The sequence below is a fragment of the Papio anubis genome, chromosome 14, assembly GCF_008728515.1.
Source record: "Papio anubis isolate 15944 chromosome 14, Panubis1.0, whole genome shotgun sequence".
Lineage (NCBI taxonomy): Eukaryota > Metazoa > Chordata > Mammalia > Primates > Cercopithecidae > Papio > Papio anubis.
In genome coordinates, this window is record NC_044989.1 from 90,808,046 (window position 1) to 90,879,498 (window position 71,453).

The 71,453-nt window shown below is 43.4% G+C and overlaps 3 protein-coding genes and 1 long non-coding RNA gene across 5 annotated transcripts in view; 1 reads left to right on the plus strand and 3 right to left on the minus strand.

Moving 5' to 3' along the window:
* Positions 1–11,974: 11,974 nt before the first annotated feature.
* On the minus strand, positions 11,975–18,056 carry CHCHD5 (coiled-coil-helix-coiled-coil-helix domain containing 5). 2 transcript variants are annotated; one of them, XM_009184957.4, is made up of 4 exons: positions 16,389–18,056; positions 14,923–15,059; positions 14,672–14,837; positions 11,975–12,150 (listed from the first exon to the last, which is right to left on the minus strand). In XM_009184957.4, the coding sequence occupies exons 1-4, from the start codon at positions 16,455–16,457 to the stop codon at positions 12,127–12,129; spliced, it is 396 nt and encodes a 131-aa protein (XP_009183221.1). In that variant the 5' UTR covers positions 16,458–18,056; the 3' UTR covers positions 11,975–12,126. The 2 variants fall into 2 exon arrangements, with proteins under 2 accessions (XP_009183221.1, XP_003909187.1); XM_003909138.5 differs by having other exon boundaries at positions 14,923–15,063.
* Positions 18,057–24,703: 6,647 nt separating this feature from the next.
* POLR1B (RNA polymerase I subunit B) lies at positions 24,704–59,007 on the minus strand. The gene is made up of 15 exons (XM_003909133.4): positions 58,277–59,007; positions 54,184–54,351; positions 53,797–53,943; positions 52,302–52,434; positions 50,563–50,699; positions 49,561–49,784; positions 48,733–48,904; positions 43,373–43,544; positions 41,879–42,160; positions 37,025–37,158; positions 32,853–33,023; positions 32,089–32,245; positions 28,236–28,432; positions 27,179–27,432; positions 24,704–26,156 (listed from the first exon to the last, which is right to left on the minus strand). The coding sequence occupies exons 1-15, from the start codon at positions 58,451–58,453 to the stop codon at positions 25,274–25,276; spliced, it is 3,408 nt and encodes a 1,135-aa protein (XP_003909182.2). The 5' UTR covers positions 58,454–59,007; the 3' UTR covers positions 24,704–25,273.
* On the plus strand, positions 58,507–59,246 carry LOC103877236. Its single transcript, XR_636848.3, has 2 exons — positions 58,507–58,598; positions 58,846–59,246. It is a non-coding gene; the product is annotated as an uncharacterized LOC103877236 (long non-coding RNA).
* Positions 59,247–67,879: 8,633 nt separating this feature from the next.
* The window catches only part of TTL (tubulin tyrosine ligase), a 44,959-nt gene continuing 41,385 nt past the window's right edge, over positions 67,880–71,453 (minus strand). Inside the window, exon 7 of the mRNA XM_003909132.3 lies at positions 67,880–71,046. Within this exon, the coding sequence (XP_003909181.1) occupies positions 70,932–71,046 (115 nt within the window). The 3' untranslated portion in view covers positions 67,880–70,931. The remainder of the gene's footprint in view (positions 71,047–71,453) is intronic.

Below are 71,453 nucleotides of genomic sequence, written 5' to 3' on the forward strand. Positions count from 1 at the left end.
TCAGAATTAGACGGATCAAAATCTTTTTTCATAATACACTCTCATCACCATTCTCTGCATACCCTGCTTTCATTTATTTTGTGTTTTTTAAAAAAATATAATAAACACTTGTGTAGTCAATGTCCAACCTAAGAAGTAGAAAGAATAAACTATGTACCTTTAAAATACAGGGCTATGGACTTATCTTCACATAACACCATTCAGTTAATAACTAAAGTTATACCACTTTTTGTAATGACTCCCTTTTTACAGTATAATGACTGCCCAAAACACACTAAATAAGTGCACTGTAAGAAGTAATACTTGACCTTAGGGTTTCCAGCAGACACACCCCAAAATCTCCATGTGCGGTTCCCAGCCGGAGGCCTCACGTGGAAGCAGCTGCCGCTGGTCTGCGTGGGACAGCACCACCTGCTGGTCGGCAGTGGAGTCAGCATCTTAAGTCCATGCACGCTTCCATGCTAGGAAACGCCCTTGCTTAGCCTTAATTTTGTTTCAAACGTATTTTGGGTGCTATAAGTTTATTTTCTGTAAAGTTTGAGGGCAGTGTAAGATTAAACAACTGAGGCCGGGCGCGGTGGCTCAAGCCTGTAATCCCAGCACTTTGGGAGGCCGAGACGGGCGGATCACGAGGTCAGCAGATCGAGACCATCCTGGCTAACACGGTGAAACCCCGTCTCTACTAAAAAATACAAAAAATTAGCCGGGCGAGGTGGCGGGCGCCTGTAGTCCCAGCTACTCGGGAGGCTGAGGCAGGAGAATGGCGTAAACCCGGGAGGAGGAGCTTGCAGTGAGCCGAGATCCGGCCACTGCACTCCAGCCTGAGCCACAGAGCGAGACTCTGTCTCAAAAAAAAAAAAAAGATTAAAAAATTGGTGAAGACAATGGTGCAAGATGAAAAATGCACCTTCCCCCATGGTCAAGTCCTGAGTTCCTCTTTTGGGGAGGGCAACATATCTACATTGCACGAAGTTCTATGCACAGAATATTTATTTACGTTAAAATTGTTGGGCCGGGCGCTGTGGCTCACGCTTGTAATCCCATCACTTTGGGAGGCTGAAGCGGGTGGATCACGAGGTCAGGAGTTTGAGACCAGTCTGACCAACATGGTGAAACCCTGTCTCTACTAAAAATACAAAAATTAGCCGGGCGTGGTGGTGTGCACCTATAGCCCCAGCTACTCAGGAGACTGAGGCAGGAGAGTTGCTTGAACCCGGGAGGCAGAAGTTGCAGTGGGCTGAGATAGCGCCACTACACTCCAGTCTGGGAGACAGAGGGAGACTCCGTCAAAAAAAGAAAAAAAAAATTGTTGTTACTACTCACATGTTTTATTTGGTTGTTTTTTTTCTATTAAAATAATTCACGTGTCTTGGATTGAGATAAATGATATATTTTCACATTAAAATTAATAGAAATTTTTTTTCATATGCAGGTTTGTCACTTAGCAGCAAGGTTTTTAGAAATGAATTAGTCATTAAAGATAGGTATAACTTCAAAAGAAAGGTACAAATATCTAAATGATGGCAACAAAAGAATTAACATTAAAATGTCAATCAACCCAAGACTAAAACATAAAAATTAATCACAAAGAGTAGAAAATTTTAAAGACCACATGAACTAGCATGATTCAAAGTAATTAGGAATAAATAATAAAGCAAAAAAAAAAAAAAAAACTTGGCCAGGCGTGGTGGCACACGCCTACAATCCAGCACACTGGGAGGCCGAGGCAGGCAGATCAGGATTTCAAGACCAGCCTGGCCAACATGGTGAAACTCCATCTCTACTAAAAATACAAAAATCAGCTGGACGTGGTGGCAGGCACCTGTAATCCCAGCTACTCAGGAGGCTGAGGCAGGAGAATCGCCTGAACCCAGGAGGCAGAGGTTGCAGTGAGCCAAGATTGCATCATTGCACTCTAGCCTGCGCAACAAGAGCAAAACTCCATCAAAAAAAAAAAATGAAGCTTACTACTAATTGTTGAAGCAATACATACATTAATTATCACAAGATTTCAAATAACACAAAGAGGGTGCAAGAACCCCTTGAATATTTCTCTTTGTGATTTCAGTTCCTCTCCCAATCCCAGACGGACTTGGGCACAAACATGCACGCACAGTTTGGAATATATCACCAATTTTCCTCCAAAATGTGTGTACCATAAACAATAGTTTATGAGGTACCTATTTCTACACTTTCTACTTAATTTAATTTTTATTTTTTTAGAGATGGGGTCTCACTATGTTGCCCAGGCTGGTCCCAAACTTCTGGCCTCAAGCTATCCTCCCACTTTGGCTCCCTAAAGTGCTGGGATTATAGGTGTGAGCCACCACGCTTGGCCCTATTTCTACATTTTCTTTTCTTTTTAATTTTTCTTTATTTCTTTTTTTTTTTTTTTTTCCTTTTGAGACAGGGTTTCACTCTTGTTGCCCAGGCTGGAGTGCAATAGCACGATCTTGGCTCACTGCAACCTCTGCCTCCCGGGTTCACGCGATTCTCCTGCTTCAGCCTCCCGAGTAACTGGGACTACAGGCACGTGCCACTACCCCCGGCTAATTTTTGTATTTTTAGTAGAGATGGGGTTTCCCCATGTTGGTCAGGCTGGTCCCGAACTCCTGACTTCAGGTGATCCACCCACCTCGGCCTCCCAAAGTTCTGGGATTATAGGTGTGAGCTACTGTGCCTGGCCTACATTTTGTTTTTCTTTTCTCTTCTTTTTTTCTTTTTTTTTTTTTTCTTGAGAGAGAGTCTTGCTGCGTCACCCAGGCTGGAGTGCAAGTGGTATGATCTCAACTCCACCTCCTGAGTTCCAGCAATTCTTGCTCCTCAGCCTCCCGAATAGCTGGGATTACAGGCATGCACCGCCACGTCCAGGTAATTTTTGTATTGTTAGTAGAGACAGGATTTCTCCATGTTGGTCAGGCTGGTCTCAAACTCCTGGCGTCAAGCGATCCACCCACCTCGGCCTCCCAACGTGATTGGATTACAGGCGTGAGCCACTGCACCTGGCCTAGTTCTACATGTTCTTGCCAATAGTAGATATCATCCGACTTTTTAGTTTTTGCCAATCTGAAGGACCAAAAATCTCACTGGAATCTACACTTTTCAAATGGTTAGAGAGATTTCACATTTTTCCTTTCCTCTTTTGTTAAGTTGCCTGTTCCTATTGTATGACTGAGGTGTTGCTGCTGTAACAAATAACCACAGTATCTCAGTGGCTTACAACAACAAGCATGTAGTTCTTGATCATTTAAATGAGTACTGAGGTTGACCTGTCTCTCTGCTCAGTTTCTAGTCTCATTCCTGATCCCAGGCTGAATGAGCATGGTCCTCTAAGGCTACTCCCACAACATAGAGAGGAAACACAAAATGCAAAACTACAAGACGCATGCTATTTAAAACTTCTGCCCAGATGTAGCATATGTCACATCTTTTCACCTTCCATTGGCTAACACAAGTCTCACCAGCCAGCCCTTGGCTGTGGGTCGGGGAAGCACCCTCCTCCAACAGGGTATGTGATGAAGATGGAGGTGGGAATGTTTAATGCTGACACAGGGAAAGAGTTGATAACTGGGAATGTGATTATTATCTACTAAACGGTTCCACTTTTCTTTTCTTTTCTTTTTTTTTTTTTTTTTTTAATTATTTCTGAGATAGAATTTCACTCTTGTCGCCCAGGCTGGAGTACAATGGCATGATCTCAGCTCACTGCAACCTCTGCCTGCCGGGTTCAAGTGATTCTCCTGCTTCAGTCTCCCAAGTAGCTGGGATCACAGGCATGCGCCACCACGCCCGGCTAAGTTTGTATTTTTAGTAGAGATGGCCATCATATTGGTCAGCCTGGTCTCGAACTGCCATTTATTTATTTATTTATTCATTTTTGAGATGGAGTCTTGTTCTGTAGCTCAGACTGGAGTGTAGTGGCATGATCTTGGCTCAACGCAACCTCCGCCTCCTGGGTTCAAGTGATTCTCCTGCCTCAGCCTCCCGAGTAGCTGGGATTACAGGCATGTACCACCATGCCCAGCTTATTTTGTATTTTTTAGTAGAGATAGGGTTTCACCATGTTGGCCAGGCTGGTCTCGAACTCCTGACCTCAAGTGATCCATCTGCTTCAGCCTCCCAAAGTGCTGGGATTACAGGCATGAGCCACCACCCCCGGCACACAAGCCTTGCTTCAAGGTGACTCCACTTGGCATGTGATTCTCCTCCAGAAACACAGGTTATAAAGTGTTTCCTCTATGAACTGAGAGTCTCTCTCTGACTTTGATCTAATATAGACAAGTAGAATGAAAACATGGTCTGCCTGACATTTCCACTTTTGGCATCCCTCCAAACTGAGGTGACCTTGATACCTAAGAAAGCCCCATGCAGATGGCAGCCCAAGGGGAGCAAGGCCAGGGAAGGCCTCTCCCTGTTAGGAAGGACATTCACATAATTTTCTTCCTGTGCACAATGTGAATTCATAAATTTTTTTTTTTTTTTTTTTTTTTTGAGACAGAGTCTCATTCTGTCGCCCACGCTGGAGTGCAGTGGCGTCATGATCCCGGCTCACTGCAACCTCCGCCTCCTGGGCTCAAGCGATCCTGCTACCTCAGCCTCCCTCATAGCTGGGATTACAGGCACCTGCCACCATGCCCGGCTAATTTTTGTTTTTTTAGTACAGATGGGGTCTCACCATGTCGGCAAAGCTGGTCTTGAACTCCTAACCTCAAACGATCAGCCCACCTTGCCTCCCAAAGTGCTGGGATTGCAGGCTTGAGCCACCGTGCCCAGCCTGAATTCATAAATTCTTGAGAGATGGGAGACGGCATTCTTTAACGAGAATTTTGGATATAGAGGACACTAACAGAAACTAACAAAGTGCTTTCATAAAATTCCCAAATTCTCAAAGAAAATTTAAAAGTCAAGTTAAGATCCATAAAATGTGCATGCCCAGGCCGGGCATGGTGACTCACGCCTGTAATCCCAGCACTTTGGGAGGCCGAGGCAGGGGGAATCACGAGGTCAGGAGATTGAGACCATCCTGGCCAACATGGTGAAACCCTGTCTCTACTAAAAATACAAAAATTATCTGGGCGTGGTGGTGCGTGCCCGTAGTCCCAGCTACTCAGGAGGCTGAGGCAGGAGAATTGCTTGAACCTGGGAGGTGGAGGTTGCAGTGAGCCAAGATTGCACCATTGCACTTCAGCCTGGCGACAAAGCGAGACTCCATCTCAGGAAAAAAAAAAAAGAAAAAGAAAAAGTGCATGCCCACAACTGAGTAAAAGACAGGACTGTGATCAGGAAATGCAGAAAATGTTAAATTTTAATTTAATGGGTTAATTTAGAAAACATTGGCAAGTATTTTCTCCTTTTATGATACCTTCCACCTTTCTCATCTTTGCTGTAGATAAGGTCAAGTTCAGGGACTGCAGGACTTAAGGGGTAGGAGGCAATTCCTTCAAAATAAAAATGAAGGCCGGGTGCCGTGACTCATGCCTGGAATCCCAGCACTTTGGGAGGCTGAGGAGAGCAGATCACTCCAGGTCAGGAGTTTGAGACCAGCCTGGCCAACATGGTGAAACCCCGTCTATACTAAAAATATAAAAAAATTAGCTGGCTGTGGTGGTGCACATCTGTAATCCCAGCTACTCAGGAGGTTGAGGCAGGAGTACTGCTTGAACCCAGGAAACGGTCCTTGCAGTGAGCCGAGACCACGCCACTGCACTCCATCCTGGGCCATAGAGCGAGATTCTGTCTCCGAAAAAAAAAAAAAAAAGAAAGAAAAGAAATACTTCTTTTCTTCTTTTCTCCTGCTTCGCATCTGCAATGGTGCAGGAATCCACAGTTTTAACTAGATGCAACTGGTGAATTGCAAGAAGTTAAAAGCCTGAAGAATGCAGCCGACATGAAAGGCTTTTATTCATACAGGTGATGTGATCTAAATGACTGACTGCTTATTTAGAAAATAGGAAGAGTGTGAGGGACGGCAGCAAGGGTGAAGAATCACCCCTCACCAGACAAGACTACAACAAAATTAATCGAGTCCTCATTTCAGCTTTAAAATTAACAAAAGGGGCTGGTCATGGTGGTTCACTCCCGTAATCTCAGCACTTTGGGAGGCTGAAGCAGGCAGATTTCTTGAGCTCAGGAGTTAGAGAACAGCCTGGACAACATGGTGAAACCCCATCTCTACTAAAAAGACAAAAATTACCTGGGCATGGTGGCTCGTGCCTGTAGTCTCATCTACTCAGGAGGCTGAGGTGGGAGGATCATCTGAGCCCAGGAGATGGAGGCTGCAGTGAGCCGAGATCACACCACTGCACTACAGCCTGGTCAACAGAGTGAGATAAAATGAACAAAAGGGGAACTGTATACCCAGGCTCTAAAATAAATAAATAAATAAAATGAACAAAAGGGGAATTGTATATCCAGGCTTAAGACGGAGTGAGGCCTTCTAGGAAAAAGAACAACAGCCGTAACAATACCAAACCTTCTGCAGGGGCAGGGTGCAAAGAAATGGTGGTGAGAATGACAAGCTGGGGAAAATGATGCCTGCAATTCCAGACACCTTGGGACTCAGTGCTCCCTTTGAGAAATCTATATGAAGGTCTATGGCAGCAGGTTTAAGCCCAAGGCAGAAGCCACGACTGGAGATAACCCTCTGTGAACCAATGACTTATCTGATACTCTCTATGAAGGAGATCACTGCACAGAGTAGAGAATAAGAAGAGGCCTGGTGTAAGCCTTGAAGAAAATCATTATGTCACAGCTGGGTGGGAGAAGGTGGAGGCATAGCCAGAGAGCTAGGAGGAAACCTGCAGAGTCCATGTAAAGAAGAAAGAAGAGTGGAAATGTGGAGGGCCACTAAAAATTTATTCTGACACCTGTTAAAACAGTAAGGAAAATTTTACTCAAGACGACTGTCCCTGTCTCACTTCCCACTGCCCTAGTGAATGCTTACTGGGATTAACCTCTAATTCTCTGTTCCAGGGTCTGTTTCTGGGGGAACCCGAGCTAAGACAGTGCATCATGAACCAAGGATTATGATTCAAGCACATATGGCACATAAACAAAAGCTGAGCATATGCCAAACCATAAAGGCTCGACACATTTCAAAAGATTAAAATCATATAAAATGTTCCCAACTCAATTGCAATTAGGCAAGATAACTAAAAACAAAAAACCCTCCTTATGTTTAGAAATTAAGAAATTTAGAAAAACTTCTAAATAATCTGAGGTCAATGGAGAAATCAAAAGAGAGTAGAGAAGAGAAAATAAGGAGCAAAAGGAGGAGTGAAAGAAAAAGATATTCAAGGAGCAGGACTCCTGTTGGCAGAGATGGCAAGAAGGAAACGGGACTGTTGGCTAAGTTGCAGCAATGCACTCATGGGTTTTTGTTGTTACTGTAGCTATTTTATCTTCTATTTTGAAGAACGATTGGTTATTTCTTCACAGTTGTGGGACAAGTAAAATTACATATCTTGCAAAAAAAAAAAAAAAAAAAAAAGACAGAAAGTCACGCTTTGTGGCAAATTTAAGTATATTAGAAAAGAAAGCTGGATGCGGTGGCTCAGGCTTGCAATCCCAGCATTTTGGGAGGCCGAGGCAGGCGGATCATGAGGTCAAGAGATCGAGACCATCCTGGCTAACACGGTGAAACCCCATCTCTACTAAAAATACAAAAAATTAGCCGGGCGTGGTGGCGGGTGCCTATAAGTCCCAGCCTACTCCCGGAGAGCTGGGAGGCAGGAGAATGGCATGAACCTGGGAGGTGGGAACAGTGAGCAAAGATCTTGCCACTGCCAGCCTGGACAACAGAGCGAGATTCCATTGGAAGGAAGGAAGGAAGGAAGGAAGGAAGGAAGGAAGGAAGGAAGGAAGGAAGGAAGGAGGGAGGGAAAAAAGGCTGAAAACCAGTGAGCTAAACATTCATTTCAGAAGGTAGAAACAGACAATTAAATCTAAAGAAAGAAGAAAATAAGAGAACTAGCTGGACATGGTGGCTCACGCCTATAATTCCAGCACTGTGGGAGGCCAAGGTGGGTGGATCACGAGGTCAGGAGTTTGAGACCAGCCAGGCCAACACGGTAAAATCCTGTCTCTACTAAAAATACAAAAATCAGCCAGCTGTGGTGGCAGGTGCCTGTAATCCCAGCTACTCAGGAGGCTGAGGCAGGAGAATCACTTAACCTGGGAGGTGGAGGTTGCAGTGAGCCGAGATCATGCCACAGCACTCTAGCCTGGGTAACAGAGTGAGACTCCATCTCCCAAAAAATAAAAAGAAAAGAAAAGAAGATAACTAGTTAAAAACAAATGTACAAAATAAAGTGTCAACAAAGTCAAAAGTAATTTCTGTGAAGATTAACAAAATTGATAACCATCTCTCAAAATCGATCAAAAAAAGGAAAAGCATACAAATAACCAATGTCAGAAATGAAAAGGGAGTTATCACTATAGATTCTACAAACTTTAAAAAGATACTATAAAGATATTATTAACAAGTTGATGGCAATTTGAAAACGTAGATGTTTGTTTTAGTCTATTTTCTGTTGCTAAAACAGAATACAATAGACAGGGTAATTTACTAAAAAGAAATTTATTTCTTATAGTTCTAGAGACTGGGAAGTCCAAGAGCATGGTGCCTGCATCTGGTGAGGGCCTTCATGCCGCATCATAACATGGCAGAGAGCATCATGTGTTCAAAGGGCAAGAGCAGGCCAGCTCAGGTCTTTTTTCCTTTTCTTATAAAACCACCAGTCCCATCATGGTGGCCCCACCCTGATGACCTTGTCTAATCTTAATTACCTCCCAAAGACCCCCACCTTCATATCAAAACAGACACAAGAAGAAAGAGACACTATGAAGTTCTTGCAGTAATTTAAATATAGGCACAATTTTTTTGCAGCCAAATGCTATCAAGAAGTAAACTCTCCCCACCACTTTAATCTGAGTTGGGCTTATGACTTCTTTGACCAACAGAATGTGGTAAAAGTGATGTCTGAAGTTTCCATTTTCACTCTCTTGGACCCCTGAGACCATCATATAAAGAAGCCAGTATAGCCTATTGTAAGAGAGGACACGTACAGATGTTCTAAAGTGTAGTCTGGATCTCCATTTTGTCTGTTTTAATCACACTTCTTTTAGTTGCATGGCATAGAACCCCACTCAAGCTTACTGAAGCAAGTGGAGTGGGCTGAAAACATCCACCACAGCCCAAAGAAACTAGAGCTGGAAACAAAAAGCCACCAGGATCCAGACCCTTTCAGGGACCACAGGAACTTGCAGGGAGCCAAAGGCCTGTGGGATATGACCAACTCAGCATTCCACTGAGGCTACATGATCAAACAGCAAACCATTTATCATGAATACGGAATGTGGGGAAACTCACTTCTGTGCCTGCCCCAGAAGGTTTGCTAAGGGTAATAGCTTTCTGGTGCCACCGAGCTCCTTGAGGTTATCTACTGGGACATCTAGAGAATGCAGTCTTGCAAGCCTACTCTGGACCGAGCAGCTGACCTCTTCTTCTACCCTCTTCTCACTATCTCTTTTGCCTAATAAATACGGGGGCTGTGTAAAGCTCAGGGCCCTTGTCCACTAGAGGCAAGGTGCCCCCTGACCCCTTCTTCCAAATACTCTTTTGTCTCTTGTCTTTTATTCCGGCATTTGCCCCCCTTTGTTCAGTCCACCAGGGATTGTGGCAGGTTACAGGAACTGATCACAATTCTCTCTCCACTACCTGGGTTTCCTCCTAGCTCAGACAAATGGTATAAAATCCTGCAACCCTGAACTTACGGGATTTCTATCTGGCTCCTAAACCAATGAATAACTTCCTTTGTCTTGGAGATTAATCCCTAGGAGAGACTCCCATAGGCCAGGCTCATTCTTCCAAGCAGAGCATAACCCTTGGGTATCAAATGGCCAGTTATTCCAATTTCCGGAGGTTTGGGATCACCTCCAGGGAGGAAGACCTTGTCTGAATGGTGAATGTGTGTGCAGGCCACGGGCATGCTCAGCTCAGCACTCTGGGGTCTCTCTTATTGCATACATGCCTGTCTGCTTTCTGTTCTTTAGGACCAGTGCCTACTGGGGAGCCTGTATCAGCTGTGCCCATGGAGCCTGTATTCCTGAGAAGCATGAAGAAGCCACAGCAGCCACTGTTGGTACCTGCCCAGATCCACTCAGCATCTCTTCTGCATGTTTAAGGCTGCTCACTTGATCTCATTATACTCTGCTTAGGGCCTTCTTCTGATGGCAGAGGTGAACTTGGCCTATAAAGGGCAAGCCGGAAGTACCAGATAGTCAATGCCCATGAAAATATCCCTTCACGACAGATGGGAAGTTGGTAGATAAACACAATTCCCTTGCTCCTTGATAGGGTAACTGGGTTATGTTCTGTAAAGTCCCCCACAGGTCCCCAGTGGGACTGAGTCCCACTTGCCCAGAGTGGTAACTCACTTGATAATGCACCTTTTATTGGCCGCCTTCCTCTCTATGTCTCCCTTCTCCATCCGTCTACCAGTATTTCTGGAATCACATTCAAATTACCATCTGCATTCAAATTCTGAGTTGGCTTCTGGAAAATGGAAACTAAGAACAGAAATCCAGTGCATAGGCCAGGTGCGATGGCTCACGCCTATAATCCCAGCACTTTGGGAGGCTGATATGAGATCACCTAAGGTCAAGAGTTTGAGACCAGCCTGACCAACATAGTGAAACCGTCTCTACTAGAAATACAAAAATTAACTGGGCATGGTGGCGGGCACCTGTAATCCCAGCACTTTGGGAGGCTGAGGCAAGGAGATCACCTGCGGTCAGGAGTTTGAGACCAGCCTGACCAACATGGTGAAACCCTGTCTCTACTAGAAATACGAAAATTAGCTGGGCATGGTGGTGGGCGCCTGTAATCCCAGCTACTCGGGAGACTGAGGCAGGAGAATTGCTTAAACTCGGGAGGCAGAGGTTGTGGTGAGCCGAGATCATGCCATTGCACTCCAGCCTGGGCAACAAGAGTGAAATTCTGTCAGAAAAAAAGAAAGGCCAGGCGCGGTGGCTCACGCCTGTAATCTCAGCACTTTGGGAGGCCGAGGTGGGCAAATCACAAGGTCAGGAGATCAAGACCATCCTGGCTAACACGGTGAAACCCCGTCTCTACTAAAAATACAAAAAATTAGCTAGGTGAGGTGGCGGTCGCCTGTGGTCCCAGCTACTCGGGAGGCTGAGGCAGGAGAATGGCGTGAACCCGGGAGGTGGAGCTTGCAGTGAGCCGAGATCGCGCCACTGCACTCCAGCCTGGGAGACAGAGTGAGACTCCGTCTCAAAAAAAAAAAAAAAAAAAAAAGAGAAGGAAGGAAGGAGGGAGGGAGGGAACGAAGGAAGGGAGAAATCCAGTGCATAGCCTTCTAAGCCACACATCCTTCCATGCAGTTGTTGTCAATAATAAAGCCAGTATTTTCATCTCCATTGCCTAATGCCTCTAACTGTTGCCCAGCTGATTCTGAATTCAGCAGGGAAGACGCATGTTATCTATCACCCCCCCGCGAGCCTCCAGGAAACAGAATACAGATTTGGAGAATGCAGCCAGGCACCGTGTCAAGCGCTTATAGTGCTAGCTACTCTAGAAGCTGAGGCAGAGGATCACTGGAGCCCAGAAGGCTGCAGTGAGCTATCATCGCACCACTGTGCTCCAGCCTGGGCAACACAGCAAGACCCTGTCTTTAAAATATATATATATATATATATATGTAACAAGTTGGGGAATGCTAGAGTAGAAAGGAGCGAGGGTCTTTCCCCCATGCACGGAGCATGAGTCAGGAAACAGCTGTGTGGCAGAGTTCACAAGGGAGGCCAGGGTAGTCTCAACCCTGGGGCACAGCTGCAGTGTCCTGCTCTTCCCAGGCGCTTCCTTGGCACACCCGGTGAAGCGGGGGAACAGATGACTCTGCCCAGCCAGCTCTCCTAGGGCCCTCTCAGGTATGGATGGCAGGAGTCAAAGCCCAGTATACACAGTCTTTATTTATTGGAAGTCCTGACATCCAGGAAAGCCAGGCCCATGGCCAGGGCTCGGGACTCCATCTGGTCACTCTGCAGGGGAGGGGGGTTGGGGGCAGTCATTCATGTCCAGTTTTCCTGCAGTCAGAGGAGTCCTCAGGAGGCAGGAAGTGGCTTTGCCTGTGGAGAAAGCACATCAACAACTAGTAGCACCTCCTCTGTGCCCAGCCTGGGGAACCTATGTAGACACCACAGAGGGAGGCCCTGCAGAGCCCACAGTCTGCAGGGAGAAGGGTGTCAGGCAATGACCTTGGCCCTGAGCCATGTGAAAACGTCAGCTGTGGTGAAGTGTCATGGCGGGCAGGGAAGGCGCCATTCTGCTGTATTTACAGAGCACCTGCCGAGTACCCAGCAGGCAGCACTCTCTGACTCAAGCAGGGAGAGACAGAAAACAAATATGTTAACACTGGAGAAATTCTATGAAGAAAATTTAATCAGGGTAAAGAGCAGAGGTGTGTGTGGAAAGGGAGGGACATGTACCACTTAAATTGTCAGCCACAAAAACATGGGACATTCTGTAAAGTCTGTAAGCCATGCTGTAGGAGATGAGAATGTTTGTGTTCGCTACTGTGTAGACCAGACAACATGGGAGGCCCACATCTCACTGCCCCTACCTAGGAAGGAAAAATTGTTAACTGGGATGCCATCCCCAGGAAAGATGGGATGATGAGGAGGAGCTGATTGTAGTTACTCTGAGTACACTGGAAAGCCACAAGAAGGTTTTAAAGGGGAAAGATCTGACCTAATCCCCTGGTTTTTTTTCTTGTTTGTTTTTTGTTTTCTGTGTTTTTTTGGAAGACAGAGTCTCGCTCTATCGCCCAGGCTAGAGTGCAATGGTGCAATCTTGGCTCACTGCAATCTCTGCCTCCTGGGTTCAAGCAATTCTCCTGCCTCAGCCTCCCTAGTAGCTGGGATTACAGGTACCTGCCACCACGCCTGGCTAATATTTTGTATTTTCAGTAGAGATGGGGTTTCATCATGTTGGCCAGGCTGGTCTCGAACTCCTGACCTCAGGTGATCCACCCACCTCAGCCTCCCCAAGTGCTGGGATTACAGGCATGTGCCACCGCGCCCGGCCCTAATTCCCATTTTTAAAAGCTCCTTTGGCTGCCAGGGAAGAGAAGACTGTCAGGGCAGGGGTGGCCACAGGGAGAACAGGGAGAGGCTGGTTGCTGGTCCAGGGAGGGAAGCCGCAAATGGCTCTAAGATAGGATGGAGTCTTCACTGTTCATATGCCCAAAAAAGCTTGAGAGAGAAATGTCCCCAACAGCTGACTGAGAACAGTATGTGATCGTTAGGTAATGTTTTCTGAGAAGTAAGTTTCTTCTGGCTCTCAGGAATCGCAGTTTCTGCCCTTGGGCTCTGAACTCATCACTTATCCCTGCCTTACAAAAATAATTAATGCCTATAGGGCCTGGTAAGAAGGGCATCGCCCCAATCTTCAGCCAACAGCTCCCCTGACACAGGCATAGGATATGAGCCTTGATGGAGGGGCACAGGGACCTTGAGAACTCGAAGACAGGGGAGGGGAGTGGGTGGGACATCAGGGAGGTTTTCTGAGAGAGGTGCCATCTAAGCTGGAATAGGAATCAGCCAGGAGATGGATTAGGAAGGGCAGTCCCGGCAGAAGGAAACAGCTGGACAAAAGCAGCAGAGATGTGCACTTGAGTAACTGCATGTTCACTGGGGCTGGAACATAGAGCTTAAGGGGGAAAGTGGGAAGAGGTGGGACCATGGGTTGCAGGGACTGCATCCCACAGGGCCCTGTGGGCTGTGCTGGCATTAAGACTTGGGTTGGTGGAAGTGAGAACCATGGAAAGGTTTGTAAGTAGAAGCAGAACATGGTCAGATTTCCTCTGAGATCAGTCTAGGATGATCACCAAGAACGACTGGAAGGTCAAGATGAAGCATGGGGCCCAAGAGAAGGATGGCCTGGTGACCCAAGAGAGAAGACAGGGCTGCAGGGGCAGAGAGAAGGCCCCAGGAGAGGGTGCTCAGAGGGGCTGGGGAAAGATGTGACTTTCACCTTTGGAGCTCATAGTCCAGTGAGGAGGGAAGTAAACATCTAAAAGAGCATTTTTCAACGTTTTCCCATTACTGCCTCTCCTCAAGGAGTCATTTTAGACTTTTGTTCTAATTGCCCAACCATGAAACTTACATATCACAGATATACTGTATATCTGGCTTACATATTAGATACATTTAAAAGAGTGAGCTTTTTTTTGGCCACCTCAGCCCAGCCCCTCTCCAGTTGCAGATGAAGAGTAGTGGGAGAGAGAGGGTGAGGGAGGAGGTGGATGAAGTCAGCCTAGGGAAGAACACAGAGAACCCAGCAACGACCTGGAATTTTATTCTCAATGTGACGCAAAGCCACTGGAGAGATTTAAGCATAGGTGTAATGAGACCAGATTTCAGTCCTAACATGCTCAACATGGAGGGGGAGGGTGTGGGTGGTGGTGGATTAAAGCAGGGGCTATATGGGGCAAGAAGTGATGATGTTCTGGATTCTGGATGCATGGCAAAGGCCTGTGTGGTGGTGGGGTGGGGCTGAGGATGACTCCTAAGTCTTTACCCTGAACAATCAGAAGGATGAAGGGGATGTTGTGGAGAAAAGAGATGAACCGAGATGAGCCCCTCTTACCTCCACAGTTGTAGGTGAACGTGGTGGCTGCACCTGCTCAGCGCACTGCAGGAAGCGGCGCATATGCTCCGCACAGTTGCCCACAGCTGCCTCGTTCTGTCGAAGACACTCCTCGAAGGCCTCAAAAGGCTGAGCACAGGCCTGGCGGATCTGGCGGATGATTGGGCTGTGGGGGTAGGGCAGTTCAGCCTCTGAGAGATTCCCACCCCACTGCCCACCCCCCACACTGTCTCATACTTGCCCACACTCACTGGGAGGATGTGCATTGGGCAATGCTCATCTTAAGGTAGTGACAGTCCCGCTGCCAGGATTCCGGCTTGGCCGCCACACACTGGCCATACTGCTCCAACTCCCGGCCACAGTAGCGAGCGGTGACCTCCAGAGCTGCCTGCCTGTGGGACAGGATGGGCTGAGGATCATTCCAGGCAGCAGGCAAGCGAGGGAATCTTTTTTTTTTTTTATTTTTTAGAGACAGGGTCTCACTGTGGCCCAGGCTGGAGTGCAGTGGCATGATCATAGCTCACTGTAGCCACCAACTCCTGGATTCAAGTGATCTTCCTGCCTCAACCTCCTAAGTAGCTGGGACCACAGGCATAAGCCACCATGCCCAGCTAATTTTTTATGTTTTGTAGAGACAGGGTCTTGCTATGTTGCCCAGGCTGGTATTGAACCCCTCAGTTCAAGTGATCCTCCCGCTTAGACCTCCCAAAGTGCTAGGATTACAGGCATGAGCTATGGTGCTTGGCAAAGAAAGGGAGTTCTGGTCTGGATCTGAAGTAGGACTAGGCGTTCAGGGCAGATGTGGGAGTCTGAAGGATCCTGAGATGGGGCCAAAGAAGTGTAGAGGTGAGGCCTAGCCCTGGGGCTTGTAAAGCAGAAGGGGAGCTTCTCGGGAGAGAGTGGAGGTTCTAAAACAAGGTCTGATTAATCTAAGGTAGGCCTTCTGGGTCCTAGAAGACAGGCCTTGAAATCCAGGCATCCCCCAGTAGGCCTGAGGATCATGCAGAGAAGACTTATGGACTTAGAAGTAAGATCTAGAATTCCAGGGAGAGAGCTTGAGAGCCCTAAATGGGTTTGGGGATTCTAAAAGTGAGGTTTAGAGGTTCAGGAGGTGGGGTCTCAGGTCCTGGGGAAGAGTGTCTTAGCCAAAGAGTCTTCAAGATGAAACCTGAGGCCGTGGTGCGGGACTCAAGTCCCAGGGGCATGAGGTCTGGAAGCCCTGGATGAGGTTGGTGCTCTGGGAATCCTGGGCAAGGTCAGAGTGGTCTAGGAACAAGTCTATGGACCCTATAGGTGAGGACTGGGGTCCTGGGCAGATCTGGAAGGGTCAATAGGTAAAGTTTGGTGATCAAGGGGGAGGAATCTGGAGCTCTGAGGACAGGTGTAGGAGTCCTAGAGGTCCCTAAATAGGTCTGTAGTCTTAGGATTTCGGTGTGAAGGGCCGGACCAGGGGTACTGGGGGCAGAGCTTGGGTGAAGAGTGACTGGACCGAAGTCCTAAGCTGCTGCGAGAGGGGGCGGGGCCTAAACGCTTAGAGGGCGGGGCTTGGGCATGCGGAGGGTTGTAACTCGTGAGGGAAGGCGCTGAATCCTGAGGGTCAGATCTCCAAGAAGGAGGGAGGCTGGTCCTAATTCCGGAGGTCCTAGACTAGGTCTAGATCACTGGGTAAGAGAAGGGGAGCGGCCGCACGTATACGGTAGGCGCTCTCACTACTCACATCTCGAGACTTTTGCCGGCGTAGGTCTGTCCGGGGGAACGACCCGCCTTTTCCGGTATCGGTTGTCATGGCGGCGCCCAGCCCAGCCTGTTTTTTTCCGGTAGCCAATTGAACTAACAACCGGTTCCCTTTAGGACTAATCTGTCATGGCGGCGCCCCACCTCTTCTTCCGGTCCCGACTCGTCATGGCGACGCCCTGAGTAGCCACTTCCGCCCTCTTCTGGCTAGATTTATCCCTATTTCCGGCTTGCCATGGCAGCGCTCGGGGTTCAACGGAAGTAAGCGATGGAAAGTACGGTGGTGCCTCCGCTCCAAAGAGAATGCGCCGCTGAGCTGCGCCGCACCTCACGGGATTGAGCCGCAGACACAAGCGCTCCAAATCTCCGACTGGAGGTGGTGGGAAGCGGCTGCTGTTGCTGCGGCGTCTCAACATGTTGTTCCCATTTTGGTTGGGTGCTGTGGCGGTAGGCTGTTGGACTCAGGGATAGGGGGCCTGATTCCTAACGCCACGCTGCCACCATCGGCCTTGCGCTGACGCTGATAGTCCTCCTGGCACCCTGGTTCATGCGAGCGCTTGGAACAGAAGGGAAGAGGGAGTCAAACCAAGAGCCGAACTAATTCGGCTTGCGCCTCGTATTTACTCAGCCTGGGTGACCCAGACGTTCCTCCATCCCTTAGTGTAGGCCAGGACAGACATGGTGTTTAATCCCGACTCCATGAGACTATCAAGCCAGTTACTTCCTCTCTTTGTAATTAATTCCTCCTAGTGTAGTAACATTTCCCCCTTCCTTCTCATCTGTCTTAAAAGTGTGAGGTTAGACATGGGCGTGAGTTTCCCCACTTAAAAGACTGGATATCCCCTGGTCAGAGAACTGAGCATCAGTCCTGCCATTTAGTTTGCAGATCTTTCAAGACTGTAGTCAAAATGAGCAGAACACTTTGCAGTTAATCATAGAGTTGAAGATGAATGAGAAGATGAACGAGAGCTACTTGACTGTGAACTAGTAACGACCACTTGGAGTCTCAGTGTGTCTGTAAAATGATGATGATGACAGTGACCTCATAGAGGACATAGTGCAAGTGAACAGTTTGATACTGAGCTTGGAGCCTCAGGAGTTCTGGATAAGTGAGAGCTCTACGGGAGGCTGTAACCATGAGCTACCCTGGTTGGCATTTGACATCCGAGGACCAGCACTGGTCATCTGAATCTGCCATAGGCACAGAAAGCTTTACACCTTGAGATCCCTCCATTCTTCTTAAACTTCCAAGTGTATGTTTGGTGGGAGAAGAGGGGAGGGGATCAACATTTAAAGGCTCTGGAAGGAGTCAGATAACTGTTTTTGGCTTCAAATGTAGACTGAATCCCTAGATTTTCCTCTACTGGGAGAATGAAATCTTAACCCACCCCGTTCCTTTGTTGCTACTCAGAAACGGATACCCCAAAGATGCATTTTGACATACTGAAAGGCCTTAGAAGCTACCTCAGAAGATCTGTCTAACCTTTCTTGTTGGTGTGTGGGGGTGGGGATGCCCACAGGTACACAGGGAGGGAGTTTCTGAAATTTTCTTATCTGACCACGAAAGCAAAAAAGAAGTTCAATTGTCTTAAACCCGGTTTCTAGGGATCTCATTAAAGAACTAGGAAAAATCAACCACCTGTTAACAGAAAAACCAAACTGAAATGTCTTGAAGAGGTTTGTTTTGAGCCAATATGAGTGACCATGGCCTGGGAAACACAGGTCCTGAGAAAGTGTGCCTGAGACAGTAGAATTACAGTTTGGTTTTGTACATTTTAGGTGGATGGCAGTTACAAAGACATAAATCAGTACATGGAAGGTAAAGATTGTGTTCAGCTGGGTGCAGTGGCTCACGCCTGTAATTCCAGCACTTTGGGAGGTCGAGGTGGGCGGATCGCTGGAAGTCAGGAGTTGGAGACCAGCCAGGAGTAGAGATATGGCAAAACCCTGTCTCTACAAAAAATACACAAAATTAGCCAGGCATGGTGGCAGGTGCCTGCAGTCCCAGCTACTCAGGAGGCTGAGGCACGAGAATTGCTGCGGAGGTTGTAGTGAGCCGAGATCACACCGCTGCACTCCAGCCTGGATGACAGAGCATGATTCTGTCTCAAATTTAAAAAGCTACAGTATTTTTATAATACATTTTGTAGTACCACTTATAACCACTTGGGTGCGTGGGTTGCCCATTAAATAAAACAGTTTACAGTTGACCCTTGAACAAGATGGATTTAAAGTGTACTGATCCACTTATACTTGGATTTTCTTCTGCCTCTGTCACTCTGAGACAGCAAGACCAACCCCCCTTCCTCCTCCTCAGCCTACTCAATGTGAAGAGGACAAGGGTGGACGCCTTTATGATGATCCACTTCCACTTAATGAATAGTATATTTTCTCTTCCTTACAATTTCCTTAACACTTTCTCTCTAGTTTACTATTGCAAGAATACAGTATATAATGCATATATCATACAAAATATGTGTTAATCTACTGTTTATGTCATCAGTAAGACTTCAGATCAACAGCAGGCTATTAGTAGTTAAGTTTTGGGGGAGTCAAAAGTTATATGTGGATTTTCTACTGCATTATTTAAGGGTCAACTGTAGATTGAAGAACTACCTAGGAGTGTAGAGTTGACTGATAGCACTGGGACTGATGATAACATCATAACCTGAAGAAGTGTCAACAATGGTAATGGACCCCCAGCAACCCTGGAGTGGGGATGTCTAAAGATGGATGTCATCCACCAGGCAGGAGTTGGTACTGCCAATGTGTCATGTATTGCAGCCTCTTTTATTGTTACTTGTTTATTTTTTGAGACGGCATCTCGCTCTGTCACCCAGGCTGGAGTACAGTGGCACAATCTCAGCTCACTGCAACCTCCACTCCCGGGTTCAAGTGATTCTTCTGCCTCAGCCTCCCGAATAGCTGAGACTACAGGCGTGTGCACCACGCCCGGCTAGTTTTTGTATTTTTAGTAGAGATGGGGTTCCACCATATTGGCCAGGCTGGTCTGGAAGTCCTGACCTCATGATCCGCCCATGTCAGCCTCGCAAAGTGCTGAGATTACAGGCCTGCAGCCTCTTTTACTACAACAGATATGGGAAAGAGTCACAAGTGTGGCATATGGTGGTGGCTTCTGCATTAGAAACATAGGCCAAGTGCGGTGGCTCATCCCTGTAAATCCCAGCACTTTGGGAAACCGAGGTGGACAGACTGCTTGAGCCCAGGAGTTTGAGACCAGCCTGGGCAACATGGTGAAATTCTGTCTCTACAAAAAGTACAGAAGTTACCTGGGTGTGGTGATGTCATAGATAGTGGATTTATCCTTCCAACACCAACAACTAAATAATCTGGACAAAATAGGAGACAACAGAGTTCAGACACTGGAAACAAGCATTGTAGCACAGTGGTCCCCAAGAGAAAGGAGACAAATGAAGTGACACTAGTGGCCCGGCTTATGTCTGGAGAGTTAGTTTCCAGGCTACACAGCCCAGGGGTATCCCTGAGTTGGGACAAAGTTGAGAATTTGGAGAGGCCAAGGCAGCTAGAGTTTGTAAGGCAGGGTACCAGAGAGTAGCATGACACAGGCCTGCAGAGGGTTTCCTGCACGTGTAGCACACAGCATGTCTGTGAATACACTCCTGGAGGCCAAGGGAACCACCAGGAAGGTGCAGGCAGAGCAATCCCTAGAGCTTGCAGTTGTCCATGTTCCACCCCCAGCCACAGAGGAGACCATCACTGTGCACTGGATAAACTACTCAAAGATACTGCCTCTCTAGTGAGGCAAAATTAGCCCTAATGGCTGCTCTGGTCTCACCTAAGTAAGCTTAGAAACACTGAAGCAAGCCCTCAGTTCAAAGAAAAATGGAAATATGGTATATGAAATCAAGATCTCCAGATATAGTCAATATAACCCTTATGACAAAAATAGCACAAAGGCCAAGAGACAGGAAAGTGTGTGCTGTTGCTAAGTTGTTCTACTACCTGTGAAATGATAGAATATTACATAAAAGTGCGACAAGTCTAAAGATTTACACTAGAAATTTTAAAAGAAACAACAAGAAATGAAAATGAGGGTAGGGTTAATGAGCCAACAATGGAGATAAAAATGAAATAAGAAAAAATAAATTAGCCCCGCACAAGTATGTATGGCCATCTGATTTAAACCCTGTCACTCCGGCTGGAAAGCAGTGGTGCGATCACGGCTCACTGCAGCCTTGACTCCCAGGCTCAGATGATCCTCCCACCTCAGCCTCCTAGGGAGCTGGGACTACAGGCGCACACCACCATGCCTGGCTAATTTTTTTAGTAGAGACGGGGTCTGGGTCTGTTGCCCAGGCTGGTCTCAAATTCGTAGGCTCAAGCAATCATCCCACTTCAGCCTCTCAAAGTGCAGGGATTACAGGTGTGAGCCACTGCACCTGGCCTATGGCCATCTGATTTTTGACAGAAGTGCAAAAGTAATTCAATAAAGGATCGCTTTCAAGTAGCAGTGCTGGAGCAGTTGGATATCTACTGGCAAAAAAAAAAAAAAAAGAATCTTGATCTAAACCTTACACCTTGTAGAAAAATGAACTCTAAGTGGAAAATGGATCATAGATTTAAATATAAAGCATAAGACTATAAAACCTTTAGAAAATAACATACAAGAAAATCTTTGGGCTAGGTGAAGAGTTCTTAGACGTAACAGCAAAAACGCAAAAACCCGTAAATTGGGCTTCATCAAAATTTAATTTGTTTCTTTGCAAAATCCCTGTGAAGAGGATCAAAAGATAAACTATGGACTGGGAGAAATTATTTGCAAAGCACTTGTGTGACAAAGGCTTTATATCTGGAATATATAATAATAAAGTCTTGAAAGCCTAAAGTAAGAAGACAAACAAACCGATTAAAAAATGAGCAGCAGACATTTCACTGAAGATATACAGATGGCAAACAAACACATGAAGAGACGTTCAACATCTTCAGCCATTAGAGAAATGCAAATTAAAGCCACAATGGGATGTCACTACCCATCTATCAGAATGGCTAAAATAAGAAATAGTGGGCTGGTCCAAATGCAATGGTGTTTGCAACAAATTGACCACAACCACTTACAGATTTATTTGTTCTTTTTCCACTCCCACTGCTTCACTTGACTAGCCTTAAAAAAAAAAAAGTGACATCACCAAATGCTGGTTGGTCAGAATGCCAAGAAATGAATCACTCATGCATTGCTGGTAGGAATGTAAAATGGCACAGCCACTCTGAAAAGTTTGGCAGTTTCTTAAATGAAATATGCAACTACCATATGACCTAGCAATCCCAACCTTGAACATTTGTCCCACGGAAATGAAACTTATGTTTACACAATCACCTGTATAGTAGTCCTCCTTATCTGCAGTTTTGCTTTCCTTTTTTTTTTTTTTTGAGACTCTAGTCTTGCTCTGTTGCCCAGGTTAGTGTGCAGTGGCGTGATCTTGGCTCACTGCAACCTCTGCCTCCTGGGTTCAAGTGATTCTCCTGTCTCAGCCTCCTGAGTAGCTGGGATTACAGGTGTGTGCCACCACATCCAGCTAATTTTTGTATTTTTAATACAGACGGGGTTTCCCCATGATGGCCAGGCTGGTCTCAAACTCCTGACCTCAAGTGCTCAGTACACCTTTGCCTGCCAAAGTCCTGGATTACAGGCATGCACCACCGCACCCAGCCAGTTTTGCTTTATGTAGTTTCAGTTACCCACAACCTGAAAATATGTGAGTACAGTATATTTTGAGGCCACATTCATTTAATTACAGTATAATTGTTCTATTTATTGTCAATCTCTTACAGTGCCTAATTAAACTTCATCAAAGGTATGTATGTATAGGAAAAAATATATATAGGATATATAGTACATATAGCACATATGGATAGTGTATATACCATGGTTTCAGACACTCACTGGGAGTCTTGGATATATTCTTTAAGGATAAAGGGGGACTATTATACATGATTGTTCAGATCAGCTTTATTGTTAATGTCCCGAACTGGACACAACCAAAATGTTTAAGGTGAATGGTTAAAGTATGTACATATATACTATGTATGTATGCTATGTGCATAGTATATCCATGTTATGGAGTACTATATAGCAATAAAAAGGAATTAACTATTGATACATGCAAATACCTGAATATATCTCAAGGGAATTGAATGAAAAGGCCATTCTCAAAAGGTTATATTTCATGATCCCATTTACATAAGATTCTTGAAATAAGAAAACTATAAAGAACAGATTAGTGGTTTCCAGGGGTTAGAAATGGGGGACAGAGATAAAAGGATAGTATGGCAGAGCTCTGTGATGACAGAACAGCTCTGTATCTTGCTTATGTTGCTGTTTTCGTCAATCTACACAGGTGATAAAATGAAATAGAACTGGTTACCACACGCAACACAAATGAGTGCAAGTAAAATGGGTGAAATTTGAATAAGCTCTGTGGACTGTCCCAGTGTCAATTTCTTAGTGGTGAATCTACAATCAAAAAGCTAAAAAATGGTTTTTTTGGGAAATTTTTTAGTGCTGCTATAAATGGAAATGGAGAGATGGACAATAGACCTCAGCTGTGGGATCGTTCAGTAGACAGAACCTGGAATAGTGTGCGAAAGTGTATGGCTGCGATTCTATTAACAGCAGGGAGAAATGTCAGTCAATAGAATCCAGTTTTTCCTTATTCTTCTCAACCAGTTTCCTGAAGCAAAGCCTATCTTTTCTATTAAATAGTTTTTTTTCTTTTGCCTTTTTTTTTTTTTTTTTGAGACGGGGTCTTATTCTGTTGCCCAGGCTGGAGTGTGGTGGCGCAATTTTGGCTCACTGCAGCCTGGACCTTCCGGGCTCAGGAGATTCTCCCACCTCAGCCTCCTGTGTAGCTGGAACTACAGGCGTGTACCACCACACCAGGCTAATTTTTTATGTAGAAATGGGGTTTCCCCATGTTACCCAGGCTGGACTTGAATTCCTGGGCTCAGCCAGGAATTCAACCTGCTGAGCCAGTGTTGGGATTATGGGTGTGAGCCACTGCACTCAGTCTTTTTTATTTATAGAGACTGGGTCCTGCTCTGTCACCCAGGCTGGAATGCAGTGGCACAATCTTGGCTCACTGCAGCCTCGATCTTTTGGGTTCAAGCAATCCTCCCACCTCAGCCTCCTGAGTAGCTGGGACTACAGGGGTGTGCCACCATGCTTGGCTAATTTTTTTGTCATTAGTCTCAGCCCAGGCTGGTCTAGAACTCCTAGGCACAAGTGATTGCTCCTGCCTAGGCCTCCTAAAATGTTGGGATTACTGGCGTGAGCCACTATGCTCGTCCTGCTGAGCCTATCTTGAAATGATAGATTTTTCTGAGTCTTTTCCTATCTGCCTTATTTTATAATTAGTGACAGACCATCTAAACCAAACTCAGGAAAGAATTACCTTAGGAAAGTTTTCATCATCAAAAAATATCCTATAATTGCACAAGTATATACAAGATGATCTATTATCAACAGTTTATAATGGCCAAAGATAAATAGGTAGAGTATTTGCAGAAAAAAGTTATAATAGCCAAAGAATGGAACACCTCAAATACACAGGGGATGGTATATCTGTACAATAAAATACTGTACACAGGAAAGAAAACATAAGCGGCACTCTACACACTGCTATGAAAGCAGGTCAATATAAATGCAGAAAAAAGCCAAGTATAGAAGTGTAGACTAAATATAAAATACTGACTGGAGGCCACGCGCAGTGGCTCACACCTGTAACCCCAGCATTTTGGGAGGCCGAGGTGGGTGGATCACTTGAGGTCAGGGTCTTTAAGACACGGTCTTCCTACATTACCCAGGCCGGCCTTGAACTCCTGCACTTAAATGATCCTCCCACCCCAGCCTTTCAAATAGCAGGGACTACAGATGCACAGCACCATGCCTGGCTTCCAAAATGGATGAATCTTATTTCATTATCCTAAGTGAAATAAGCCAGTCACAGGACAAATATTGCATGATACCACTATATGAGATAACTATAATAGTCAAACTCGTAGAAACAGGGTAGAAGGGTGGTTGCTAGGGGCCAGGGAAATGGAGAGTTGTTCAACAGGTATAAAGCTTCAGTTATGCAAGACAAGTAAGGTCTAAAGATCTGTTGTACAACATGGTGCCTATAATAAACAATACTGTATTGAACACTTAAAGATTTGTTAAGAGGGTAGGTCTTGAGTTACGTGTTCTTACCACAGAAAACAAAACAAAAACTCAACAGCAACCAAAAAGCAAAAAACAAAGGGGCAGGAGGAAACTTGTGGAGATGACAGATATGTTTATTACCCTGATTGTGGTGATGGTATCAAAGGTGTGTACATATAGTCTAACCCATCAAATTGTATTCATTACATATGTAACAACTGTACTTCTATAAAGCTGGCAAAAAACACTGTAACTGTTTGTTTTTACTTCAATGTGGCTATAAGAAAATATAAAATTACATTATATTACAGCTTACATTCTATTTGTATAGCACTGTCCTGCTCAAGATGGATTAACAGGTGTGTGACAGTCACTGCCTGCTGAAAGCAGGGTGTAGGGAACCTGGGGTTGGAAAGGAGACTTGTCACTGTATGTTCTTCCATTTATCAGTATTTCATATTTTGAGAAGACATGAGATTTTTGAACAAATATACAGAAAATCATTGTCGACAGTTAAATCTACCAGCGAGATTCAAACCTTGCATTCTTGGTTTTCAGATCTTGGTTGAGAGTTCTAACACCCTTGAAAAATCTCAAGAGTAACCTGGTAATAATATCTCCGTTGAACTAAAATTACATTTTGCTTTAATCTGATAGGCCTCCTAATCCAAAAGGTCAACATCAAGTTAAACAACATCCAGTTTCACTTTGATGTTCATAGCTGCCAGTTCAGCTACAAAATACCGAAAAACATAAGGCACAGAAACAGTATCGATAGTGTCACTGCGATTACACAGAGTACAGTTGTATTTTCTGTTGCGCATGGCAGACCAAGAAGGGGGTGGCTTCTCCAACAGTGGAGAGAGTAAACTGCCACACTTCACACACACATGGGCTACTGACCGATCCGAGCAGTTGAAGAGGCGGTCATGAAGGAGAAAAGATGTACCGTGAGCTAAAAGCGCATCCCGTTCCATCTCCCCAAAACGGATTCCACCCTGGACATTTCTTCCCCCGATAGGCTGGTTGGTGACTCTGTCTCGGGCCCCAGTTGTCCTTACTTGAAATTTGTCTGAGACCATATGGCGTAAGCGCTGATAATAAACCACTCCTATGAAGATGTCTGCTTCCAGTTCTAGCCCGCTGATGCCACTATATAACCTCTCGGTGCCATAGAAATTGTAGCCAGCAGCCTTTAACATCTCACCAAAGTATTCTAAGGCCGAGTTCTCCTCTGAAAAGATGAAGGGTGTAGCATCATGGCAGAGACCATGCAAAGCTGCAGACTTCCCGGCCATACTCTCAATTAACATCCCGATGGTCATGCGAGATGGAAAACCATGGGGATTGAACAGAATGTCTGGGACCATCCCACTCTCAGTAAAAGGCATGTCCTCAGCCGGCCACAATCTGCTCAAAATGCCCTTCTGCCCATGACGACTGGCAAATTTATCTCCGATAGTTGGGTTCCGAGGCACTCTCATAGTGATGCAAACACACTTGAATTTTCCACTCCCAGTGTCATTACTGCACACTTTGATGTTATCCACAACACAATTTTCTTTACTCCTAGGAAAAAGTAAACCGTATAAGGTCAAGCTATTTGTTTAAACTTACAGAGGTAAGTTTCATTGATATAATTAGTGCTTCATATAGGATATTTGTAAAACACATATTTTTTTTTTTTTTTTTTGATGAGACAGGGTCTCACTTTGTTGCCCAGGCTGGAGAGGGGTGGTGTGATTACAGCTCACTGCAGCCTTGACTTTCCAGGTTCAAGCAATCCTCCCACCTTAGCCTCCTCAGTAGTTGGGACTACAGGTACATGCCACTAGGCTTGGCTAATGTTTAAAATTTTTGTAAAGATAGGGTCCCACTACAATGCCCAGACTGACCTTGCACTCCTGGGCTTAAGGGAGCCTCCCATTTTGGTCTCCCAAATTGTTGGGTTGCAGGTGTGAACTACTGTGCCTGGCCTGCAAAACTCATTCTTACCTTTATTCTCCAATACAAACAGAGATGGTATGAATAGAGCTATTGGTGATATTCACTACAGAATTATGTTCATCTGAAAGAAAACTAGCAACAAAGGCAACTGAAAAATTATTATGAAGGCCTACTGAAATAAATTATATTGTAAAATGAGCTAAAATAAGACATTTCTAATAAGAGGTATGAGCTCAACATTTTGGCTAGGAAACATTGTTAACATTGTATATGATAAAGACGACAAAGTTTGGATAATACAGTTTTTTAAAAAAGCACAAATAGACCAGGCACAGTGGCTCACACCTGTAATCCTAGCACTTTGGGAGGCTGAAGCAGGTGGATCACTTGAGCCCAGGAGTTCAAGACCCTCCTGGGCAACATGGTGAAACCATCTCTACTAAAAATACAAAAAATTAGCTGGGCATGGTGGTACGTGCCTGTAGTCCCAGCTACTTGAAGGCTGAGGTGAGAGGATTGCTTGAGCCAGGAGGTGGAGGTTGTAGGGAGTGAGATCACTCCACTGCACTCCAGCCTGGCTAACACACTGAGACCCCATCTCAAAAAACAAACAAACAAAAACCAGCTTGGATACCCAAACTTACTTATAGTACATCACAAAACTTTCCCCAGTGTTGAGGTTTAGGTAGCTGTAATATGGATCTCCATACTGCAGTTTTGCTCCTATAAACGGCAATCCATCGTCATCTAACTTCTGCAAAACCCGTGGGTCACCAGGTTTGATTCCAAACACCAGGCTACTATCTCCTTGTTTAATTTTTTCAGAGAGGTCTATGAACTCAGACTTGTAGACACTTCCATGGGCAAAGCCTCGTTCCCAAGAGGCCTTATTCACAATCTGTGAAGTAAAAGAATCGTTAATTTAAAAGATTGAGGCCAAGTGAGGATTTTCAAAATAAAACTAGGTGAGACTATAATACTTGGTTTAGGATAACTGGCATCACATTTTAACTCTCCTCACATTTTCCAAATCACTGATACTAACTACAAAAACCCAGACATGGCCGGGCACAGTGGCTCATGCCTGTAATTCCAGCACTTTGGGAGGCCAAGGCAGGCGGATCACTTGAGGTCAGGAGTTAGAGACCAGCCTAGCCAACATGGTGAAACTCCATCTCTACTAAAAATAAAAAATCAGCCAGGCGTAGTGGCGGGTGTCTATAGTCCCAGCTACTCGAGAGGCTGAGGCAGGAGAATTGCTTGAACCCAGAAGGCAGAGGTTGTAGTGAGCCAAGATCGTGCCACTGCACTCCAGCCTGGACAATAGAGCAAGACTCTGGCTCAAAAAAACACAAAAAAAACAAAAAACACCAAGAAAAACAAAAACCCAGGCACACAGAAATAGCTTAAAATCTAATCATATTTAAATATAAAAGGTAGATATATCCAAAACCAAACTCTTCAAAATTTACTCATAATATGCACTCAAATATGCAAGATATATGTGTATCTGAATATTTAGTGGATACTCCTCAAGGCTTGCCCAATTTCAACTTAGACCAAGAACTAATCATTTCATAGAACATCATGTGCCAAATACTAGGTACTTGGGTACACAAAAATATTCCTTCACTGATTTCACAGTAAACAAAAGAGTTAAACGATAAAAAGATTGGAACAACATTTCCCGGTAAAACTCACCATGGCATCTTCCATATCATAGCCAGTGTAAGAAATCACGGCAACAATGGCATTGGTCCCAATTGGATAGTTATCCATGTCATAATAATCATACATGGAGGGTCTCACCAAGGGACTCTGAGGAGTCTGAAGACGATACAGTTTGTTATCTGATCGGTCTTGATAAGTGAGAAGTGGAAAGCCCATAGTTTGCTTACCTACACGGAGAAAAACATCTTAGCATTTTCTGCTTCTTTCATCTTGATTATAGGTGTGATACACAACACTGGAAACAACTAAATATTCATCAGAGGAGAATGAATAAATAATCATAGTAGTTATGCTTACTTTAGACTAATACATAAGCTGTGAAAATGAAATAAACCTAAATGTATCAATGTGACCAGACCAGGAAAACCACGCTGAGTGGGAGAAAGTGCAGACTGACATTTAATGTAAGATTTATGTGCATTTGCAACACGCCCCAAACACATAAATCTTACATTAAATGTCAGTTTATGGATACATGTATGATATAATAAAAGCTTTAAAAGGGGACAGAAAGGAAGCACACAAATTACAGGATATCACTACTGGGGGGAGAAAAGGGGACAGTAATTATTATGTAATTAGATTACTTTCTTACAGCGGAAGATGTATTTAATTCTAGGTAGTAGAGTATGGGGTGAGATTCCTCTGTGTACTACCTCACAGTATAATCATTTCAGAACAAAATCATTTTAAAATATAAATACATACAAGTGAAATTTTTTTTAAAAAAAATATAAACTTAGAGCTTCCAGTAACAAAGGGCTATTCTTACAAGACCACCCTCAACACATACGTATAAGATGCAGAAAAAAGGCCCCAATTACACATATAGCACTGGAGAGTAACCAAAAGCTATCAGAAGCTGAGGAAGAATTTTTACTTGGATGAAAGGAACCACACTGGGTGAATTGGCCCAGTGTGGCAGCCACAACTTAGATAGAAACGCACAGTCTTACTGGCTTGAAGAACTAAGAAATAGAGTTCTGAGCATGACAACAATTGGTAAAGGGGAACGTTTCAGAAATGAGAGAACAAAGGGAGACCCTTAAATTCAGCATGTAAAATTGGGTCCCAATCTTTGGTGGACTCCTGAACTATGCATGCATGGGACAGATCAAAGCAGCCCACCTAAGGCTGAAGAATGTACTTCAACTGCCATGTTCACCAAGTTAAGTACCAGTGAACACTAAAAACCAATCCTCTTCCCCTGGAGAATTTTTGGTGACATGCACTGAGCCAGGTGATGGACTGTGTATTAAGAAGGAAAGATATAAAATGAAAAACATTAAAATGTAATCGAAGGCTCAACACCACACTAAAAACAAACAAAACCAATCCTCTTCAGAGGACCCTAACAGGATCCAGGGTTTAAAACATATTCCTCACAATGTTCATAATACAATCCAGTATTACTGAGCATACAAATAAATGGTGAAACTTGACTTATACTCAAGGAGACTGATCCTGAGATGACCCAGACATTGGAATCTGCAGATAATGACTTTACAACACCCATCATATAAAACTATGCTAAAAATATAAAGGAAAACATGCCCACAATGAATGAAGATAAGAAATCTTAGAGAAGAGAGAAACTATAAAAAAGAAACAAGTCAGGCCAGGCGCAGTGGCTCACACCCGTAATCCCAGCAGTTTGGGAGGCTGAGGCGGGCAGATCACTTGAGGTCAGGAGTTTGAGACCAGCCTGAACAACATGATAAAACCCTGTCTCTACTAAAAATACAAAAAATTAGCTGGGCATGGTGGCACATGCCTGTAATCTCAGCTATTCAGAAGGTGGAGGCAAGAGAATCGCTTGAACCGGGGAGGCAGAGGTTGCAGTGAGCCAAGATCGTGCCACTGCACTCCAGGTGGGTGACACAGCAATACCCTGTCTCAAAAAAGAAAAAAAAAAAAAAAAAAAGAAACAAGTGGAAGTGGTGGACTTGAAAATACAGTCATACACTGCATAACAATGTTTTAGTCAATGTAGGATGGCATATATACTATGGCATATATATGGCATATATACATTTTTACTGTATCTTTTCTATCTTTAACTACACAAATCCTTGCCATTATCTTACAACTGTCGACAGCACCCAGTACAGTTATATGCCACCCAGGTTTGTAGCCTAGGAACAGCAGGCTATACCATATATTAGGTGTGTAGTAGTCTCTGCCATCTAGGTTTATGTAAGTTCACTGTATGATGTTCACACTACGACAAAATCACATACGACTCCCTTCTCCAAATGTATCCCTGTCGTTAAGGGCATATGACTGTAGGCGAAAATTCAGTAGAAGACAGAATGAAAAGTGACTGTGATAATAGGTCAATAAAAATAATTCAATCTGGGCCAGGCACAGTGGCTCACACCTGTAACCCCAGCATTTTTGGGAGGCTGAGGCAGGCAGATCACTTGAGGTCAGGAGTTCAAAACCAGCCAGGCCAACATGGTGAAACCCCATCTCTACTAAAACACAAAAATTAGCTGGGCATGGTGATGTGTGCCTGTAATCCCAGCTACTTGGGAGGCTGAGGCAGGAGAATTTATTGAACACGGGAGGCGGAGGTTGCAATGAGCCGAGATCACACCACTGCACTCCAGCCTAGGTAATAAAGTGACACTCCATCTCGGGGGGGGAAAAAAAAAGAAATGATCCAATCTGAAGAAAATAAGGAAAAAAAGAGAACAGAAACTCAATGTCTTATGGAACAATATCAAAAGGTTTAAATATATGAATAACTGATATCTCAGAAGGGGAGGAAAGAGAGAAAAGGGTAGGAGCAATGTTTTTAAAAATAATGACAGAAGAGTTTAGCAATTTAATTAAAAAAAAAAAAAATTGGGGGCCGGGCGCGGTGGCTTATGCCTGTAATCCAGCACTTTGGGAGGCCAAAGTGGGCAGATCACCTGAGGTCAGCAGTTCAAGACCAGCCTGGCCAACATGGTGAAATCCCGTCTCTACTAAAAATACAAAAATTAGCTGGGTATGGTGGTGAGTGCCTGTAGTCCCAGCTACTTGGGAGGCTGAGGCAGGAGAATCACTTCAACCCAGAAGGCAGAGGTTGCAGGGAGCCGAGATCATACCACTGAATTCCAGCCTAGGTGATGGAGCAACACTCTGTCTCAAAAAAAAGAAAAAAAAAAAAAAAAAGAAACACTATATTCGGAAGACTGCTGCTTTCTAACTAGAAATGACAGAGACTAAGAAAAGCCAGTGTAACAACAACTTTTAAGTGCTGGAAGAAAAATAACTGTCAACTCAGAATTGTATACCCAGTGAAAGATTCCTTCAAGTGAAGCAAAATAAAGACATTTTCAGATAAATGAAAACCAAGAGAATTTGTGGCCAGCAACCTGCAATATAAAAAAATGCTAAAGGAAGATTATCAGGCTGAAGGAAAACTGTAAGCAATGAAAACCTGAATCTTGCAGCAGGAATGAAGAGAACTGGAAGTGATAAATACGCGGGTGACTATGATTGCTTGTATTCTTCAAAACATCAAGTAATAAGACCCCAGGCACACCCAAATCTATGGACATTCTATACCTTTTTCTTCAAAAATGTCAATGTCAAAGACAAAGAATGGTTAAAGATCTGTCATAAATTACAGGAGACTAAATAGACATGCCAACTAAATACAATGAGTGATCCTGGACTGGTTGCTTGTGGCACAGAAAAAAAAAAAAAAACTTGCCATAAGCCGTATTTTTGGAACAAATGGTCAGCATATGTAAATAAGGACTACAAAAGACTATGCTAGTATCAAGTTTACTTTCCTGATTGTGACTATAACATCGTCCCTCTTCCTTACCCATCTGGCACTGGTACATGTTCCGTGGACTCTGGTTGTGATCAGAGAAAGGGATGAAGTTGGCAATCACACTCAGCAGGCTGTGTGGAAAGAGCTCCTGGTGTGTGGTAACTCCAGCAAAAACCTCATCCTCAAAGATAGCGACATTCATGAAGATCTGGAAGAGCAGATGTCCAAGGCACAAAATAACTGCAACTGCTCACACATTAACTCTTACCATTTCTCAGAGTTCAGCACTCAAAGACTCAAGAGAAAACCTTCCCCGCCCAGCATCATAAGTGCTGAAGGGATCAACTGGGAAGCACAGGGAAGCGACCACTTAGAAATACCACTTACTTTACATATTCCACTCTAAATCTATGCCAGACCAATTGTGAAGGGGAATAGGAAGAAAAAATGTTAAGTAGCACAAAGCCTGTAACTTTGCAACTGCAAATATGTAGGCAAAGACTGAGTGTGAATCTAATGGAATGTTTTCACTTCGCCAGCTGAGGCAGAGTCAGGTACAAAGGAGCTCTGGGAGCCAGACAGGATGGAAGGCAGGTAATGTGACCACCAACCCTCTCAGGTTCTTGTGGAGTGAGATCAGACATGGGGACTGTTTTGTGCTGGTCACGGAGGAGGTGGAAAGTCTGACTTTCTTTCAAATGTCCAACTGTTACTGTAACACTAACAACCCTTTTAAAAAGGAAGAGTTAAGTCTCTGAAAGTTGTATACTATACAAACAAGCACATACACTCATCCATCACACATATGTATTTACCTGTTCCATAGTTCCAATTAGCTCCTCTTTGCCCAATTCCAAGTTCTGCACAGGCCGTACCAGTCTACAAGGAGTAGTAAAAAGGAACAATCCTGGGTACAGACTTGGTTTTCCTGTCATGGGTATGAGGACCACTTCCATCCAGGGAGGAATTCTTTTCTCTCTCAACACCTGTTTTCAACAAAAACAGAGTTTAACAAACCTGTCCCACGGCCATGGCTGTCGCTGCCAGTCTTATGCCCCATGGAATACTCCTCATCCACACTCAGCCGTGGTAAAAGCCCTACTTCCTTGGGTGCTCACCCCAGCTAGCAGGCAAATCTCTAACTACTGAGATTAAGGATAAAGTACACCATGAATGCATGTGTAGATACACTAAAGGAAATTCTGTCCTCTGTGATCTAAAATACAGTAGATTACTGGTTTTATTTGTAAACTTAATAAACCAAAAACTCAAAAAAAAAAAAAAAAAAAAAAAAAAAAAAAAAAATTGAGATTTGGGTAAGAGTTAAGAGGTGGAAGAGGAAATTAGGTCATGAGGGCTCTAGACCCAAGCTCCTGATAAAGGCCATAATCACATGTCACCCCCAAAAAAAAAAAAAAAAAAAAAAAAAAAACCAAAAACTCTTGGGTGGGCCGGGCATGGTGGCTTATACCTGTAATCCCAGCACTTTAGGAGGCCGAAGTGAGTGGATCACTTGAGCCCAGAAGTCAAGACCAACCTGGGCAACATGGTGAAATCCCGTCTCTACAAAAAATAAAAAAATTAGCTGAGCGTGGTGGTGCGTGCCTGTAGTCCCAGCTACTTGGGAGGCTGAGGTGGGAGAATCACTTGAGCCCAGGAGGTTGAGGCTACAGTGAGTCATGATCATGCCACTGCACTCCAGCCTGGGTGACAGAGTGAGACCCTGTCTCAAAAACAAAACCAAAAAAATGCCAACAAACTCCTGCGTGAAAGGAGAAATAAAAATCTAAATTACAGGAACCTGGAAAAGAAAAAAACAAAACAAAACAAAACCCAGGTGTCAGTACTCGGGGATTCACAGCTAAATGAGAGGATGTTTGGTGGAAGGGGACACTGGGAGATGTTGGGCAAAGAGTATAAAGCTTCAGTTATGCAAGAGAATTAAGTTTCTGCAGATCTCAAGTACAGCATGTGACTATAGTTAAGAATACTATATTGCATGCCTGAAATTTACTAAGAGAGATCTTAAGTGTCCTCATCCTCCGACCCTCCACAATGCTAACCAAAAAAAAAAAAATAAAGAAAGAAAATAAATTATTTAATCAAAAGCTAAAAAAGAATAAAGTCAACCAAAAGAAAGCACAAATTATAAAAAAGATAAAATCTGAGACGAATGAGGTAGGCAGATCATTTGAGGTCAGGGGTTCGAGACCAGCCGGGGCAACGTGGAGAAACCCCGTCTCTACTAAAAATACAAAAATTACCCGGGTGTGGTGTGTGCACCTGTAATCCCAGCTGAAGCTGAGGCAGGAGAATTGCTTGAACCCGGGAGGTGGAGGCTGCAGTGAGCCAAGATCACGCCACTGCAGCCCAGCCTGGGCAACAGAGTGAGACTCTGCCTCAACAAAAAAAAAAAAAAAAAAAAAAAAAAAGGAATGATTGTTTAATGCGTACAGAGTTTTGATGATGAGAAAGTTCTGAAGATGGTGATGACTGCACAACATGAATGTACTTAGTATCACTGAACTGTACACTAGATCAAATCTCATATACTCTCTGAGCATCAAAATGAGTAGTAACAGAATATTCACAAAATTAAACAAGCATCTATAAATCTATGCTAACATAAATAAACGAACAACTAATAGAAAAGAAAGCCCTCCTTACAGAATAGCAACTAATAAACATAGAAAAAATGCTAGTGGGGGAAAACACCATGTGGTAACCATCACAGTAATATTAACTCAGCAAAGAACCATCAATGGAATAGTAATTCAGCAAATAATTCATCAACTAGTGGGTGAAAATATGAAGAAAGGGGGCTCCACATAGCTTTCAACTATCTCTCCACAAGTTACTTATTATAGAGAAAAACAGACACTGTACAGTGAATTAACCTAAAGAACACAACTTTGAAGGGATCAGTTAACATGAGTCGTAACAGGACAAACCAACATCATGTGTTTCCTGAAATATCTTGAATCTCATCATGAAGAAGCAAAACATAAACCTAAATTACAGGAGAGCTGTGATTCCCAGCATTTCGGGAGGCCAAGGCGGGCAAATCACTTAAGGTTAGGAGACCAGCCTGATCCAGATGGTGAAACCCCACCACTGCTAAAAATAAAAAAAATTAGCCGGGTGTGGTGGTACACACCTGTAGTCTCAGCTACTTGGGAGGCTGAGGCACGAGATTCTGACTTAAAAAAATAAAAATAGAAGACTGGTGGTTGGCAGCATCTAGGTGGCTTCAGGATGGGGCTGCTCACCAGAAAGACCAAGCCAGGGTTAGAGGACTGGGACTTTCAGCCCCACCCTCAACTCCAGGAAGGGGATAGGGGCTGGAGGTTAAGCTAATCACCAATGGCCAATGATTCCATCAGTCATCCTACATAATAAAGCCATAACAACCCAAAGGACTGGGTCAGGGAGCTGCCAGGGAAGCCGGGCACGGTGGTACAGTCCTGTGGTCAGGCTGCTTGGCAAGTGGAAGTGGGAGGATCATTTAAGCCTGGGACATTAAAGCTGCAGTGAGCTGTGACTGTGCCACTGCACTCCAGCCTGGGCAACAGAGTGAGACCCGTCTCTTTAAAAAAAAGAAAAGAAAAAAAGAGAACATTACTGAGACAACTGGTGGAATATGAGTACCAACTATGGATCCCACCCACATGACCTTCTCTGATTTTCATAAGTGTACTGTGGTTATTGAAGAGAAAGTCCTTGTTCTTAGAAAAAGTACGCTAAAATCTTTTTTTTTTTTTTTTTTTTTTTTGAGACGGAGTCTCGCTCTGTCGCCCAGGCTGGAGTGCAGTGGCCGGATCTCAGCTCACTGCAAGCTCCGCCTCCCGGGTTTACGCCATTCTCCTGCCTCAGCCTCCCGAGTAGTTGGGACTACAGGCGCCCGCCACCTCGCCCGGCTAGTTTTTTGTATTTTTTAGTAGAGACGGGGTTTCACCGTGTTAGCCAGGCTGGTCTCGATCTCCTGACCTCGTGATCCGCCCATCTCAGCCTCCCAAAGTGCTGGGATTACAGGCTTGAGCCACCGCGCCCGGCCAAAGTACGCTAAAATCTTTATGGAAAACGGGACCCTGTCTCAATACTGCTCTCAAATGGTTCAAAAGAAAAACATTACAAAGAGCATACAGAAGACAAAGCATGTGGGGCAAAGCATAGCAACTGGTGGATTTCGGTAATGTATATACAGGGGGGTCCCATGTACTGATTAAACATCTTCGCTCTAAGCGTAAAATTGTATCAAATGAGCCACAATTCCACTTATAGGAATATAAGAATTAAAGAATGAAAAGCACAAGGACTTGAATAGATATTTGTACACTCATGTTCACAGCAGCATTATTTGCAATGACCAGAAGGTAGAGACAACCCAAGTGTCCAACAGAGCACTTAAACAAAAACTAAAATTTCGTTTAAACATTTTTAAAAAATAAACACACAGAACAGAATATAAACCACAAACTCAGCCTGCTGCCAAAGGATAATTCTTTCAACGGCCATTATCAAAGCAACAAATACTCTTCACTAGGAGGAAATCCCAAAGATAAATGATTCAAAGAACGTCATTCTACTTTTTAAAAATATATTTTCAAAACCTAGGAGGCAATGGGGTAGTTAACTTCTACCTTGCATATTTTGAATATTACTGAAATACCTGTATTTTGAGGTCCCTTGTATGCCACAAGTATTAAGAAGGGGAAAAAAAGTTAAAATTAGTTAGATAAGCAGACTGAGGTGCCTCAGTGAAACTCCCAAAGAATGTATATGGGTCAAATATCTGTCACTGACCCCAACCAGTGAGGCCAGTATAAGGCAAGCCTCTGTCACCAGAGGGAATGCACAGGCATTCTGGACATTCTGACCCCCTGACCACTTGATCACTCTAGATCGCCCAGGGGTTAACCCCAAAACTAGAAAGGAACTGAAAACCTAAGGTCAAGGGATAGGACAATTCACAAAGCCTCAAGCCCACCTTAAAATGACGAAGAGTATCTGCGATGCCTGGAGCAAGCTCCTTATCCACCCAGCCAACCATGACGCCGTCGAGCAGGACGGGGTAGCACTCACTGTATGGCCGGTGGGGAGCGCCATCAACGGGAGTGACCCCTGGTAAACGGAACAAACAGCACGATCACATCGGAATGCTTCTCAACATTCCAGATTCCCTCCAGATGGGGTCAACAGCTGCTGTATCAGTTCAGATATCAAATTATCCTTGTCTCTATAACAGGTACAGGCATTTCTTTTAATTGCACTTCACAGATATTTTAAGCAGGCTTATCAATGCCATTTTTCCAACAACACGTGTTCCCTTTGTGTCTCTGTGTCAACATTTTGGTAATTCTTGCAATATTTCCAATATTATTATATCTGTTATGGTGATCTGTGATTAGTGATCTCTGATGTTACTACTGTGCTTGCAGATGTGGTAGAAATAGCAAGACAACTAGAATTAGAAGTAGAGTCTGAAGCTGTGACTGAATTTCTGCAATCCCATAATCAAACTGAACAGATGAGGAATTGCTTCTTAGAGGATGAGCAAAGAAAATGTCGTTTTGTTTTGTTTTTGAGACAGGGTCTTGCTCTGTCGCTCAGGCTGTAGTGGAGTGGCATGATCATGGCTCATTGCAACCTCAACCTCCTGGGCTCAAGCAGTCCTCCCACCTGAGCCTCCCGAGTAGCTGACAGGTGTGTGCCATCATGCTTGGCTAATTAAAAAAAATTTTTTTTGCCGGGCGCAGTGGCTCACACCTGTAATCCAGCATTTTGGGAGGCTGAGGCGGGTGGATCACGAGGTCAGGAGATTGAGACCATCCTGGCTAACACAGTGAAACCTCATCTCTAGTAAAACTACAAAAAATTAGCCGGGCATGCTGGCGGGCACCTATAGTCCCAGCTACTCAGGAGGCTGAGACAGGAGAATGGCATGAACCAGGGCGGCAGAGCTTGCAGTGAGCCAAGATCACGCCATTGGCACTCCAGACTGGGTGACAGAGCAAGACTCCATCTCAAAAAAAAAAAAAAATTTTTTTTTTTTTTTGTAGAGACAGGGTCTCCCTGTGTCGCCTAGGCTGGTCTCAAACTCCTGGGCTCAAGCAATCCTCTCACCTTGGCCTCCCAAAGTGCTGGAATTACAGGCCTGAGCCACTGTGCCCAGCAGAAAACGGTTTCTTGAGATGGGATCTCAAGAAATGAGAAGATGCAGTAAACACTGTTGAAATGACAATAAAGGATTTAGATTATTCCATAAACTTAACTGATAAAACAGCGGCAGGGTTTGAGGGGACTGACTGCAACTTGGAAATAGTCTCTTCTGTGGGTAAAATGCTATCAAACAGCATCACATGCTACCGAGAAATCTTTCGTGACAGGAAGATTCAATTGGCGTGGTAAACTTCTTTGTTTAATTTTAAGAAATTGTCACAAGCCATCTAACCTTCAGCAACCACTGCCCTGATCAGTCAGCAGCCAGCAACACTGAGGCAAGACCTTCCACCAGCAGGTAACAAATTGCTGAAGGCTCAGATGATTTAATATTTTTTTTTAGCAATAAAGTATTCTTAAATTTGAAATATTTACAGCATAGTGTAAACATAAGTTTTATATGCACTGTGGGAAACTGAGAAATTCATGTGGCTCATTTGATTGCAGCGCTCTGGAACCAAACCTGCAATATCTCCAGGGTAAGCCTGAAGGCTTTTGTATTGCTTGTGGAAGTTTAAATCGCTTCCGCAAGGACACAGGAAAGAAGTAGCAAGGGAACAGGGGCCTATGGGAGGGAGCATTTCACTGCATGTCTTTTTAATATTTTGATTTCTAAGCCACGTAAATGCATTAAATGCATTAACCCCCAAAATGTAATTACAGTTGATCCTCATTATGTGAAGATTTGCCTACTTGCTACATTTTATCTATAACCACAAAATTAATACTGGGGATGCTTTTAACGTCATTTCAGAACATGCAGCAAAAAAATTTGAGTCCCCTGATGCATACGCTCCCCGCAGCTGAAGTCAAACAAGACGATGCCATGCTTTCTTGTCAGCTCATGCTGTAAACAAGTGTCCCTTGACCAGTCTGTTCAGTGGCATGTTTTCAGCTGGTGTGATTTCACTGTTTAAATAATAGCTTCCAGGCCTGGCATGGTGGCTCACAACTGTAATCCCAGCACTTTGGGAGGCCAAGGTAGAAGGAATGCTTGACGCCAGGAGTTCAAGACCAGCTTGGATAACATAGCAAGACCCCATCTCTACAAAAAAAAAAAAAAATTGCCTCCAAGTGTAGCACTGAAGTGCTGCCTAGTGTTCATAAATGCAAAAAGGCTGTGATGTGCCTAACAGAAAAAAAATGTGTGTTAGATAAGCTTTATAGTTACAGTGCTGTTGGTTGAGAATTCAATGTTACCACAAGAACAATATATATTTTTAAAGGGTATCTTTTTTTTTTTTTTGAGACGGATCTTGCCTCATCGCCCAGGTTGGAGTGCAGTGGCATGATCTTGGCTCACTGAAAGTTCCACCTCCCAAGTTCACGCCATTCTCCCACCTCAGCCTCCCGAGTACCTGGGACTACAGGCACCTGCCACCACGCCAGGCTAGTTTTTTGTATTTTTAGTAGAGACAGGGTTTCACCGTGTTAGCCAGGATGGTCTCAATCTCCTGACCTCATACTCCACCTGTCTCGGCCTCCCAAAGTGCTGGGATTACAGGCGTGAGCCACTGCGCTCGGCCTAAAGGGTGTCTTTCAACAGAAACACACAAAAAACAAGGCTACATATTGATCAGCTAACAAAAATGTTGTAACCTGAGGCTCGAAGGAACCTTACCCTGTATTTCCCCTTGGCACAATGGTTCAATATTCACTGGTGACTTTAAAGACAAGTACTACAAATAATGAGAATCATATGAAATTAAGTAAAAAAGGAACACTTTCCCATGAACCATAAATACATTCTGAAGACATCAAGTGTTTGTTAGAGTGTCATAGGTTACCCACTTCGTGTTTCATCTGTCACCTCAATATGAACATCTCTATCGAAAGTTAGGTAGCGATTGTCTTCTTCTCCAGTGCCAGAGCGAAAAACCCTTCCCCATCTCTTTTTCTGCAGTTGGATCTATTTTCTACCTCTCCACTTTATTCTTTTCTCCTTTCTACCCTCTCCCGGACTTTGACATTTTGAATCACCAGTAACAAAATTATTTACCTCGTAGAGGATAAACCTTCAAATTACACTGATTACATCGTCTGAATCTTGAGTATTTCTTAATTACTTTCTGTGGGGCCCTCTTCCTACAGGCCACTCTCTCTCTCTTTTTTTTTTTTAAGATGGAGTCTCACTCTGTCACCCAGGCTGGAGTGCAGTGGTGCAATCTTGGCTCACTGCAACCTCCACCTCCTGGATTCAAGCGATTCTACTGCCTCAGCTTCCTGAGTAGCTGGCACATGCCACCACACCCAGCTAATTTTTTTTTTTTTTTTTTTTTTTGATTTTTAGTAGAGATGGGGTTTTGCCATGTTGGCCAGGCTGGTCTTAAACTCCTGACCTCAAGTGATCTGCACACCTCGGCTTCCCAAAGTGCTGGGATTATAGGCATGAGCCACCACGCCTGGCCAGGCCACTCTAATTGGGAGAAGTACTTTTGAGCAGAACTTTGAGTCACTGCCCTTCTAGTTGCTTCAGAATACCTATCGTCTGATCCCCATGAACTGGAAGTTTTACTGTATGAATATTAATCCCACTGGAGAACCTGTCCACAGACCACCAAAGACAGAACATTTCTAGTCTCCAAATCATAATTGGAGAACCCTGGGACTAGAAGACTGCAGAGAAGGCTGACATCTTTAGATATGAAGGTAAATTCAAACCAAGTATCAAGCCAAGAACTAGACAGCTTTCTAGTCAAAGCAGAGACAGAGACAGCAGCTGTAAGGTTATCAGGAAAAATGGTTATGCATCTGATGACATTAGGGTAGACTGGAAAATCTCCTTTTAAACTGTCCTCCTGCAAACCAACACTGTTTTCTACTTAGAAATGCAAAGATCCACCAAGAGATGCAAGGAGAAGTGACCCAAAAAACTACTCTATAGCATCTATACTTCCAATATTAATGACTAGTCTATTTCAGATGCTTTGGCATCCTTCTTATTCATTTATTTTTTTTATTTTGGAGACAGGATCTCACTTTCTCACCCAGTCTAAAGTGCAGCAGTGGCACAATCACAGCTCACTGCAGCCTCAAATCCCTTGGCTCAAGCGATCCTCACTTCCATTATCTTCTTTTTTTTTTTTTGAAAGAAAACAAAACACTTGTAACACTTAGTTTCTCCTGTTTTCACTTTCAAAGAATGCGTTCAGCCTTCTATAGAGGAGCCAAGAAAGCAGCACAACTCCTGCACAGAAGGGTAAAAACAAATTCTTACAGAAAGTCTGCTGAATCTCCAAAAGCAGCACAACCTAACAGGTTAAAAACCATGTAATCTTGGCCGGGCACGGTGGCTCACAACTGTAATCCCAGCATTTTGGGAGGCCAAGGCGGGCACATCATGAGGTCAGGAGATCGAGACCATCGTGGCTAACACGGTGAAACCCCGTCTCTACTAAAAATACAAAAAAATTAGCCGGGTGAGGTGGTGGGCGCCTGTAGTCCCAGCTACTTGGGAGGCTGAGGCAGGAGAATGGCGTGAACCCGGGGGGCGGAGCTTGCAGTGAGCAGAGATCGTGCCACTGCACTCCAGCATGGGCAACAGAGTGAGACTCCATCTCAAAAAAAACACAAAAAACAAAAAAAAAATCAAGCAAGATGTTTATCACTATACACTACATACCCAAGTTGCAGAGTAAAGCCGGAATAGATGCCGTATACACAAACTGTGTGACAACCTCACATACGGCAGTTAGGTGGTTCATCAGGCCACAGGGCTCCCCGTCTGGGGTATGCACGGGACAAAGGAAGCCCCAGGACTCTGGCAGCAGCCGGCGTACTGTGGTGGTCCTCATCTTGGCAAAATCAGCCCCTCTGTGCACGCAGCGGAAATGGGAGAGGTAGCGTATGAAGTTCAGCTTGTCAGCCACAACACAAAGTCCAGAATTTTGTAGGAGGCCAAGACCTTAATAAAACAAAAGTCACTCAAAAATGGGCCAATCTTTTAAAAAACGGAAATTTTTGAGGCTTTGTGACGACAAAACCTCAGAGCACTCCACAGATTACAGAATGAATTATTACAACATTTATTCTCCTAGCTCTGATGAGTGGAAAGAGTTCGCAAAAAATATGTAAAATAATCCCCAGATTTCACAAACTGTATGAGCCCCAACTAGTTCCCTATCTCCTCTATGACCTCCTTTGTAGGAGAACATTAAATGAGTTAATAAAATAGCAAGGAGTTAAATTCATCTGAGAGGGTCAGATAATAGACAAGCAAGTAAGAAGGCTAATGAAAGAATCGGCATCAGTAACAGGGGTTAAAAAAAAAAAAAAAAAGGCTGGGCACAGTGGCTAATGCTATAATCCCAGCACTTCAGGAGGGCGAGGTGGGTAGTTCGCCAGAGCTCGAGAGTTCCAGACCAGCCTCAGCAGCATAGCGAAACCCCATCTCTACAAAAAACACAAAAATTAGCCAGGTGTGGTGGCTTGTGCCTGTAGTCACACCTACTCGTGGGGCTGAGGTGGGAGGATCACCTGAGCCCAGGAGGTCAAGGCTGCAGTGAGCCATGATCCTGCCACTGCACTCTAGACTGGGTGACAGAGTGAGGCCCTGACTCAAAAAAAAAAAAAAAAAAAATTTCTGGGTTCCCAATTACCACTTTTTAAGTTTCTAGGGTCATTCTCTTTTTTGTTGAGACAGGGTCTCACTCTATCACCGGGCTGGAGTGCAGTGGTGCAATCACAGCTCACTGCAGCCTTGACCTCCTAGTCAAGCCACCCTCCTACCTTGGCCTCCCAAAGTGCTGGGATTACAGGCATGAGCCACCACACCTGGCCTCTCAGGTCACTCTGAGGCAAGGCAACTGGTTTAGAGATGGGCATGCACAGCAACCCATGCAGAATTCCTGTTAGGTAAGCCTTCCTCAGAGGTCTAAGTGGTCTTTTCATTTTCTAGAAGGAGGCAGAGAAAATGTATTTGGTTATTTGAATTAAATTTTAGCTATACAGACACTTTGTCTAAAGTCCTTCAGACCAATAGTCATCAAAGTCATAGCTACAAGAAATTTACTTTTTTGGGGTGGTTTGCTTTTAAAAAGAACCTCTCAAGGACAGGCAAATCTACATTAAGCAAATAGTTTGAAAAACATAACTAAAATGCTCTATTTAATTTTACCTGTTTTAGAACGCAGATTCCCAGTAGCAAAAAGGTATTCAAATGGTTTTGTAAGGTCTATTCCCATAGTAAAAATCCTCATCAAATTGTCAGTGTTCATGGAAACATTGGTCTTCTGAGCCTTCTTATCAAAAGCTATTTTAATAGACACTAACCAACCTTCCAGTTTTTCCTGAAATAAGAAAAAAAAAAAATTAATATAAAATAGTGTGTGAGCTAGGTGTGGTGGCTCACATCTATAATCCCAGGATTGGGTGGATCGCTTGAGACCAAGAGTTCAACATGAGACTGGGAAAAATGGTGAAAAAAAACCCTGTCTCTACAAAAAATTTAAAAATTCGCCAGAAGGGGGTGGGGTGAGGGGTGGGGCATGCCTGTAGTTCCAGCTACTTGGGAGGATGAGGCAGAAGGATCGCTTGAGTCCAGGAGCCTAAGGCTTCAGGGAGCCACGATTGTGCCACTGCACTCCAGCCTGGGAAACAGGGCAAGACCCTATTCTCAATAAAATAAAATTATTACAAACTTCATATTTATTCCCATGTAATCTGTACAACCTTTAACAAAGGTCCACTAACATAGACTGGATATGGAAAAAAGCAAAACCAAAAACCTGAAGGAGAGCTTTTCAGGTGCAGAAAGGATAGCTCTTCAATGTCATGCCCTCCTTCACCCGTTATATTTGTTACACACCTAAAAGCAATCACATGAACTACACAGCCCATACCTGAAAGCAGTCACACGAACTACACAGCCCATCTTAGTCTATGCTGCCAACACTCACTGAAATGGTTAAGGCAGCCTGCAATTCCAAAATTACAGCTAGACTGGAGGAATGAGTTCTGGTATTCTGCAGCACTGCAGGTTGAATAAGTTAACTATATTTGTTGTATATTTTCTCACTGCAGCCTCAACCTCCTAGGTTCAAGGGATCCTCCCACCTCAACCTCCTGAGTAGGTGGGACCATAGGTATGTGCCACCATGCTCGGCTCATTTTAAAATTTTTTTTGTAGAGATGGGGGTCTCACTTTGTTGCCTAGGCTGGTCTCAAACTCCTGAGCTCAAGCAATCCTCTTGCCTCGGCTTCCAAAGTGTTGGGATTACAGGCGTGAGCCGCCATGCCCAGCCTTATTGTATATTTTCAAAAAGCTAGAAGAGGGGATTTTGAACGTCCACAACACAAAAAAAATGATACATGTTTGAAGTGATGAATGTGTTAACTACTCTGATTTGATCATTATACATTATTTACATATATGGAAATATCACTGCATACCCCATAAATATGTACAGTTATTGCATGTCAACTAAAAATAAAAGAAAAAAAGACTATACACCATCAGCGCTTCCTATGGGTGGTTCAGAAACCATTGAAAATACCTAACAGAATGTTTGAAATAGGTTCTCTCCTATATCTGATATTTGGAAGAAAACCTGGAAGATGTACACAGGTCACTTAATCACTGTATACCTTTTCCAGCAGGTCCCCAAGTCAACACATTAGCCATTGACTATTGATAATCCACCTCTTTAAAGTACCAGTGTTTGAACACTCACACTTGGAAGACCTAACTATTCTTCCAGAAGACAGCACTGGAAGTGCCACATTTCATTTCTGCATATTCTCTGGCACTGACACTGCATTTAATATCACTGTGGTACAGTAATATTAAATTTTCAGTACTTTGAAGGAATAAATTTTGGAGAGGTGTGGGAAGAAGGAATATATTTTATAAAATGTTACAATGAATCTCACAACTGACTACACATTAGTAGGATTTGTAAGTACACTGCTAAAAATCTGTAATGTACAGATAAGGGAATTACCAGAGAGTGAAGGAAGCTGTTAGCTCACCCAACAAGGGTGTCAGCACAGGTTTGGTCTTTACCAAGTGAACCTAAAGGATCAAGTTTGAATGGAAGAGCCTGGCATCGCTGCTCCACTTCTGCTGGATGCTGTTTAGATTCCTTTCTTGAGCCTGCTTCTTCCTGTGTCATAAACATTTTTATCAGGTGTACACTGAACAGCTTCACGGTCAAGATGGAATAAGAAGCCCTGGATCTTGATAACTGATTTGTTTGTGGTCTGCCTTTTTTCATAACTATGTCTACTTGCTTATTTGGGTTTAAAATCAAAACCGGAAAAGCTAACTCAAGTGTTTTATGGTTTATCTATAAATAATACAGAAAATATAGTTGCTATTTTTCAATTTTATATTGCTTATTTTAATGTAAATACGACGTGAATTTTTAACAGTCTATAATTCATCTTACATCATGGTCATGTGTCTTCTGAAGATTGTTTTTATTCTCCAAACTCAAAGGTTTAAAAGCTTTAACACAGCTGGTAAGGAAATCAGATACTCGGCAATGAATTCTCCGAAAAAGCCCCAATCTTCCCTTTGTTTCTCCTGTTGCTGAAACAGGTCACCTTAGTAATACCTTGCTACAGAAGACTCATTTCTTTTCTTTTTTTCTTTTTTTTGCTGAGACAGTGTCTTGCTCTTTCACTTAGGCTGGAGTGCACTGGCGTGATCACAGCACATTGCAGCCTCCGTTGCCTGGGCTCAAGCAATCCTCTTACCTCAGCCTGCTGAGTAGCTGGGACTACACGCGTGGCCCATCAGGCCTAGCTAATGTTTTAAAAAATTATTTGTAGAGATGAGGTTTTGTCTCTGGGCTGTTTGCCCAGATTGGTCTCAAACTCCTGGGCTCAAGTGATCCTCCCACCTTGGCCTCCCAAAGTGCTGGGATTACAGGTGTGAGCCACTGCACCAGGCGTTTTTATCTTTTTTCTTTTTGAGATTAGGTCTTGCTTTGTTGCCCAGGCTAGAGTGCAGTGGCATGATCACCCCTTATTGCAGCCTTGACCTCCTGGGTTCAGGGATCCTCCCACCTCAGCCTCCCGAGTGGCTGGGACCACAGTTATGTACCACCACGCCCAGTTAACAGTTTTTTTTTGGAGACAGAGTCTTGCTCTGTCACCCAGGCTGGAGTTCAGTGGTATGATCTCAGCTGTAACCTCCGTCTCACAGGCTCAAGCAATTCTCCTGCCTCCGCCTCCTGAGTAGCTGGGACTGCAGGAGCATGCCAGCGTGTCCAGCTAACTTTTATATTTTTTGTAGAGACAGAGTTTTGCCATGTTGCCCAGGCTAGTCTTGAACTCCTGAGCTCAGGAGATCCACCCACCTTGGCATCTCAAAGTGCTGGGATTACAGGTGTGAGCCACCACACCTGGCCACTGCTAATAGTTTTTATTATTTCTGTAGAGATCTCTCTCTGTTGTCCAGGCTGGTCTCAAACTCCTCGGGCTCAAGTTACCCTTCTGCCCTGGCCTCCCAAAGTGCTGGGATTACAGGCACGAGCCACTGTACCCCCAGTCTCATTTCTTTTTCTTTTCTTTTTTTTCCTAATTAGGAATTGATGTGGAATGAAGATACATTTCTAAGTATGGAATACAATAAGCCCACCATGCTTCACTTTAAGGAGATGGGAAACGTAAATTCACCTTTACTTGAAAGGTTAATTTAATAACAGATTAAATTAATAAAAGAAAACTTATGCTGCCTGCTTTCAATTTTTGTCAGGAAAATTCTAGGCTGCTGAAATTTTTTAATCTAATTTTATGGACAGAGCAAACAGAAACAAAGATTATTACCTTTCGGGAAGAATGTAAATAAGAATTACTACTTTAGATAAGAAATTAGAAGGCCGGGCATGATAGCTCATGCCTGTAAAGCCAAGGCGGGTGGCTCACTTGAGGTCAGGAGTTTGAGACCAGCCTGGCCAACATGGTGAAATCCCATCTCTACTAAAAATACAAAAATTAACCAGGCATGGTGGCACGTGCCTGTAATCCTAGATACCGGGGAGGCTGACGCAGGAGAATCGCTTGAACCCGGGAGGTGGAGGTTGCAGTGAGCTGAGGTCGTGGCACTGCACTCCAGCCTGGGAAACAGAGCAAGACTCTGTCTCAAAATAAATAAATAAATAAAATAAAATAAAATAAAATAAAATAAAATAAAATAATAAAATAAAATGAAATAAAATAGAAGCCGGGCACGGTGGCTCACACCTGTAATCCCAGCATTTTTGGAGGCTGAGGCAGGTGGATCACCTGAGGTCAGGAGTTCGAGACCAGCCTGGCTGACATGGTGGAACCCCATCTCTACTAAAAATACAACACATTACCTCTTAGATTACATCTTTTTGGGGATAAGATGCAAAATATAAAATGCCACCCAATCAATATTCTTATGAAATCATTTTTGTGCCATGCCAACTTTCTCTATATTACATCTACAGTCCAATTTCACTACTCACAGTAGTTACGTTCTAGTGAACACTGAATTCACACACGTGAAACCACAGATCCTGAGGAGAAATACAGGGCTGGGTTCCTGCAAGTCTCTGGTCATAACGTTCTGGTCAATGGATCGATATACAGTCTTGTTTAATGCAAGCTTTTGTTGAAAGGCACCTTATTTAACATACCTTGTTAATTTATTAACACTGAACACTAGACAGAACTTCAGTGCTATGCTTACATTATAAATGGCAAAAACTGGCCAGGCGCAGTGGCTCACGTCTCCAATCCTAGTACTTTGGGAGGCTGAAACGGGAGGATCACACGAGCCTAGGAGTTTGAGACCAGCCTGTACAACATAGTGGGACCCTGTTTCTACAAAAAAAATTAAAAATTAGCCGGGTGTGGTGGTGAATGTCTATAGTCCCAGCTGCTCAGGAGGCTGAGGTGGAAGGATTGCTTGAGCCTGGGAGGTTGAGGCTGAGACCCTGTCTCAAAAAAAACAAAGAAGTCACCAATAAGAAGCATGACATTGTGAAAAACATAGCATTGAATACATCTCAAAAAGGACCATCTTTATAGTATGAGCTGAAACAGAAAAGCAGAGCATCACCCTGCCCCACCTCAGCTGTAACATCTGCCTCAGGAGACTCAAATTCTTCACTGCTCTGCTCACGTGTGTGAATAATCATGAAAGCACCGAGTAGTGACATTAGGGTTACAAATAAATTTTAGCCAGTGAGTGAATTCACACATACAGAATCTACAAATAATGAAGATCAACCATGTGTATGAATATAGGCCATTTGCTTTTTCTCATTAACACTATGACCAAGGTTTGATGTGGTCTTTATATAAAAATATTAAGCAAATTTCCAAACCTGGTGTAAGCTAGGATTTTTGATTCCCTTACTGCTAAATGAACAAACAAGAAAGAGACCACACAAAATGCCAAAACTAGAAACTATAAGTATGCAGAAAACAGTACTGCTGGCCAAAGTCACGCCATTCCACAAGTGGTACCACTGGCCAAGGATGGACATGGCACGCATTTACCTTCAGAAACATAAGGAAGAGCTGACCCGGTGTAAGGACTTCTTGGTTCACTAGACTATCAGGATTGTCCTCCATGCACTCTCCTTTGGCTAAAGCAAAGAGCTTTCGCGTCATGAGACAAAGCATATAGAACTTTTCAGTACTGGATTTCAAGTGGATACAGATGCACTGGCTGTCAAAACAGAAAAAAAAAAAAAAAGCTTAAAACAATCCAGTTGGTAATACTACTTAATGTTCTATTAAACAAGATCCCCAATTCAAGCTTACTTAACTTTAATTAAGTAAAATTAAGCATTCAGTTTTTGAGCTGCACTGGCCACATTTGAAGTGCTTATCATGTCGCTTGCGGCTATGTACTAGACAGCACCAGTATGCAGCTGGCTTCTTTAGTAATTATACAGTGGTTATATAAGACAAAGTCCTTGCTTTGGAGAAATAAAGTAACACAATCCCTGCAACTTTCAAACCGTACAGAAATAAAAATGTACATTTGTGTACACAGAAAGTAAAAAAGTAAATGTAAATGAATGAAATGTTCACAATTAGTGAATATAAGAATCCAATGTACTATTTGGACATTATTCTGGAAGTCTGAAGTGATTTCAAAATAAAAGTTAAAAAGTACCATAAAATAAAACATGGCTACTAAAAAAATACAAGTGAGGAGGGCCACAAAAACAAAGGTAGCCCCCGGCTAGCAAGGACCAGAATTCTACCCCAAAATTCATTCTCATTCCCAAATGACTCGCCTGCCCAAACTGCAACCAATACAAAGGACCACTGACAACCCTCCACCCCTCCAAAAACATTTAGGCAAAGCACACATACTTAAACAAGAACTCCGCAGCTTGCTCATTTGGGTACCAGTCAGGAACATTGAGTTTTACTCTGAAGCATTCACCTAGGTAGTTAAGGACCTGTTTTTGTGTCGAACAACCCTCCTCCATTACAATCCTTAACATCTGAGAAACAGAGTTCCTAAGGAAAGAATCATCCTCTTTTCCTTTGATGAGCTCCTGAAATATCTGATAATCAGAAAAGCTGACAAGTGCCTAGAATAGAAAATAAAAGGTTTCATTGCTCACTAATAACTAAAATATTTTATCTATTCAGTAACAATTATCTTCTCTCATTATTTTTCATACCCAAGTAAAATTAGCACTCCGCTATTGCTGAATCAAAATAAACTCTCTAAAATAAAGCATTCTTTGTATGATAGCCAGACAGCAATATGGCCTCCAGGGTCCTGACCTCCTGGTGTTCACATACACGTGTGGTTTCCTCCCATGCTGAATCAAGCTGGTCTGCTTGACCAAGAGAATGTGGTGAAAAAGATGATGGGAGACTCCCAGGACTAGGTCACAAAGGGCACTGCAGCTTTTGTCTTCTGCATCTTCCGCCCTCTATTCTCTCAGCTAACTATGTGGAGGAAGACAGCTGCCTCAAGCAGCCTACAGAAAGGGCCATGTAGAGAGCAACCCCACGAGGAGACCTCCTGCCAACAACCAGCACTGATTTGCCAGCCATGTGAGTGAGCCACCTTGGAAGTCCTCAAAATGACTGCAGTCCTGTCTGACATTTCCATGCAACCTCCCGAGACCCTGGGCCACAATTGCCCAGCCAAAGCACTCCCAAACTCCCGACCCACAGAAACTGTGAGAATGAAAGGTTTATTGATGTTTTAAGCTATTGAATTTTGAAGTAATTTGTTTTGGAGCAGTAGATAACTAGTACAGTATTATTTTAACAAGGAGAATCCATCCAATCTGTACAGGATACTACCCCCAATGAATTTCTTCATAACAAAAGAATGCATTCATTAAGTCATACCTTAAGTGCAAATCCCAAAGGAAGAAAAAACAGTTCTTTCCGGTAAATAAAGTTCAACATAACAGTGCCATTTTCCAAGTAGTGGAGGTTCATATTGACAGCGGAATGTTCTTCCCTCACACAGTGCATTGAAACTCCTATTGAACCAAACAACAAAAACATCAGAAACTCATTGATACTGTAATTGCTTCGATCATTTTTTTCCGGAACAATTTTACTCTCTTAGACACAATTAAAGCCAAATCACTAAGTTTAGCCAAGACTGGCAATCAAAAATGTTTCTAAACCTCAGCAAACGTCCTCTTGCATGTAAAATCTACCCAGATTGAGAAACACTAATGTAAAACAACTGAAGCTATAAATTTAAGCAAACTTTAAAGTTTCCTCCAGGACAGAATCCACGTCTTTTAGCACCTTTTTTCCGACTTAAACTGTGGAGTCTGGTCAAGACTCTGGTGCTTGATCTAATAGTTCCAATGGAGAAAAGTGGAATTTTAGATTTTAAGTTTATTTCAGTTTCAGGCAAAGACTGCTAAGACATACTACCATCAACTGATGCAAAAGAAAATGACTAGACATTCGGGCATGCTGTTTTTCTAGGTATAGTATGTATGGCTATAATTAAGGTCTGATTTTTAGCTCAACTATCAGGACAAATTGTTTAACTGTCAGGGTTACTCAAGAATACAACATGCTGTCTTAGGCATTGTCAAAGAGAGTGCTCAAACAGAGGCCAGGTGGCTGGCAGACAGAGAACCTCAGAGGTGTACCACAGGAGCCTGAACCAGAAGACATCCAAGACCCACACTCACCTATGGCCAAGCCAGACTAGCTTTCATCTTCATAAGTAGTAACAAAAATACACATGCTCTTTCAGTTAGCAAAAGTGAAACATAATAGAAAGTTGGCTTTCCACTATGAAATTTTTGTAAATTTTAAAATGCTTATAATTGATAAAAATCATATTCAAGGTGGACAATACCTTGAATATACATATACATGTACATATATTATAATGATTTCCACAATCAAACTGATGAAAACATCAATCACCACCCATAGTTATCATTTGTGTGTATGTGTGCACGTGTGTGTGGTTGAGACACTTAAAATTTACTCATCAAATTTTAAGTAAGCAGTACAATATTACTATCATCACCAGGCTGTACATCAGATCCCCAGAACTTATTCATCTTGTAACTGCAAGTCTGTATCCTCTGACTGATATCTCTCCGTTTCTTCCTCCATCCCAATTATGAAAACTTAACACAGGAATGAGCAATAGAAAAACAACAAAAAGCAAAAGAAAAGGCAGGCACGGTGGCTCATGCATGTAATCTCAGCACTTTGGGAGACTAAGGCAGAAGGACTGCTTGAGCCCAAGAGTTCGAGCTCAGACTGGGCAACATGGTGAAACCCCATCTCAACAACAACAAAAAAATACAAAAATTAGCCAGGCATGGTGGCACACGCCTGTGGTCTCAGCTACTTGGAAGGGTGGGGTGGGAGGATCATCTGGGCCTGGGAAAGTCGAGGCTATGGCGAGCTGTGATCACACCACTCTGCCCTCCAGCCTGGGTGACAAAGTGAGACCCTGTCTCAGGAAAAAAAAAAAAAAAAAAAAAGAAAAAAAAAAAAAAATATCAAAGACTATTTAGATGCATCTACTTCAAAAAAAAAAAAAAAAAAAAGGTTTCAAATTTTCCTTAAAAAACATTCTAATCATCTCCAGAACTTACCATACTGAGTATAACCAGGCCCTCTGGTTTTCCATTTTGGTCTTATCATTGCAATGGGAAAATTTCTCCGAGGCATAATCAACATTCGGATGACTTTTTCAATGCCGTTGATTATAAAATAGCCCCCCATTTCCTGCCAAAGAGATGAATTGCAACTTGTTAAACAAAGACACACAACTAACTGTAGACACGAACCTCATTCCTAGGCAAAGGTAGCACAACACATAGAACAGGGGCACAGAGGCGAAACGTACTACTCACCCCTTAAAAACAGTACACAGACACTGTCTTTGTGTGAATTAACAGTTTTCTCAAGTATATTACAAAGGTCCTAGGGACACAGGGAAAAAGTATGGAAGAAAAACAGGATACTTCTCTCTGTCAGACAGGCTCAACCTAACTTGCCTTCTGTCCCCTAAAATGACTTCAGTCTTCAAACATCACTACAAAAAACTTACTCCAAAGAGGGGTTGAAAGATAAAAACTGTAACCATTCTGCTTCCATACTCAAGTATGGTTTCCCAAATAAGTTCAAAAACTTGACTGTATGAAAGTTTTGGAAACCAGAAATTTGGATTAGCTAAATAGAAAAATATTTTTAATAGCTCTGCTCAATATCACATTTCTGTAATAAAGAGCTACTGTTTACGAATTGCCTACTATGAAACAGGCATATTACACTAGGTACTCTATGCTATCATAACATTTAATTCCCATAACAAGGAGTGGGAGAGCTCTTATGCCCATTTGCAGCAGAGGAAACTGAGGCTCAGGGAGATTAACTTCCCCAAACCACAAGACTGATAAGCGGAAGAGCTATCTGACACCAAAACCCTCTTCCCACCACATAAAACCATCTACCTATTTAGTAGCCACAGTCTATACGTCTTGATTACCTCAACACTGCAAAGCCACCTAATACAGCTGAAAGAAATGATGAAGGGAAGGCATGTAAGTCATTTAATATGAGCACAGAATCTTACTGTTAGCAAAGCAGACATTTTTATTTTTTTAGTGATGGGGTCTCACTCTGTCTCCCAGGCTGGAGTGCAGTGGCACAATCATGGCTCACTGTAGTCAGGCCTCCTGGGCTCCAGTGATGCTCCTGCCTCAGCCTCCCAATTAGCTGGGACTACAGATCCATGCCACCACATGCCAGGCTAAATAGACATTTTTGTCAATAGCTTTGTAGATTAAGACAGCTTGAAAAAAAAAAAAAAATTCATGGAAGTATGTCTCTATCATTCAGAAAATTAGGGAAAAACCTACCAGTTCTTCCCCCGAACAATAATATTCTCTAATTTTATAGCCACTTTTTCATACTGTCTAGTTTGATGGTCATTCAGAGTCATATACTGTATGCAGGCAAGATACTGATATCTCTTTCACCTATCCAGAAATTGGAGCAGAGAAAGAAAACACTGACACACTTCTTGTCTTCTTACTCCCAACCCAGGCCTTCTCTACTGTCTCACGCCCGGACGCCTGTGATTACCTCTGCCTCCTCATGGTGCTCAATGAGGGCTTGTGGGGGAAGGCTGTGTAAGTTGCAAAGCTTGGATTTCACCATGATGGGAACATAGCCAAGACACTGCTTAATGATTCCTTTTGAGATTCCATTCACTGCCCAGTTGATATCGGCCTAAATGAAAATGAGAGAAAAAGTTACTTAACAGAAATATCTGCATTTGACAGAACAATAAGTATTTTCAAAGACTGAGGAAGAAGATCAATTAAATGATTTTATGCCTTAGATTTAGAAGGTGGGATCTCTTAGACAACAGCACCAAGAAAGCAATTTCTGGCATAAACTTTATTAGGCACCCGCCCTACTCCCAAATATGTGCAGTGCTGAGAGTCACACAGCGTTACCAGTACTCACTGTCAACTTCCCACGGTAGGTACTCCTTCGGCCCCGGCATTCTGCTGGATAAACGCTGACCTCTTTGCAGATGGTCCCTTTTGGAACTGTAGGTGGACTGATAACAGCATCCAGAATAGTAAAAGAGATACGCTCATCTTTGAAAGCAAATTCAAAGGGAGGTATAGCCTGAAATGCAATTCACACTATTAAATTGCTTGCATTTCCAAGGCATTTTTTCTCTAAGACTCTTCCAAATCTTGTATGTTTTACAAACATTGATGCCTGTGATGCCATCATGACACACCTAAAAAGGACAGTTAAGGCTAACTCCAGTCTACTCATAACTTCACTAAATACTTAAAACCATAATGCATTATTAGCACAAGATTGTTCTGAGTGACTACATGTGTCAGAGACTGTAGCAGGCTCTAGGGATACAGCTGTGAACAGAACAAAATTCCTGTTCTCTGAACCAAGAGCCTTGTGTATTCTTACCTTGTCTATGTGCATAGCAAGACAAATGGGACTGCTGCTAATAGAGCAAGGATATGGAAACATCCTTTAGGATTCAAGACTAGATGCTTAATGTACAATGGCAACGTCATACTGAAGCCAGAGTCATGCAAAGGAAAAGATGGTGGCCCGGCTGGGTTTCCCCTTCCACAGAAGTTACCTCTTCGTACCATTCTGTGGGGAAAGCTGTGCTCTTCTGAGGAAGGGGCATCACCAAGTTCTCCTATATATTTATTATGAGCAGCCTCCCAGGCTTTTCTTAGAATAATGATAATGAAAAAATGGAGCCAAGAAAGAATACCAAGGAGGTATTCCTCCTTCACCCTCACGTGAGTTAACTGACCTTTTCTAAATTTTAAAATTTTATCTAACGCTGGTATTATTTTAGAAATTCATATTTTATTTAAAAATAAAAGCCAGATGCAGTGGCTCACACCTGTAATCCCAACATTTGGGAGACCGAGAGAGGAGGACTACTTGAGCCCAGGAGTTTGAGACCAGCTGGGCCACATAGGGAGACCCCGTTTCTACAAAAAATAAAAATAAAAAAATTAGCCAGGCATAGTGGTGCGCGCCTGTGGTCCCAGCTACTCAAGAGGTTGAGGTGGGAGGATCACTTGAGCCTGGAAGGTCGAGGCTGCAGTGAGCTATAACCATGCCACTGCATTCCAGCCCAGGTGACAAAGTGAGATCCTGTCTCAAAAAAAAAAAGAATGGCGCTTAAAAAAAGAGAGATTAGAAGATTTGCTTTCTCAAGACGCAGCTGCACTATCTAGATCGAAATACAGTGAACTGTTGTTATTCACAATAGTTATGTTCTACACGTTTCCATAAACACTGAATTAGCCAATACTGAACCACTGTTCCTAGGGTAAATACGTGGTTAGCTTCCTGAGAGCCTCTGGTCACATTTCATCAACTAATCAATACAGTCTTGCATTATGTGTGTTTCTGTTTAAGGACAGCTTATTTAATATATATTATTGAGTCCCTAACTCATGCCTGAACAAAGCCTATGTTAAATGCATGTGTTAACATTTTCCCCAAGAGGTACAGCACAGCCTTCTTGTGCTTAGGAACTTTACACAGAACTTTAATACTTTAATACTTTGCTTGGGGGACATTTTAAACAGCAAAATCACCAACAAAAAGCACAAAACATGGCACTAAATAGATAGTGAAGACAACCTCTGTTTATAGTTTAAGAACTTAAAACAAGAAGGCCGAGCATCACCTTGTTAGATCTCAGCTGGGAAAATGGACACTGATCAACTCAACTTTTTCGCTGCTTCTGGGCATGGTGCTTTTGGAGTAGAAGTAAATTTTAGTGAGTAGGTGAATTTGCAAATATAGAATCCCCAAGTAATAAAAAGCAATTGTATTTTGAAAAGATTTTGAAAAGACAGACACATAAATTCTGACTCACAGAAAGGAGAAATTCACTCCAAAGAAACTAGGCAAAATTATGTTTTGTAAGTAAAAAATATGATAACTATTTTTTCCCTTGGCTTTATAAATATTAGCCATTTATGTTACTGTGTTTTACAAAACATTTTCAAATACTATATTATTACAGTACTGGCTAAGTTGTGGCATCATTTTCTATGCAGGGCCAAATTTTCTTCATCTACTTCAACCAAAACAATATATCACAAGGGACTGAATGCAGAAGCAGACATGAGAATCCAGTTGTCTTTTCATTGAGCCAGACATTAAAAATATTTTTAATAATGCAATTCATCTAATTTCTTTTTTGCTTTGGAAAATATTTTTCATAAAAATGTTAACATAGAATTGGTTTTTTTTTTTTTTAATTTATTTATTTTTGATACAGAGTCTCACTCTGTCACCCAGGCTGGAGTACAGTGGCGCAATCTTGGCTCACTGCAACCTCTGCCTCCCAGCTTCAAGCAATTCTCATGCCTCAGCCTCCCGAGTAGCTGGGATTACAGACATGTGCCAGCACGCCCGGCTAATTTTTGTATTTTTTAGTAGAGATGGGGTTTCACCAGGTTGGCCAGACTGGTCTGGGTCTGGCCTCAAGTGATCCACCCGCCTTGACCTCCCAAAGTGCTGGGATTACAGGCAAGAGCCACCACACCCAGCCGATTGGCTTATTTTTAAATGAATTAGTGCTTTTCTAAAATTTCTCAATTTGATTTTTTTTTTTTTTTTTAAAGACAGGTCTCACTCTGTTACCGAGGCTGGAGTGCAGTGGCACAATCATAGCTCAGTCAAGCCTCAAATTCCTGGGCTCAAGTCATCCTCCCACCTCAGCCTCCCAAGTAGCTAGGACCACAGGTGCACACCATGCCCCGCTAATTTTTTTAATTTTTGTAGAGATGGGGTTTCACTATGTTACCCAAGCTGGTCTTGAAATCCTGGGCTCAAGTCATCCTTCTGCCTTGGCCTCTCAAAGTCCTGGGATTACAGATGTGAGCCACTGCACCCGGCCCAATTAACTTTTAATTAGGTATTTTTTCTCACAGACATGATACTGTAAGAATCCAGGCACAATTACAAATAACCCCCACCAAGTCTTTCTAAACAATAAATCTTAATGGCTCCTATATTATTTGCCGAAGAGAGTTCAAGAATCAGACTGGCAATCAAAGCTCTCCACATTATCTCTATTCCTATCTCTCACAACACAAATCTTACCCAACAAAACCACAGGTAGCGTCCCCTAAGCATGTGACTCTGCTCTACCCTTCCCCTGGACGAAATGTACGTTTCTCACCTCTTGAACTCATCTAATCCCGCCCTTTCTCAAACTCCTGGATTAGTTGCGCCGCCCATCTGCTCCCACCGTAGCCCACACAATCCCTTGGCAGAGCAGTTCTCAAGAATATTGGCATGGACTGCTTTCACATCTTCACCCCTCCAACCCCCAAACACGACAGGGAGCACTGAAACGCATGAACTGTCTCTTACACGGGACTGCCTCCTCCACATCCTCTGAGCCTAGTGCCTGGAGACACTGGGGATGCTTACTAAACGAAACTTTTCCCCACCATCCTCACCTGAATTCTGCTACCACTACTCTACGCTAATAATGCAATTACACTTTTCGATTCAATCTGGCTTTCATGACTCATTTATACCTTCCTCAGCACCTGCTTAATTCATAACAAATGACGAGTAGTTTCTCTCTTTAAAGCTCTAAGAGAAGGATACTGAAGGATAACCTTGTACATTACACTGTACCTACAAATAAGTTCGGAATCTTTTGAGGTACGTTTTGGAGAGGTAAGTCTTCTAGTGATATAAAGCCGTGTGCATTGTGAATGGTTGGGAAGCACACCCCAGAAAAGCCACTTCCTCACTCTCACAGCACCCAGAAACTGTCCAACAAGAAACTACGGTTCGCAATCACTGTTCAATCCAGAAATCACGAATACATCTCTTAAGACGCTTTGACTACAAGTTCCACGAGGCCCAATTCCGCGTCCTGTTTAACATGTTGTGCTCTCCCGCTTACCCACTGAGCCTGTCAGGATCAAGGAGCACATGCATTTAGGGTCATACTGTGACCTCCCAGCCATCTCCCTGGGATTGGCCTCGCCGCGGCAAGGGCGCCAGCGGACGCCGCGCTCACCTGCACCGCGAGGCCGAGACCCTCGTGCACGGCGTAGTTGAAGGACTCCACATGCGCCCGCGTCAGCTCCTGCAACGCTGCCTTTTGCTGTTCCCGCGGGATTCCATAAGAGGGGTCGGTCAGGTGCTTTAGGGTAGGCCCGCTGGGCAGGTTCCGCCACTGGCTGCCGGGATCCATGCTGCCACCTGCACACCGAACGCCAGTGGCTCTGTACACGCCGGAAGTAGTGGCCGGAGTCCCGCTTCCGCAGCCTGCTGGGAAATGTAGTTCCCTCTCGTTCCGCCCGCCCTAGGCCCTACGGTTTCGGTTTCATGGAGTCGAGGTAGAACCAAAAACTTCGAGTGAACGGGCCGATTAAGGCCGTGACCAGCTAGAGCGTGGCGGGCCCTCCCTTTCTCCCATCTTCCGCCCCACCCATCTCCCTCCTCTGCGACAGATGCCGCAGGTGGAAACCCGCTCCTCTCCCAGTGGAGCGTGTGACCTCTTTGGCTCTCATTGGCTCAGTCAATTAGGATTGGAGGAGAGCGGTCTTCTCAGGTTCTCTTCTATTTCCCTTAACCCGTTCCCAGTCCCACGCCGATGCCGACACTGGGGAGTCATCCGGCCAAAGTCGTTGCTTCAACGAAAAAGCGGATGCCGGGCCCCTGGCTGACTCTACCCAACTCCTAACTCGCGAGGCTCATCCCTGGGAAGCCAAGGAGTGGTCGGGCCCCGCTAACCTCCTCGCATCTTCTGGACTGGAGTCCTGGGGGAGGCCTGGGGAGGGAGGTGGGATAGGGCGGTCTCGGATGGAGGGGAGAGGGCAGCGGGGCGTCCCACTGGATTTACAGCGTGAAGATCCTTTGCGTCCCTGTGAGCCCCTTTACACTGATTAATCAGGGAATGCCTGCTGGCCTTTCAACTTCATTGTGTGTTTAACAGCTATATTGCGTTATAACTGGCATACAATAAACCAAACATTTAAAGTGTACGTGTTAAGTTTTGACCTATGTATACAACCATGCAGCCATCACCACAAAACAGTTAAACTACCACTACCCAGTATCCTCCTGTCCCTGAGAGTCCCTCCTTACTGTCAACTTCCCCTTTTCCTAGTTCACCTGGTACCTTTCCTTCCTATATCACTTTTTATAAAAAATTTGAGCCGGGAGTCTGTGTTGCACAGGCTGGTCTTGAACTTCCGACCTCAAGCGATCTTCTCGCCTTGCCTCTCTAAATGCTGGGATTACAGGCATGAGCCACCGCGCACGCCCGGCCAGCTGAGTAGTTGTAGTTCTTTATATAGCCTATACTAGTCCTTGTCAGATACATGATTTGCAAATATTTTCTCCCATTCTGTGGGTTTTTACTTTCTTGCTGGTGTCCTCTGAAGCAAACCGTTTTAGTTTTGAAGTGTGTTTTTTTTTCTTTTGTTGCCTGTCTTTTTATATCATATCTAAGACATCATCGTGTAATCCAAGGTCATGAGGATTTAAAAAAAATTTTATGGGTACATAATTAGCATATTTAGGGGGTATATGAGATGTTTTGATACAGGCATACAATGTAATAATCACAGGAGAGTAGATGGGGTTTCCATCACTTCAAGCATTCATCATGTCTATGTTATGAACATTCCAATTGTACTTCCTCAGTTATTTTTAAAGGTACAACAAATTATTGCTGACTGCAGTCACCCTGTTGTGCTATCAAATACTGGATCTTTTTCAATCATGGGAATTTTTACCTACATTTTCTACTTAGAGTTTTGTAGTTTCAACTCTTACATTTAAGTCTTTGACCCATTCTGAGCTAATTTTTGTATATGGGGTGAGAAAGGCATATCACTTTATTCCTTTCCATGTGGATAGCCAGTTGTCCTAACACGATTTGTTAAAAAGACTATTCTTTCCCTCATCAAACTTTCTTGGCCTCCTTGTCGAAAATCAATTCACCATAGATGCAAGGGTTTATTTTTGACTCTCAGTTCTATTCTCTTGATCTGTATGTCTATCTACATTTGTCTGTATGTCTGTCTACAATACTACACAGATTTGATTAATATAGCTTTGCAATAAATTTTGAAATCAGGAAGTGCACATCCTCCAACTTTGTTGTTCTTTCTCCAGATTTCTTTGATCCTTTGTATTTCAATATAGATTTTAGCGCCAGCTTAGCTTGTCAATTTCTTTCTCTCTTTTTTTGTTTTGTTTTGTTTTTTGTTTTGTTTTTTTTTGAGACAGAGTTTCACTCTTGCTGCTGAGGTTGCAGTGCAGTGGCATGATCTCAGCTCACTGCAACCTCCACCTCCTGCCTCAGCCTCCCAAATAGCTGAGATTACAGGCATGCACCACCATGCCTGGCTAATTTTGTATTTTTCATAGAGACGAGGTTTTACCATGTTGGCCAGGCTGGTCTTGAACTCCTGACCTCAAGTGATCCACCTGCCTCGGCCACCCAAAGTGCTGGGATTACAGGCGTGAGCCACCATGCCCTGTCCAACTTGTCAATTTCTGCAAAGAAGGCTGAGATTCTTGATCAGGATTGTGTTAAATCTGTAGATCAATTTGGGGCCTATTTTCATCCTAACAATAATTGTCTCCCAATCCATAAACATGGGATGTCTTTCCATTTATTTAGGTGTTCTTTAATTTCTTTCAGAGATGTGTTGTAGTATTTGGTGTAGAAATGAACTTTTGTTAAATTTATTCCTAAGTATTTTATTCTTTTTGATGTTGATATAAATGGAATTGTTTTCTTAACTTCAAATTGTTCGTAATAGGTAGAAATACCATTGAGTTTTGTATATTGATCTCGTGTCTGGCAATCTTGCTGAACATTCTAACGGTGTTAGTGGATTTCTTAGGACTTTTTCTATATGATATCTTGTCGTCTGCAAAGAGAGATCGTCATACTTCTCCCTTTCCAATCTGAATGCGCTCTTCCTTCCTTCCTTTTGTCTAATTGCTCTGTCTATAACATTTAGTACAATGTTGAAGTGACAAGAATAAATATAACTGTTTTGTGCCTGATATTGGGAAGAAAGTTCCCAGCTGGAGCTTTCACATCACCATTAATATGATGTAGGCTGTGGGTTTTTCCAAAGATGCTCTTTATCGAGTTGAGGAAGTAATTTATTTCGTTTGTTGAGAGGTTTTTTCCAAGAAAGAGTGTTGTGTATTGCCAAATGCTTTTTCAGTGTATATTGAAATGATCATGTGCTTTTTGCCCTTTTTTTCCTATTAAAGTGGTATATTATATTAAGTAAATTTTGTAAGTTAAACAGACTTTGCATTCTTTCTTTTCCCCTTCTCAACGTTTGTTTTAGAATCACGAGGTACATGTGCAAGTTTGTTACAAAGGTATACTGCGTGATGCTGAGGTCTGGGGTATGGCTGAACCTGTCACCCAGGTAGTGAGCATAGTATCCAATAGGTAGTTTTCAACCTTTGCTCCCCTCCTTCTCTCTTGGCGCTAGTAGTTCCCAGTCTCTGCTGTTCCCATCTTTTATTTTTTGAGACAGAGTCTGTCACCCAGGCTGGAGTGCAGTGGCACAGTGGTGCAATCTCGGCTCACTGCAACCTCCACCTCCTGGGTTCAAGCGATTCCCCTGCCTCAGCCTGCCGAGTAGCTGGGATTATAGGCGCCTGCCACCACGCCTGGCTAATTTTCTGTATTTTTAGTAGAGATGGGGTTTCACCATATTAGCCAGGATGGTCTCGATCTTCTGACCTCGTGATCTGCCCGCCTTGGCCTCCCAAAGTGCTGGGATTACAGGCATGAGCCACTGCACCTGGCCTGTTCCCATCTTTATGTCCATGTGTAGCCACTGTTTAGGTCCCAGTTTTTAAAATTTTTTTTGAGACAGGATTTTGCTCTGTCACCTAGGATAGAGAGCAGTTGTGCGATCTCAGCTCACTGCAACCTCCTCTTCTCAGGTTCAAGTGATTCTTGTGCCTCAGCCATCAGAGTAGCTGGGATTACAGGCATGCACCACTACGCCTGGCTAATTCTTGTATTTTTAATAGAGACGAGATTTAACCATGTTGCCCAGGCTGGACTCAAACTCCTGGCCTCATTTGATCTGCCCACCTTGGCCTCCTAAAAGTGCTGAGATTACAGGAGTGAGCCACCACGCCCAGCCTAGCTCCCACTTATAAGAGAACATACGTGATTCCAAACTCTGTAATCTTAGGATAAATCCTACTTAGTCATAATGTATAATCCTTTTTCTATGTTGCTGGATTTGGTTTACTAGTATTTTGTTGAAGATTTTTTTCCATTTGTATTCCCAAGAGATTACTGGTCTTCTATTTGCTTTTCTTGTGACATCTTTGTCTGGTTTTGGTATCAGAGTATTAAGAGTGACCTCATAAAATTGAGGACACTCTTCTCAATTGAGGAGTATTTTCTTCTCTTCTGTTTTTGAGGAGACTCTATGAAATAGTGGTGTTAATTTCTTACCATCTGGCTTACCATCTGGTCCTGGGATTTTCCCTGTGGGAAGTTTTAAAAGGATTATTCCAACCTCTTTACTTGTATATTTCATTAATACAGAAATTGACAAAATTTGTTATTGATTTCTGTCCAACGTGGTCAGAGAACATATGTAGTATGATTTCAATTCTTTTAAATTTACTGAGACCTATTTTATGGCCTAGCATGTGATCTACCCCAGAGAATGTTCCAGGTGCACTTGAGAAGGATGTCTATTTTGCTGCTGTTGGGTGGAGTGCCTTGTAGATATTTGTCAAGTTTAGTTGGTTTATAGTGTTTTCTATTTTCTTGTCGATCTTCTGCCTAGTTTCTCTAGCTATTACTGAAATGGAGTTTTGAGGGTTCTGACTAATTGTAGTTAAATTGCCTGTTTCTTCCTTCAGTTCTCTCAGTTTTTATGTCATGTATCTTTAGGCTGTATTGCTAGGTACATATGTTTGTAATTGTCATATTTTCCTAATGGACTGATCCTTTTATCAATATAAAATGTCCTTGACATACAGGTGGCCAGACACATATGAAAAAATGTTAATCATCACTAATCATCAGAGAAATGCAAATCAAAATCACAACAAGATTTCATCTCATGCCAGTCAGAATAGCTATTATTAAAAAGTCAAAAAATAACACATGCTGAAGAGGCTGTGGAAAAAAAGAGAATGCTTATACACTGCTGGCAGGAATGTAAATTGGTTGAGCTACTGTGGAAAGAAGTTTGAGATTTCTCAAAGAATTTAAAACAGAGCAGCCAGGCACGGTGGCTCACGCCTGTAATCCCAGCACTTTGGGAGGCTGAGGCAGGCGGATCACCTGAGGTCAGGAGTTCAAGACCAGCCTAGCCAATATGGTGAAGCCGTCTCTGCTAAAAATACAAAAATTAGCTGGGTGTGGTGGCACACGCTTGTAGTCCCAGCTACTCGGGAGGCTGAGGCAGGAGAATCACTTAAACCCAAGAGGCGGAGGTTGCAGTGAGCACAGATCACGCCCACCGCACTCCAGCCTGGGTGACAGAGCGAGACTCCATCAAACAAACAAACAGAGCTACTATTCAACGTAGCCTCCCATTACTGGGTATATATCCAAAAGAAAACAATTCATTCTACCAGAAAGACACATGCACCTATATATTTATCACAGTGCTCTTCACAATAGCAAAGACATGGAATCAACCTAGGTGCCCATCAGCAGTGGATTGGATAAAGAAAATGTAGTACATATAGACCACGGAATACTATGCAGCCAGAAAAAAGAATGAAATCATGTCCTTTGCACTAACATGGATGTAGGTGGAGGCCATTATCCTAAGTGAAATAACATAGGCACAGAAAACGGGAGACCAAACATTAGATACACATGGACACAAAAACAGCAACAAGAGACACTGAAGACTACAAGAGGGAGATGGGAGGGAGGGGAGCAAGGACTGGAAAGCTAACTATTGGGTACTATGCTCACTACTTGGGTAATAGGATCTGTTCCCCAACCTCAGGACCCATGTAACAAACATGCACATGTACCTCCAGAATCTAAAATAAAAGTTGGAACTATTTTTAAAAAGTCCTTCTTTGTCTGTAGAAACAATCTTTTTCTTAAAGCCTATGTTGTTTAATATTAGTATAGCCATTCCAGTTCTCTGAGTTACTGTTTGCAAAGTATATCTTTTTCCATCATTTTACTTTCAACCTATTTGTGTTTTTTAATCTAAAGTGTGTTTTGCCAGGTGCATTGACTGACGCCTGTAATCCCAGCTAGTCAGGGGAGACTGAGGCAGGAGGATTGCCTGAGGCCAGGAGTTCAAGATCAGCTTGGGAAACAAAGTACGACCCTATCTCTAAAAAAAATAAAAAATAAAAAATAAAAAATTTGTTTTGGAGAGATATTTGCACTCCCATGTTTCCTGCAGCCTTGTTTACAATAGCCAAGATTTGGAAGCAACGTAAGTGTCCATCAGCAGATGAATGGATAAAGAAAATATGTTGCTTACACACCATGGAGTACTGTTCAGCCATAAAGAGTGAGATCCTGTCACTTCCAACAACATGGATGGAACTGGAGATCATTATGTGAAGTGAAATTAGCCAGGCAAGTTTTGAAGAAAGCCAGGCCCTATCTCTAAAAAAATTGCCAAGTATGGTGGCAGGTGCCTATAGTTCCAGCTACTTGGGTGGCTGAGGTGGGAAGATTACTTGAAACCAGAAGTTTGAGGCTGCAGTGAGCTATCATTACACCACTAGACTCCAAACTAAGCAACAGAGCAAGATTCTGTCTCTAAATAATAAAAATAAAATGAAGTGTTTTTTGTAGATAGCATATAGTTGGATCATGATTTTTTAAAAAATCAATTTGCCAGTCTCTACCTTCTCATAGAGTACTTAATTCATTCGCATTTAATGAAATTACTGATAAGGCAGGATTTAGCTACCATTTTACTGTGGTTTCCTACGCCTCTTGCCTTTTTTTCTCCTCTATTTTTCATTACTTCCTTCTCTTTTCTGAAATATATATTTTCTAGTGTAACATTTCCGTTTCTTGTCATTTTTTACTATGTATTTAAAATTATTTTCTTAGTGGCTGGTGTGTCTCAAGGTGGACTCTTTGAGTCTTTCCTACTTAGAATTTGTTGAGCTTCTTGGATTCACTTTAATGTTTTTCCTCAAAGTGGGAAAGGTTTTGGCCACTATTTCTTCCAATATATTTTTTATCCCCTTCCCTCTCTCTCACTTCTCCATTCTAGGACTTCTATTTTGTGTATGTTGGTATGTTTGATGGTGTCTGAAAGGTCTCAAGCACTGATCATTTTTCTTTGCTGTTTTTTTTTTCTGTTCCTCAGACTGGATGATCGCAAATGGCTTCTAATTCACTGATTCCTTCTTTTACCAGTTCAAACCTATTTTTAAACTTTTCAAGTAAATTTTTCGTTTGTATTTTTGTACTTTGCAACTCCAAAATTTCTACTTGGTTCTATTTTATAAACTTCCTTCCCTTCCTTCCTTCCTTCCCTTCCTTCTTGCTTTTCTTTCTTTCTTTCTTTTTCTGGGTTGCTGGTAAAAGGATGAGTTAGACTCCCTTCTTCTCTTGCCATGTGATGCCTTGTGCCATGCTATGAGGCAGCAAGAAGGCCCACCTCACCAGATATGGCCCCTTGATATTGGACTTTTCATCCTCCAGAACCATGAGCCGAATACACTTCTCTGTAGCATTCTGTTACGGCAATACAAAATAGACTAAGATATGGAGGGATGCCTTGGGGAAAACACCTTTAAAATATTACTACACCTCTGTGCTATGGGAGAACTTAAGGTTAAGGAGAAGGACAGCAAGTGGGACCAGTCTTTAAGAGAAGTTCTCCAAAGGCTTTGGACCTGTCCACTCTCAGGCGCCTAAGTAGCTGCCTGCCTGGGTCCATGTCTGCTTGCCCCCTGCACCGTGCCCATGCGATCTCTTCTGAGTCCACTGGGAATGTGTCATGCTGCATTTGAAACCTGTTCGGAGCGGGGTGCCAGGGCTTCTGGGCCTCTGGCATGGAAACCTTTCCTGTGCCAGAGGTGTATTTAGGAAGTGGAAGCGGCCACAGAAGGCAGGCCACCCACACAAAGTAAAGATGTTCAAAGCATTCAGCCTTATTGCACAAGAAGTTACAAGTTAATAACAATGTGCACTAATGAAACTCTTTCTATCCACAAGACTAAGCACCTGAGGTGTGTGAGGTTTATAGGTATTTAAAAACCTGGCCTTGGTGAAATGCTTTGCAAGAACTCGATACACAAGACATGTAAGAAAAGATGGGCTGGGACTTTGGCAGCTGAAATAGTCTCAGTGCTTCACTGAGCAGCTCATCAGTTTTGAAGGACAATCTGTTGGCTTATCTATCGGGTAACATCCTGGGGTCAGCAAATTACTGCCACATCTGGCCTGCTTTTATGTGGCCTATGAGCTAAGAACAGTTTTTGTATTTTTAAAAGCTGGAGAAAAAAACAAAAAGTATGAAAAAAAAAACAAAGGCCCTATATGGTTTGCAAAGGCTAGCAGATTTATTATCCGACCTTTTACAGAAAGTCCGTCTACCCCTGAGTAACGGCATCATGGATTTATATTTACTTTATTATGTATTTATTTTTGAGACAGGGTCTCGCTCTTTGCTCAGGCTGGAGTACAGTGGTGTCAACATGGTTCACAGCAGCCTCACACCTCAGCCTCAAGTGATCCTCCCACCTCAGCCTCCACCATGCGCCACCACGCCCAGCTAATTATATGGTGAATTTAAATGACCAGTGATATCCTAGGACAGTCAGTACCTACAAGAACGAAAGGGCACAAAAACACTTGAAATATCATTACTTTACTTTAGTATTCCAGGCATTTTAAATATTCATACAATTGCCTTATTTCAGCAGTCATTTCCTCTCCAGTACAGATTTTGTGTCCAGGATCAGAGCCATGTATATCCCCGAATTTTCTCTATAGCACCCGCATGCTACATGGGACTCACTCCGGCGCCTGTGTCTTTGCTAGTAGAACCTCTCACCACGCCTGCAAGAGGGCTGGACCTCCCCTTGCTTGATGTAGCCTCCACTGTGAATGCAAACACACTTTGAAGCTTCAATCCCAGTACATTTCCAGCACTCTCAGGTGTTCCATGTATGTGGCAATCATCCCGCAGAGCTAGTGACACATCATGTCAGCTGGTACCTATGCCAGCACCTGCTCCACTACATCACACAGATGCTGAGGCACTTAAATGTTCTTGGTAAAATGGAGTTCATAATTGCCACAGGAGTTGAGTGCGGGGGCAGGGGACTTTCTCTCAATAATTAACACCCTTGGCCGGGTGTGGTGGCTCACGCCTGTAATCCCAGCACTCTGGGAGGCCGAGGCGGGTGGATCACGAGGTCAGGAGATCGAGACCATCCTGGCTAACACAGTGAAACCCCGTCTCTACTAAAAAAAAACAAAAAATGAGCCAGACGTGGTGATGGGCGCCTGTAGTCCCAGCTACTCGGGAGACTGAGGCAGGAGAATGGTGTGAACCCGGGAGGCGGAGCTTGCAGTGAGCCAAGATCGTGCCACTGCACTCCAGCCTGGGCAACAGAGTGAGATTCCATCTCAAAAAAAAAAAAACACCCTTAATACATATTTAGCAGATTTATAATTTCATGTCTGTTTACATTTGTTGTCAAAGTTTCATAAACTATTTACGTAAATGAAAGCATGTTCCAGTTTCCAAATGCCGCTACGACAAGCAAACAGAGAAACTGCTTAGGTAACACCTGCTTGCGTCATAAATACATGTGGCAACATCTGGTCATTCTTAAAGAAATGCTTGTGTTTCCAAAAAGAATTTTTTTTTTAAGTCATAAGCCTTATGCAATTCTTCCAAGGTAATAATGTGTTTGTCCTTCCTTCTCAAGTGTGGTTCAAGGCATCTCAAGGCATATTGCTGTCTGAGGTTCTGATTTCGCTGGCCGGGCAGAGAGGGGAAGAGTGGGCACTAACATGTTTTAAAAGCTTCACAAGTCATTCGAGCATGTAGTCAGTGTTGAGAACCTTGGTACTAAAGGCTCTTGCATCTTCCTACTGTCACTTGTCCTCACCAAAAGCCCTTGAGGTAGTCCCTGGGTCAGGCAATGATCTCTTTCGTGGGCTAAGAAACTAAGGCACAGAGAGGTTAACAGGCTCCTCTGATACTGTGCAGTCAAATGACAGAACCATGATTGCAACTGACATTTCCAAATAAACAATGACTCCTCCCCCAGCAACGGGCAGCACTTACATGGACCAAAAGTATGAAGCCTGACTGCGAGCCAGGCATGACCTTCTGTGTCAAGGACATCATGGAAGGGAAAGGAACAGTTCTGAACCAATCATTCCACATGAACAGAAATAAATACATAAAGCCAGGCTTGGTGGTGTGCACCTGTAGTCTCAGCTACCCAGGAGGCTGAGACAGGAGGATCACTCAAGCCCAGAAATTCGAGGCTGCAGTGTGCTGATTGCAACTGCGGACAGCCACTGCGATCCAGCCTGGGCAACATAATGAGACCACGTCCTTGTAAAAAATAATAAAATTTTAAAAATTTTTTAAATATTTATAAACAAAATAAGTGCCTAAGATACTTATTGGAAGCCATATGAGGAATGAGGCATAACTTTTTCTTTTCTTAAAAGTCTTACTTCCCTCATATATATGCCATTGAATCAGGTTTCTCAGAAAATCCATCAAGATTCACAGACTTCCTGACATCTGAATTCTTAGCTCTGTTACTGTGAGGGCTAGAAAACTCGTGAATGTCTCTATAATTTGGGTCCAAAAGATAATTACAAACCTGTGTTAGCATGTGACAGCATTACAAAAACGCCCATGCTTTTTCTGTCACCCGCCCACCTAGACTTGCCAGGGACCCAGAACCCTACAGGTTCTAACTGGGTATACATCTTCCCAGGATCTGATCAGATCTCATTCCCTTCTCTGAATTTCCCAAATACCAACCCATCAGCTGCGTTGGGCCTCAAAGATTAACAATTACAACTGACTTTTATTTTGCTCTACAGGCAAACTTTTAAATCTGTATTCTGGGTAATGCCCAGGACGTTTATTTTGTAATTTCAAATTTCCATGACAGCCAATTCACCTGGGACCTTCTCCATTTCACCCCAAGGTAACACCCTCACATCCTATCAACTATTGCTGCACCTAAGAAATAATTTCTATCATTACTGCCTTTTTCATTGTAAGTTCTCACATCTCATCATGTTCAAGGAGGCAATGATTTTCTCCTCTTTTGTAAAAGTCTCACCTGACTGCAGAAATGTTTTCTTGAGCCAAGCAGAAACAAGGAATGGAGCACGCATAGCCATGAAGAAAGAACATAGCACGTTCTGGTGGGGAGGGCAGTTTTCAATGGGTTGCTGTGATTTCCAGGACACTCTAGGAAGGGCCTGTCTACTCAGCTTACACTGAACACAAATGACATCTTGTTCTCCCTACTGCTAGTGATGTGGCCTCCTGAAAAGCCTATAAAGTATTAGTTAATCCAGTAAGTGGAAGCCACTTCTAACAGTACACATTTGTAGAGACTTACAAGACGCTGTGTGGAGCTGAAACCACTTCTTTCCCAGTTTAGAAGACTTTCCCATTCAGGCAGGACCTATACTCTCACATATACTCCCCTGATGCCTACAGGCACAGGAACTCACATCCCTCCTGGAAGGAAACCTGTCCCTCTAGCTACTGCAGAAAGTGCTTGGGGCATAAAAAGAACAAAAAGGGGGAAAGCAACCTTTGTCTGGGGCAGGGCCACTGGGGAGTGGAATTTTACTGACTCCTGATCCTCAGAGAGGTTTTTACAAAGGTTTTTTTTTAAAAAAAGGAACTAGGCAAAACTGCATTTAGAATTTTGGTCAACAGAAAATTGAGAAAATTGAATCATCATATTTTCAAAGATCTACCATATTCAACCTATTAAGTAAAGCAATATATCATGTTTTTTTTCTCTCTCATGCTTATTTGATGCTTACAGGTTCAGGGCAGACTTGCCACTTTGTTTCTAAAACATGCAGAGAGCAGACTTAGGGCAGCATATGCTGTTCTGGGGCCCAACCCATACAAACCCTGACAGGTGACTGACCAAACGCCATCAGGAAGGTGATGCGGGAAACCACCTTCACCGAGAGGCCAGTGCACAAAACAAAACTAAGGACTGTTGGTGCATGCTTGTCCAGAGCTGAGTGGCAGAGCGTTACGGAAGGGATGGGCGGGGAACACACAGGCAACCTCCAATATGCTCTAACGTCCAATCCACAGTCCAGAGCAGTGGGGCTGCAGCCGGGCATGGAGCTAAGGCACTAGGGCTGCAGTGGGTGGGAGGCACCGACCAGAGGTCCCAGTGCCCTGCCATTCCCGGGGAGAGGGGAAGGAGCTCTGCTCACAAGGCTGCCTTTGTGTACCAAAGTTGTTTTCAAACGTCTCAACAGCATTGCTGAGTGCTCCGCCTGGGAAGCCCCCTGAGCAACCCTGTCTTCGGGAGCTGCATCCTCTGCTCACGTGCCTTCTTCCATCTCATCTTTGCGAGTGGCCTTTCTTTCCCCTGCTGTGGGCTGGATAAAGAGCAATCCAGTCATTTCACCGTTCCCTGGAGCAGGACCCCGTGCTTTTTCCAAGGCAGCAGGGAGCGCCCCTCCATCACAGCTTGGTGAAGGCAGCTGGCTGGGTCTGAGGTTGCTCCACATCTGGGGGCGGGAAGACACTGGAAATGGCTATGTCCACGATGCCCTGGCACAGTTCTGCATAGAGCTTCCTGAAATGTGTTTTTAAAAATATCATTGAGGATGTTCATCAAAGTGCAAGCAAAAAAAAATAAATGTTTTTTTGTTTTTGAGACAGGGTTTTACTCTGTCTCCCAAGTTGGCATGCAGTGGCGCAATCATGGTACATACACCACAGCCTCAAATTCCCAGGCTCAAGGGAGCCTCCCACCTTAGCCTCGCAAGTAGCTGGCACTATAGGTGTGCACCACTGTGCCCAGCTAATTTCAAAATTTTTTGTAGAGATAGGGTCTTGCTGTGTTGCCCAGGCTGCTCTTGAACTCCTGAGCTCAAGCAACCCACTCACCTCGGCCTCCCAAAGTGCTGGGATTACAGGCATGAGCCACTGTGCCTGGCAGTTTTTCTTGTTTTTGTTTTTTACCAAAATCTGCCCTAGAAA

Excerpts from the sequence above, each read along its gene's own strand:
- CHCHD5 (XM_009184957.4), bottom strand. The coding sequence starts at position 16,457 with ATGACAACCGATACCGGAAAAGGCGGGTCGTTCCCCCGGACAGACCTA. Across the intron at positions 15,060-16,388 it reads GCCGGCAAAAGTCTCGAGAT|GCAGCTCTGGAGGTCACCGC; the intron begins GTGAGTAGTGAG and ends TCCCACAGGCAG. Across the intron at positions 14,838-14,922 it reads GCCCAATGCACATCCTCCCA|CCCAATCATCCGCCAGATCC; the intron begins GTGAGTGTGGGC and ends CTACCCCCACAG.
- POLR1B (XM_003909133.4), bottom strand. The coding sequence starts at position 58,453 with ATGGATCCCGGCAGCCAGTGGCGGAACCTGCCCAGCGGGCCTACCCTA. Across the intron at positions 50,700-52,301 it reads GCCTGGTTATACTCAGTATG|GAGTTTCAATGCACTGTGTG; the intron begins GTAAGTTCTGGA and ends TTGGTTCAATAG. Across the intron at positions 28,433-32,088 it reads CATGTACCAGTGCCAGATGG|GTAAGCAAACTATGGGCTTT; the intron begins GTAAGGAAGAGG and ends TTCTCCGTGTAG.